At 37.3% G+C, this 72,089-nt stretch overlaps 6 protein-coding genes and 2 pseudogenes across 6 annotated transcripts in view; 5 read left to right on the top strand and 3 right to left on the bottom strand.

Annotated features, from left to right (window-relative positions):
- The first annotated feature begins 5,413 nt into the window (after positions 1–5,413).
- Positions 5,414–6,355, top strand: LOC138384980 (olfactory receptor 5G3-like; annotated as a pseudogene).
- A 10,060-nt stretch (positions 6,356–16,415) lies between these two features.
- LOC138384979 (olfactory receptor 5G25-like) lies at positions 16,416–16,932 on the top strand (annotated as a pseudogene).
- A 9,248-nt stretch (positions 16,933–26,180) lies between these two features.
- LOC138384499 (olfactory receptor 5G9) lies at positions 26,181–27,122 on the top strand. The gene has a single exon (XM_069470006.1). It carries the CDS (start codon positions 26,181–26,183, stop codon positions 27,120–27,122), a length of 942 nt encoding a protein of 313 aa, XP_069326107.1.
- Positions 27,123–43,697: 16,575 nt separating this feature from the next.
- On the top strand, positions 43,698–44,630 carry LOC138384498 (olfactory receptor 9G19-like). Its single transcript, XM_069470005.1, has one exon. The coding sequence runs from the start codon at positions 43,698–43,700 to the stop codon at positions 44,628–44,630; it is 933 nt and encodes a 310-aa protein (XP_069326106.1).
- A 5,381-nt stretch (positions 44,631–50,011) lies between these two features.
- LOC138384497 (olfactory receptor 9G4) lies at positions 50,012–50,950 on the top strand. The gene has a single exon (XM_069470004.1). It carries the CDS (start codon positions 50,012–50,014, stop codon positions 50,948–50,950), a length of 939 nt encoding a protein of 312 aa, XP_069326105.1.
- A 2,077-nt stretch (positions 50,951–53,027) lies between these two features.
- On the bottom strand, positions 53,028–53,963 carry LOC138384978 (olfactory receptor 9G19-like). Its single transcript, XM_069470617.1, has one exon. The coding sequence runs from the start codon at positions 53,961–53,963 to the stop codon at positions 53,028–53,030; it is 936 nt and encodes a 311-aa protein (XP_069326718.1).
- An 8,305-nt stretch (positions 53,964–62,268) lies between these two features.
- Positions 62,269–63,186, bottom strand: LOC138384496 (olfactory receptor 9G1-like). Its single transcript, XM_069470003.1, has one exon. It carries the CDS (start codon positions 63,184–63,186, stop codon positions 62,269–62,271), a length of 918 nt encoding a protein of 305 aa, XP_069326104.1.
- An 8,480-nt stretch (positions 63,187–71,666) lies between these two features.
- Positions 71,667–72,089, bottom strand: part of LOC138384495 (olfactory receptor 9G1) — a 918-nt gene continuing 495 nt past the window's right edge. Inside the window, exon 1 of the mRNA XM_069470002.1 lies at positions 71,667–72,089. This exon is cut by the window's right edge and continues 495 nt beyond it. Coding sequence (XP_069326103.1) covers positions 71,667–72,089 — 423 coding nt within the window.

Below are 72,089 nucleotides of genomic sequence, written 5' to 3'. Positions count from 1 at the left end.
AAGTGAACCATATATACACTATACTGTTATGCATGATGAAAAATGGATTCTTTTTGACAATCACAAGCATTCAGCACAATGATCAGAAAAAGATGAAGTGCTGAAACACAGTCCAAAACCAAATATTCATCAAAAAAAGCTAATGGTGCCCATTGTTTATTTCACCTTATTTTTCATTCTGATAGTATTTTAATGCTATTCTTTATGAGTACAATCTAGTTGAAAATATATGTTTAGAAGACTTTACCATGCTGATTTTTTTCAAATGGTCCAGCACTGTTGGACTAATAACACCAAACCTTGCTGCTAATTCACACATAGGTTGGGATGGATTCGTTTCCACTATAGCTTTCAGCTCATCATTATCCACCTTGATCTCAGGTCACCCATGTCGTTCATTTTTGAGATATAGATCACCAAAACATACCTTCTCAAACCATCTTTGTATTATCCCTTCATTAGCCACACCCTTCCCAAACACTTTGTTGATATTTCTAGCTGTCTGCCCTGCATTGGTTCTATGATAGAACTCATAGTCAAAAATAACAGGAATTTTTTACTTATCCATGGTTTCACAATAATTGTTTTAAAAATATGAAAGATAATCAGAAGTCAAATGGGGTATTTGAAAGAAAGAGGATGTACATTTACAATAAAAATAAAACAAGAAGTGTCAAAATGAAATGTCAGAGACAGCAACTGTCAAATTAGTATTTAAGAAAATAGGACACTTCACTAAATAACCTACTAAAAGGCAAAATAACATCTTACACGTGGCAAAAAACAAAAGAAAACAAAACAAAGAAATCCCCTAAACACGTAAATAAAATCAAATGACAATGTCAAATTGAGAAGAAAATTTCAACTCATATACTAGACAAAAGGTTTTTTTCCTTAATGGAAGAAGAGCTGCCACAAATTAAGACCATGAAGAGATTCCATTTTCACCTATCCGAAGGGAAACCTACAAAAGTTTACAAAGCACTTCTGTGATAGTCTTTTGGGAAAATACTTCATGAAGTACTAATGAGTGCAAAAATTTACTATCCCAGGGGAAGGCAATAAAGAAACATTTATCAATTACTTCGGCACAATGATCTCACCTATCCATCACCTCCTGCAATTTCATTCTGCCCCCTTTATTATTATTGTTATTGTGTGTGGTAAGAACACTTACCTTACAATCTACCCCCTTTGCAAAATTTGCTGTACAATACAGTACTGTTAGCTATAGGCACAATGCTGTACATTGGATCTCCAATACCTATTCCTCCTCCCTAACTGACACTTTGTACCATTTAGCCATCAATTCCTTATTCTCCCTTCCCTCTAGCCCCTGGAGACCCGTTATATTCTCTGCTTCTCTGAGCTTGACTATTTAGGATTCCACTTTAAGTGAGACCATGCAGTATTTGTCTTTCTGCCTCTGGCTTATTTCACTTTGGATATGACCTTCAGGTCTAACTACATTATTGCAAATGGCAGGATCTCCTTCTTCCTTAAGGCTCAATGATATTTCATTTTACGTATAAGTCACATTTTCTTTACTCACTCATCCATCAATAGCCATTTTGCATTTATAATTTTGGTAGATATTACACAACCACACACCTTGGAGGCTGAATTAGTCTGCCCGCTTACCAGCAATGTAAGACAGTGCAAGTCTCTACACATCAAATTTGTTAAAATTTGAACTTTCACAAATCAAATAGGTGAGAAATACTTTCTTTGTATAGTCACAATTTTAAATTTATGAGAAGGATGAGTATCTTTTCATATGCTTATGTTTGCAGTTGTATTTATTTTTCTGAGAAAAAACTATGCTCCATTTTTCAGTTGTTTCCTTTTGAGAGAGAAGAGGGCTTGCACTCAGACCCCTCACTCTTATTAGCTATTTACAGAAGGCTGAGACCCAGTTTTCTAGCCACAGAATCTGGCACATGCCCTTATATGGGAAGCCCAAGGCCACATATCTCTTAAACTGTATCATTCAGGAAGGTAGAGACCAGATAGTTTACCCAAAGATTAGGAGAAACTCCCACTGCTGGAATCAGACAAGACTGGTCTGCATCAAGACGGACCCCAGCACTGACCTTGTACTGACCTATTCCCTCATAATAACACTGAAAACCATGCCCAGGGTGGAGATTTAACATGCTACTGAGGCATGAGACCCATGAAGAAGCATGTACTAAAACTGCTCAAGCTTGAGACAATCTCTACCTCTGCATGCTTACATGTCACCCCTTTCTCATCTAGCCTCCTTAATACTCTCTCCAAACTCCACTGCAGGAGCTATCCTAAACTTTGTCCTTTGTGCTGCTGCCCTTGTGCTCCAGCATAGGCCCCAACACAGCCTCACCTGTTACTCCTTCAGCCTCTGGTCAATTTCTATTGCTCAAAGAGCCTAAAGGCCTGTGCTCATAATCTAATTTTCTCATGACGCAGATGGGACCCATTTGGCATTTTTTTCCCCTCCTACTCACTTTTTGGTAACTAGACTTAAAGGTGACTATAAGACAATAATAAAATATCTTGACTCCTCTCTGGCTGTGAGAACATGTTCCCTCTGGCTGGCAGCAGCTTACCTGGAGAGGTGATCAGTAGAGGTGGGAGAGGCTTGTCTCACACTGTGCAGATCACCGTCAAACAGGCTGTCCCTGATAAGGGACTGATGAAACTCATGGAGAGATAAACCTCAAACTGTGTAGTGACTGGAAGTCTGATAATCACAAGAATATTCTCCTTCTCTGTCTCTTACTGAGTTGACTTATAGTCATCCATGCAAATTGTCTATAAGGGAATTGACTCTCCAAGACTGACCACCCTAGCAGGCAGAGGATCCGGTTTCACCTCTCCCCTGGACTCTGGCAGAGAAACTTCTTCTGACACCCTGACTCTTGACTTTGCAACTTCATTTAAAGCCCCTTAGTACTTTCCTTCCCTTTGCCAAATTGTCAGATTGAGGGCTCAGTTTTGGGAGATGGAAAGACATCTCCCTTGTAAGACCTAAATGCTGTGGGTTCGAGTCCCAGCAGCCAAGGCACTTGTGGGTTTGACTTCCACCAGACAACATCACAGTGTATTTGAATTCTACCAGATAAGGTACCTAGAACAGACTGTCTGAAATGAATGGTCCAGGGTGCATATTTTTAGAAAAAAATAAAACAAGATAAAAAGTAACCAATAAGTAGGAGAGAGAGATGTCAAGAAAGTTATGGCTGTGAAGATGTATTGTTTGATAAGGAAGATTAAAGAGAAAAGAAGATAATTTGGTATTAAGAACACTTGCATGTAAATTTTTGTCCTAAAACAAAATGACTGGTTATATAGCAAAAGGGAAATTTAGGACAAAACAAAAAAGTCCAAGCATGTCCTAGATGGTCTGTGTAAGTTGTGATAAGATTTGTAAAAGAAAATTCATAAAAAATAATCCTAGTCAGAAAATTAGGGAAGAAAAAGACAAGTATGTGAAGCTATGCACAAAGTATGTGAAGCTATGCATAAGTTAATTAGCTTGAATTAGCAATTCTACAAGGCATACTTATTTCAAAACATTATGTTGTATTAATATATGAGAAATACGTGATTTTTATATGTCAATTAAAAATAAATAATTCTGTAAAATAAAAAGAGGAAGATATTGTAATTTACATGAAGAATTTAAGGACGTAGAATGTTAGATATTGAAAGGCATGAAGATCAGCCTCTTCATTTTCTAGAAGACTCAAAATGACTTACAATAAAATAAAGTAATAAGTAGTGATTGTACTAAACCTAGAAGTCATTATTGCCCCTTATTGTAATACACCTATCTGGGCATGTTTGAACGAGCATAAACAAAAACATTTCTCATTCCGTATAATCCCCTACTACATAGAACCAATACAGTGCTCAATATATTTTATTGAATATATTAATATAAAGCTAATAACTGTTGACGGTCCATTTTTAAATGCAAATCTAGTAAACTTCTGGTTTGTTGAAGTTAAAAAAAAACACTTCTGAAATGAATAATGCTTTTAAAAATATAAGCCTAGAATTGTCTTTGTGACAGCTGAAAATACATTACACATAGCATGAAGCAAATAATAATGATAATAAAAATAATCATAAATCAAATAAATATAGTCACTATTATTAACTATTTGAAAATATATATTGAGCTTCATATATTAATTAGCACATAACTCAAGAGTTGCATGTTGTTTTTATTTTACTTTCAGAGGACATTAATTGAAGCGATGGTGTATAAACCAGATATTTTCTTATAAATTATCCTACATAATAGTATTCTAAAATTTTAAGCAGTTTTATTTGTTCTTCTTTGACTAAGAGTCACAAATATAATATTTTCTTGAGGGTTTTTCCTGTGTGAAATATTATGCACTTGAGACTGATATATTATTACCATAATTGATATTGCCTCAGACTTCAGGATAAATGCCTTAAAAGAAATTTATATGAAATATGGAAAAACATGTAAAATAATTCTATATTATTTTAGCCCACCAGATGGTTAATTTTCTGTATAATTTCCATCACAAATTGCTGTACAACATTTGCCAGATCTCTTGATCTCAAAGGCAAGGCATTTCAATTCCTTCCATGGCATGCCTTTCCTTTATTGGAATTATGTGGTTGGTAGAAATTTCTAGATTCCTGCCCTTTGCTTTCAGTGATTCATATTATATTTTTGGTTCTTCAAGCCTCTTTTGACTTCACATCTGTTATAGAGTAAATCTGTTCTGTTTTTTTTAAGGGAAGAGCGTTATGAGAATGAAAACTATCTTTTGTTTCTAGTAATCTTTAGAATGAACCACCTCTTAGTCAAGTGTGTATATTATCTTTTCCACACCCTTTTATAAGGGGAAATAGGAAATAGACTAATATACACATATGTGAATTGTGTCCTCATAACATTAGGATGTTACTAATTATTCACTAAGAACAAGAACTCCTCTCCTTAACCTTTCCCTGATGTCTAACGTTAGGAGCTGAACATCTCATTGGTTTTCACATTAGTCCTTTAAGTGTATCCCCATGTAGGCTTTATTATTCCATCATACAATAAAATGAAACACAAATAGTCATGCTTATTTCATATGTAACTTTATAATCTGAGGGAGTTTTTGATCATATAGTTGGATGACTCTTGATAGGAGAGTGTACTGAATCCAAACAGGCCAAGAGTAAATTGCTCAAGTTTACACAGGGTCTTTGCACAACTGCTCAGATCCAGTATCTAGGAATATTATCTGCCAGTTCAATCATATTTCACAATTGTCTGTAATAGACCTGTTTAAAATAATATTTCATTGGCTTAAAAAAGTATTTGTAGTTGTTAGGGATTAGTTTCGTTTCCTAATAAAAATATTTCTTTTTCTTTGTTATGACAGATTACAACAAAACAATGGAAGATAAGAATCAGACAGTAGTGACTGAATTGCTCTTCATGGGCCTCACAGAACATGTCCATCAGAAGATTGTCCTCTTTATCATGTTTCTCTTAGTTTATCTCATCACCTTAAGGGGTAACTTCGGGATGATCACTCTTCTGTGGATTGATCCCAGACTCCACACTCCTATGTACTTTTTTCTTAGCCACTTGTCCTTTGTGGATATTTGTTTCTCTTCTTCCATGGTCCCTGAGATGATGTGTGACATCTTTGCAGAGAATAAAGGCATCACATTCCTGGGTTGTGCTGCACAGATATAGTTCTTTGGTCTCTTGTGGCAACTGAGTGTTTTCTCCTGGCTGCCATGGCATATGATCAGTATATGGCCATCTGTAAGCCCTTGTTGTATACACTCATTATGTCTCACCGGGTCTGTATGCAACTGGCGGTAGGGCCCTATGCCATGATTTCTATAAGCACTATGACTCACACGATTTTCACTTTTCACTTACCTTTTTGTGGTCCAAATATTATCACACTTTTTGTGTGACATTTCTCCACTGCTTTCCCTAGCATGTGCAGACACAGGGTCCAATAAGTTGGTGCTTTTCATCCTGACTGGAGCTATAGGAGTGCTCACCGGTCTGATCATCATGGTCTCCTACGTTTATATCTTGGTGGCTATCTTGAAGGTCCACACTGCTGATGGCAGGCAGAAAGATTTGTCCACTTGTTCTTCTCACCTTTCAGCTGTCTCCATACTGTATGGGACTCTTTTCTTTATCTATGTTCAACCTAGTTCAAATTCTTCCCTGGATATCAATAAAATGATTTCTCTATTTTATACTGTGGGGATCCCCATGTTGAATCCCCTTATTTATAGCTTGAGGAACAAGGAGGTAAAAGATGCATTCAGGAGAAAGTTTGAAAGGAAAGACTTTCTAATAGGCAGGTGAAATAGAATTCTACTTGTGTTGTATCATAGATGTTGGTGCAAAATATATAGTAAAAAGAACACTAGACTGGAATTTTGAGGCTGCATGGGAATCCTGTCCTAGTTCTGCCAGTTCACAGACTATTTTTAAAAAGTAGGTAAGTTCTTGAATATTTTTCTGCCTTAGTCTTATTATCTGTGACATGATGGGGGTTTCAAAATAATACAGAGATGGATTGAACATATAAATGTAAAAACATACTCTCATAGGAGGAAACATAGGTTAATATTTGGACAATCTTGATGGTATTTAATTCAGACATGAGAACTAAAAGTTATAAAGGAAAGATCAAAACACTACACAGAATGTTAAAAGGCAAGTAATGAAATGAGAGAAAATATTTAGGCATATGTGCTAAGCAATGGGATAATATCCCCAATATCCATAAAACAGCACCAAATTCACAATCAAAAAGAAAAACAATAGGTAAATGGGTCAATGAATAAGTGGGCAATTCACAAAAATGGGAATGCAAATTTCTAGTAGTATATAGAAAAATTTCAACATCATAATTGGTCAAGTAAATGAAAAAAAATTAGGAGGCCAATGCTGTGCGTTTCAATGCTGATGAAACGTTAATAGTCGTCAATGAAGGTGAGGTTCCTATTTGGCTATGCGCACACTCATTATTTCCTGTTGACAGTAGGAATGGCTCCATTTCTATAAAGTAATTTGCTAGTTTCCTTTTAAAATGATAAATTTGCATTGGCTTTTGACCCAGAAACCCCTCTTTTAGAAATCTAGACTACAGAAATATAAATGCCAACGCACAGAGATTGCATACACTACACTATGTGAATTGGTAAAAACTTAAAGGAAATAACTTGAATATCCATCACTGAAGAAAATAAAAGTCTATTCTTTCTGTGAAATATTGTGCAGCTAACAAAAATAAATAAATTATATATTGATAGACTGACCTAAAGAGAACTATTGTATACAGTCACTGCTAGGTGAAATAAAATCATGTTGCAGATTAATGTGAAGCACTGATCACATTTTTTAAAAGTGAAAACACATATGATGCATCAAATATGCATAAATATACATGTGTATATGAACATAGGGAGAACTATGAAGGATACACATCAACCTGTTAACACTCATTACTTCAATTAAAGTATCATTGGGGGTAGAAAAAAAGCTTTTATTTATACACATTTCAATTGTGGCTTATTCATGCCCTTGGATTCTACTTAGGTTTGATCCAGATGCACCTTTTTCATCTCATGATAGATTGTTGCTCTGCCTGTCTAACTTCACTTATTAGAGGATCTGACTGGACTCAGCTTACTATGGGCAGGCCTGGACGTGTGGCCACATGACATGTCCCTTGTGCAAACATTCCTTTTTTATCAGGTTCCAGAAACAGACCAGGAGCTGTTTCTCAAATGCCATGAATTTGTTTGCTGCAAATGTCATGAACTTGCTCCTGAATTCCAGGACCTGAGTTGATTTCCCACTGAGGCTTGTAATAAACTTGGTGCTGCTTTTTTCTTACTGACACAGCTTTTAATATTGTGGTGTCTGTTGTATCGTGTAGTCCAAGTGGCAGAGCTGCTGGCACATTCTAACTGGGCTGTGCTGCAGAGCCCTTTCCTGCTCTGCATCTCACTTCACACTGGCAACCTTCTGTGCCATTTGATATTTGGGCTGAAGCAATATACCTAGCTGCGGAATATGTTGCCTGCAAAACTCGAAGAAGCCTACCAAGATACTGTGTCCCGACCCGCAAGACTGTCAACGCGAACCCTGGAAGGGGGAGTGGGAATTGGGGGGACAAGAGACACGAGAAATGGAGACAAGACAGGAGTCTGATCAAGTCTCGTTTATTGTGTGCTGAGTGGCAGGTTTTATAGGTCAGCAAGGTGGGAAAAGAAAAGGCGGGGTAAGTTCAAACTGCAAAGCGGCCGTTAAGTAAGGCGGGAAATGTCAGCTCCTCCCACAGTGGAACTGACTGTGCTGCTGCTTACGGAGTGGAAAACTACTGAGCTCAGGCGTCAGAGGCAATGCTGTAGCCGGGCCTCAAGGCTCTGGACAATACTATTTCTTTGTGAATGTCACGTTGAAGCAAGTGTTCAAGTATGTCCCTAGCACTGAACCTGTAAAAACTTTCCCAAAGTTCAAAGTTCCTGAATCTTAATACAATTTGTCTCACGCCCTCTGGAGCACATGCATTTTACCAAGGCCTCCAATGTGCTAGCGACTGCTTGTGAACCTGCTCTATCAGTAGGATGTTATTAAATTAATAAATCAGTGTGACGTTTTGAGGGATGTTTAGGTGGCCAGACATGTTCGGTCTACATTATGAAAGAGGAAGTTAACATAGCCTCGAGCCCAAATGGTAAATGAATACACTATTGTTGATCTGCTGTTAATATAAACTGTTTTTGATCTTCTTTTCTAGCCAGAATAGAAAATACTTCATTCCCCAAATCACTGACTGTATACTATGTATCAGAGATGTTATAAATGATCCCGGGTATGGTATAGCACAGCTTCTGGGGCCAACACTTGGTCGAACTTGAGACAGTCTACAGTCTTTTCTCTAGGAACTGTATGGTTTCCGCAAGGGCCAGACTGCAGAATTAAATAGAGAGAAAAGGGTGACAACCTCTGCTGCATCTTTTATGTCTTTAGTCGTGGCATTAATTCCCATTATAGCTTCTAGTGTTCTGGAATCCTTTTGTCCCCATTGACTCTAAGAAGGCTAGATCCACAGCAGCATTTCAAACCTCTGAGCTTCTCACCAAGCTGGAGTTTTCTCTCACTAGTGCTTCTCTTCATCACTTTAGGTGAAGGAGTGGCCTTTGGGTCTTTTCAGGGAACACAGTGAACTGATACCTCCTTGGTTCTTACATCATAAACTCTTTTCAGGCATCCCTATATCTCCGAGCCTTTGTGCCCCTTCCTCAACACTCTGCCATGGCAGTAACGGGATCTTTACCTCACTTATTGTCTATTGTTAATTTTTTTTCCCCCAAGATTCAAGAAGCCATCCTAATAGTTCATTAGTAGAAACTCCTGGTTCCTTGCCTGTAAGCTAGTTTCTGAGACTCTGGGGTTCTTCCACATTGGTAGATTTATCCTTATCTGGATTTATATTCCATCCCTAGCAACATTACCCTTTATATATATATCTCTCTCTATATATAGATATTAATATACATGTGTGTATACATGTATATTAATATCTATACTCTCACGTTTTCCCAGTTCTGTTACATTTTAGCCAAGTCCTACAACTCTTTTAGTGGGTACTGATTTTCTTCTCAGAACAGAGCCAATTTTCCCTCCCACACCATTCTGAGCCTTACTTCTGGCAATTAAATCTGAAATCCATGAGGGAAGGTGGGACTAGATCTTGAGAAAAGCAATTGTTTTCTTTGAAGCATCTGACTTAGGTGAGGCCTCTTTATGTTCTCTGGGCAAAGGAAAGGTGCTATCTTCCAGCAAAGGGAGAGGGCCACTCCTGCAGGTTCAAGGGTTCAGGGGAGCCAGAAAATCTCAAACCCATCCACACAGATGTCTTAATCCCAATTCTTAGTGCCCACCTCTTTCCTAGTCAGTGTCTTGTCTTGCCGAAGCTTTAAATTTAGTTTCTTTACTTCTGTGAGTTTGACCTTGTCAGATTCCATGTATGAGTGAGATTAGGCAGTATTTGTCTTTCTGTGGATGGCTTATTTCATTTAGCACAGTGTCCTCTACATTAATCCATGTCTCAAATGACAGAATTTTCTTCTTTTTCATGGCTGAGTAATAGGCCATTGAATATATACACCACCTTTTCTTTATCCATCCACCCATTGATGGGTACTTAGGGTGCCCCCATATGTTGGCTATTATGAATAATGCTGCAGTAAAAATGGGACAGCAGCTATCTCTTTGACAAATTGATTCCAATTCCTTTGGACATGTACCCAGACATGGGATTGTTGGATCATATGGTAATTATATCTTTAGTTCTTTGAGAGATCTCTATGTTTTCCATAATGACTGCACTAATTTACATTCATAACAGCATATGAGTGTTTTCTTTTCTCCACATCACCACTAATATTTGTATTTTGAGAATAGTCATTCTAACATGTGTGAGTTGACATTTCATTAGGGTTTTAATTTACACTTTCTTGATGATTAATGAGGTTGAACATTTTTTTCATATACCTGTTGGACATTAGTCTCTCTTCTTTTAAGAAATGCCTATTCAGGTCCTTTACCAATTTTTAAATCAGGTTATTTGTTTCTTGTTATTGAGTTGTATGTGTTCCGTATGCATTTTGGGTTTTAGCCTCTCACCAGATATACAGTTTTTCAAATATTTTCTCTCAATTCATGGGTGGCTCTTCAGTGGTAGTTTTTTTCTTTGTTGTTCAGAAGCTTTGAAGTTTGATGTAATTCAATTTGTCTAGTTTTGTATTTGTTGCTTGTGCATTTAGGGAGACACACACACATACACACACACACATACATATATAATTACTGCCCACACCAATGTGATGGCGTTTTCCCCTATATTTTTTTAAATTAGCTTCGCAGTTTTAGGTCTTACATTTAAATCTTTAATCCATTTTTAGTTATTTTTGTATATAGTGTGAGACAAGGGTCTCATTAACCAACTCCTCAAAGAAATTAGATTAATTTCCTAACTCTTATTCTTGAAGCCATACTCTTTGAATTATTTGCTCATTTATTCATTTACTCATTTGTTTAAAATAGTTATTGAGAACAATACTAATTAATAAATTAGTTATTAAGAGTAATGAGTAGTGATATTGAATCAGTAATAAAAAATGTACCAACACAAATAAGCCCAGGACTGCATGGATTCACAGCCAAATTCTAGCAGATATGCAAAGAAGAAGATGGTTCAACATAACATAGTCAACAAATGTGATTCATAACATAAATAGAATTAAAAACAAAAACCATATGTTAATCTCAATATATGTAGAAAAAGCATTTGACAAAATCCAGCCCTCCTTCACGATAAAAACCCTCAAGAAACCAGACATGGAAACAACATGCCTCAAAATAATAAAAGGTATATATGACAAATCCACAGCCAATATCATACTGAACAGGGAAAAGTTGAAAACCTTTCCCCTAAGACTTGAAGGAAGACAAGGATGTCACCACTTGTATTCAACATAGTACTAAAAATCCTAGCCAGAGCCATCAGGCAAGAGAAAACCCAAATTAGAAAAGAGGAAGTAAAATTGTCTCTGTTTGCTGATGATATAATCTTATTCCTACAAAATCCTAAGGATTCTTCTAAGACTCCTAGATTTGGTAAATAAATTCAGCAAAGTCTCAGGTTATGAAATCAATGTACAAAAATCAATAGCTTTTCTATACACCAATAATGACCAAGCTGAGAAACAAATAAAGAATTCAATCCCATTTACAATAGCTGTAAAAAATGGAAATACTTAGGAATATATTTAACAAAGAAGGTGAAAGATCTCTACAAGATGAACTACAAAACACTGATGAAAGAAATCATAAACAACACAAATAAATGGTAAAACATCCCATGTATATGGATCAGAATAATAATATTGTTAAAATGACAATAGTGCCCAAAGAAATCTACAGATTTAATACAATTCCTATGAAAATACCGATTCCATTTTTCATAAAATTAGAGAAAGAAAAACAATTCTAAAATGGAACAACAACAAAAAGCCCCGATAGTCAAAGAAATCCTAAGTAAAAAGAACATATCTGGAGGCATCACATTAACTAACTTCAAATTATATTACAAGGCTACAATAACCAAAACAGCATGGTATTAGTCTAAAGATGGTCACATAGATTAATTGAACAGAATAGAGAACAATAATAAAGCCATAGCTACGACAAACTGCTTTTTGACAAAGCAGACAAAAGCATACACTGGGAAAAGAACACCATATTCAAAAAATGGTGTTGGGAAAACTGGATAGCCACATGCAGATTAATGAAACAGTATCCCTATATCTCACCATGTATTAATACAAAAGTTAAATCAAGATATATCAAAGACCGAAATGTAAGACCTGAAACCATAAAACTTCTGGAGGAAAACATAGGAAAACTCTTCTAGACATTGGCCTAGGCAAAGAATTTATGAAGAAGAACCCAATGGCAATCATAGCAACAACAAAAATAAATAAATGGGACTTAATGAAATTAAAAGTTTCTGCACATCAAAGGAAATAATCGACAGAGTAAATAGACAACTTACAGAGTGGGAGAAAATATTTGCAAACCGTATATCCAACAATTGGTTAATATCCAGAATCTACAAAGAACAGAAACAAATCAGGATAAAAAAAAATAATCCCGTTAAAAAGTGGACAAAAGGCATGAACAAAGTTTTTTCAAAAGATGACATACAAATTGCCAACAGACATAAAAAAACGTTCAGCATCACTAATCATCAGGGAAATGCAAACTAAAACAACAGTAGGATAACACTTTACCCTTATCAGAATGGCCATTATTAAAAAATCAGAAAACAATAGATGTTGGTGTGGATGAACTGTAAAAGGAATGCATATACACTATTGTTGGGACTATAAATTAGTACAACCTCTATGAAAAAACAGTGTGGAGGTTCCTCAAAGAACTAAAAGTAGATTTACCATTCAATCCAGCAATCTCACTACTGGGTATCTACCTGAAGGAAAAGAAGTCATTATATCAAAAAGAAAGCTGTACCTGAATCTTTATTGCAGCACAATTCACAATTGCAAAGATGTGGAACAAGCCCACGTACTTATTAATTGATGAGTGGATAAAGAAAACTTAGTATATGTACACCATGGAGTACTACTCAGCCAAAAAAGGGATGAAATAATGTCTTTTGCAGTAACTTGGATGGAATTGGAGAAAACATTATCCTAAATGAAGTATCTCAGGAGTGGAAAAATAAATATCACATGTTCTTACTAATAAGTGGGAGCTCAACAATGCGTTATACATGTTCATAACAAGGTGTAAAGGACATTGGAAATTAAGAAGTGGGGAGCATGGAAGGGAATTGAGGGATAAAAACTTACCTATTAGTACAATGTATATCATTTTGGTAATGGGTACACTAAAAGCCCAGACTTCAGCATTATGCAATTCATCCATGTAACAAGAACAATTATACTCCCTATTATTTTGAAATAAAAATTATAAAAAAATAAAAAGCAGAGAGACAAATGGCCAGGAAACATGAAGAAATGCTCAACATCACTGATTAATAGAAAAATGCACATTAAAACCACAATAGGATACCATCTTAATCCAATTAGAATGGCTGTTATTAAAAAGTCAAAAACAATAAATGTTGGCATGGATGCGGTGAAAAGGGAACACTTACACACTGTTGATGGAAATGTAAATTAGTACAACCTCTATGGAGATCAGTATGGAGGTTTCTCAAAGAACTAAAAGTAGATCTACCACTCAATCCTGCAATCCCAGTACTAGGTATACATCCAAAGGAAAATAAATCATTTTATCAATTACCTGCATTCATTTGTTTATCCCAACACAATTCACAAAGGCAAAAGTGTGGAGTCAACCTACGTGCCCATGAACTCATGAGTGAATAAAGAAAATATGGTATGTATGTATGTATGTGGGTATATGCACACACACACACACACACACACACACCATGGAATACAACCCAGCCATAAAAAAGGATGAAATAATGTATTTTGCAGCAATGTGGATGGAACTGGAGACCATTATCCTAAATGAAGTGACTCAGGAACAGAAAAATAAGTTATACATGTTCTTACTTGTAAGTGGGACCTAAACTATGGCTACTCAAGGACATACAGAGTGGTACAATGGACATTGGAGACTCAAAAGTGGGGAGGGGGTGAGGGATGAAAAATTACCTATGAGGCACAATGTACACTATTCAGGTGATGGGTACAAAGCACAGACTTTACCACTATATAATATATATATGTAATGAAATTTGACTTTTACCCACCAATTCAACTAAAATAAAAAAATAATAATATATATTGAACACCTTCCTTTTAAGAAATTATTTAGAAACTGGGGAATATATTGTGGAAAATCTTACAAAACTGCCACTCATTCTTATCGAGTGGATGGATGCAATAAAAACTCAAAGCTAAGTTGTAGTGACTGCTTTGAAGAAAAATAAAACTGGGCAAAGAGAAGAAAGTTAATGAGAGCTGGGGCAGGGTGAGCCCCACTCTATTACAAAGGATGATTAGAGAAGGCCTCTCTGATGAGGAGATCTTGTAGCAGAAACCCGAATAAAGTGAAGAAGTAAATTGTGCAGATATCTGGAAAGAAGCTGTTTAAGCAGAAGAAAGAAAGACAGTGAAGATTCTGAGGAAGGATCCTTCTTTGCTAGTTTCAAGAAAAGAAGGTGGAGTGAGGGAAGGAGGAGAGCAGGAGATGCTAGGCTTTCCTGTTAATCCACTTCCTTGGGTTCTTTTGTCATTCAAACAAGTTAATTTTCTCAAAGCACTTAGGAGTGTGTGCCACATGCAGTAAACACCACTAGTGACAAGGTTAATGCCCTGTGGCAACTTTTATGTTAATAAACATCATGTCTTTTCTGAAATACCTTGCAGGACTCCTCAATATTTACAGAAAAAAATTCAAACTCCTTTGCCTAATGTTAAAATGTATAAGAAGTTTAAACCCAAATATATGTTTTCAAACTTAATGTATGAAAATTTCATACGGCCAATGTAGACTTTCTTTATCTCTCAAAGATGCTGTCCAGATTTATAGCTGTCCATTGCTGCATAGAAGCCCCCAGTTCACTTTATTTTTAATCCCCTATATCTTAGCCTCCCTTTGGGCTTTACTACCTCCATGAGATTATTTAGAAACCCTTCTGGTTGCAGGGATCTCACCTACTTAGAACTCCCGCCCCAATGACTAGGTCCCTAGTGCTGCTGTGCACCCAGATTCCCCTCTATATAATCTTTCTAAAGCAGGGCTCTCTTTCAGAGTTCTCAAATATGCATTTCTAGAGAAATTCTAGAAAAATTACCTCTCTTTTTCTGAGGTGGGGGGCAATGGGAGAAAGGGAGTGAGAGAGATTAATGTGTGCAATTACAGTTAATCCAAAATCTCTCAAATTACTGTCTAAGAAAATAACTTTGATATCTTCCCTGTGGACCTGCTTGCCTGAGCTTGTGTTTCCTTGAGCGAGTTGGCACCAATTTACTGAAAAGCTCTTTAGAAAAATCTCTCCTGTGTGCTGTGCAGAATTGAGTCAATGAAGTCTTTTTAAAAATGCTATTGGAAGGCTCAATTGTCAAGATGGTGCTACTCTATTATTTCTTGTTTGGACACCTGAAGAAGCTGAGAAGAAGGAAAATGTGTAGGGTAATTTATTTCTTATCAGAAACTGGTTTTGTAAATTCACTTTGGCGTAGGCAGGCAAAGAGACTAGGGCTTGTTTCTTCAGATAGGTGAGTTGCGTGATAACTTACATTGTATTCCAGAGGCCAAGTGCGCAAAAAGGACTTTAGAAGCCTGGGAAAACATCATCTCTCAGGCCACCATGAAGAAGAACTTGGTACAAGTAGAGTATTTAGGTTTGTTTTTTGTTTCAATGACCTAACTTAAATGTACATTTTGGTTGAATTTTGTGTTTGCCATAGAGATAATGAAATGTACTGGAAGGTTTATGGGCTCATAGAATGTGAGAATTAAGAAGCCTTGGCTTCTCTGAGTCTCAATTATTTCGCTTCACCTGGTAGAACACAAACTTCTGATTCAGCTGAGTTGAACTCTTGTTCTGCTTATGTTTAAAGTCACATGCATGCCTAGTATTGTGTTTTCTTTCTGGATTACAATCTTTGGCTTGGATAAGACTGGGAAAAATAGAGCTTCATAGCCTTTCTCATAGCCAACAAGTATTGTTTCCCACAGAATTTCAGGTTTAATGCCAATTTCAAAAACACAACAATTATCAATGATATAAGTACTTCACTACTTGTGTTTACAGAGGCATTTATTTGAGATCATCAATGTACATATGGTGGTGGGACCTTATGCCATGGGCCATATTAGCACCTTGACCCATACGACTTTTGCCTTCCACCTACCCTATTGCGGTCCAAAATATAGTTAATCACTTCTTCTGTGACCTGCTTCCTGTTCTCTCCCTGGCATGTGCAGACATCCATGTCAATAAACTTTTAGTTTTCATCCTGGCCGGAGCCCTGGGAGTGCTCAGTGGTGTGATCATCTTGGTCTCCTACATTTACATTGTCACAGCCATCCTGAGGATCTGCTCTGCTGATGGGAGGTGCAAAGCCTTTTCTACCTGCTCTTCCCACCTGACGGCTGTCTCCATCCTTTATGGGACACTGTTCTTTATTTATGTACGTCCAAGCTCTAGTTTCTCTCTAGGCATCAATAAAATCGTTTCCTTGTTCTGCATATCAGTGATCCCCATGTTGAACCCGCTTATCTACAGCCTGAGAAATAAGGACGTCAAGGATTCATTGAGAAGGAAAATTGAAAGGAAGAAGTTTCTTATACATAGGTGACCTAGGATGCCAAATCTACTACAGATTGAGAAATAGCAATGTACGGAGGCAAGAACACTGGACTGGGTGATGGGAAACCTACATTTAAGTTGCATTTCACTTTTTATTACTCTGTGTCATTGATAAGTCACATGGCATCTTTAGGACCAATTTTATCATTTGATTTTGTCATCCAGCAGAGATGAGATTTGGAACATTAAACAGAGATGGGTGGATTATAGAAAACCTGGAACTGAGAAAATATTCTCATGTTTTGTGACTAGGAAATAACAGATTCTTTTTAAAATTCTGAATAAGTGGAAAAATCAAAACCAGTGAAATTAACAGTAGTACCTTAGTTATGGATTATGGAGTCTTAATTTTTTGAGTTTGGTCTTGAGTCTTTTAAAACATAAATTGTTACAAAGGGCATTCTTATGGTAGAACATAACTATGGACACTTCTAAAACTATCTGCATGTTTGGAGTAGACATTTTACCAAGCACTTTTATTACAGTATACACTGTGGGTGATCGTGACCACTTATTGGCATTTTGCCACGGTAAGTGTACGATTGATGCAGGTAAAGTGGAGAATGTATTGCAGTTCTTTAGTAAAGTCGTGGTTACTACTATTGTTATTTATTGATTTTTATGTGATAGGCAGGGCATTAATTCCCATTTTACAGATGAACCCGACAGCCATGAAGAATCAACAGGTTACATATGACCTCATAATTTGAGTCCATTTTTTTTCCCCCTCTGCCAACACAAAATTTTTTCAGGCATTTTTCTGTGTTCCTTTTCTGGAACATAGCAACTAATTCAAGAAAGGAAGAAATGGAATGTGTTGTTTGTATAGATGTAGGACTCCCTCGGATACACACTCTGCCTTATTTTGAAAACTTGCCTTAAGAAGCATTTAATTTTGGTCTACAGACTTTAAAGAACATAAATAGTCTCTAATACCCCAGAATATTTTTTTTGCTTGTTTTTTTTCATCATATTTTCTGCCAGTGATACTGTCTGTGTTGTGTAATGATTTGGGGGCAACATTCAGTATGATGCTATTTAATTAAGAGGGGAAGGGTTTCAACGAATGTTACAATTGTTAATTAATTTAACAAACTTTTATGTATACCTACTATGTGCTAGACACATCATTGTGTATTATGCATATTGGGAGCAGTAATTCTCACGGAAGCTACAGGCTGGTGGGGTAGAAAGATAAGCAAACAAACAAAAAATCTAAAAAAGAGAATGAAAATTGATTCCATATCCAACGTGACATCTGTGACAAAAAAAATCAGGGAACCAAGATAGAGTGTAAAACAGTATATTTTACATTTGAATATATCCACAAAACTACTATCCAGATGAAGATATAGAACATTTCCAGCACGCAGTGGTGCTCTTTACCACAACCTAGCAAGTGGTAACCACTATTCTGACTTCTAGCACTATACATTCGTTTTGCCTATTCTTGTATTTCATACATATGAAGTCATACAGAACACACTGATTTTTTTTACTTAATACCATATCGGGAACATCTTTCCATGTCCATACATGTTCATCTATCCAAACCTGTATATTCATCCACTAAAGACCTTCTGATCGGGCTGGGTGAGGTGGCTCATGCCTGTAATCCTAGCACTTTGGGAGGCCGAAGCAGGAAAATTGCTTGAGGCCAGGAGTTGGAGACTAGCTTGAGCAAAATTGAGACCCCATCTCTACAAAAAAAATAGAAAAATTAGCTGGGTTTTGTGGCATGCACCTGTAGTATCAGCTACTCAGGAGGCTGAGGCAGGAGGATTGCTTGAGCCCAGGAGTTTGAGGTTGCAGTGAGCTATGATGACACCTCTGCATTGGGCAACAGAGAAAGACCCTGTCTCAAAAAGAAAAAAAAAAAAAAAGACCTTTGATCTCTCTGATCTATTCTAAGTCCCTCAGTAACTTGAATTAATCCAAATCTAAATTCATTATGCATTATATCTTTTCTTAGCTTCCTCTTACACATTTGCAATTACACATTTATAGGTTTGTACTTACACATTTATAGGTTATTACAGATTCACAATTACATGTTTATAGGTTGTTAGTTCTTTAATGACTGTCCACCTTATCAGACCACAAGCTCCACGTGTGCAGGGCCTGTGTCTGTTTTGTTTATCTCTGTTGTTCCTAGCACCTAACACAGTGAGTGGTTCCCCTTTAGTAGTCATCCAATAAATACTTCTTGAATGCATGCATGCATGAAAAAATACATGAATGTTTGATAAAATTGTACAATTTACTGAGATAGAAAGCACTAGGGAAAGAGCAGCTTCGGGAGGGAAGATCTTGAGTTTAATTTGGATGTGCTCACTTTAGAAAGACCATGAGGTTTCCTAGTGAGGTCTTAGCATTCTATAGCCTTCTAGAATGGATCAAATCCTCTCTTCTGGTTTTTTTGTCATAATTTCTCATTTATGAATGTGTTTCTTCTTCACAGACTGCCAGCTCTGTGAAGGTAAGGACAATGACTCCTCACTTTATCCCCAGTAGCCAGCTTGGCACAGGGATGGGCACAGGGATGAATGACCATGGGGAGTAAGTGTCCCGGTTTGCAAATTCCCAGAGAGGGCTAGAGAAGCAGATAATGCTTCCTGCTTGCTTATGTCTTCCTCCAGTGGCTCCCTGGGCCCTCAGTCCTTCAGCCTCAGAGGGAGAATTAGACCATCAGTTTTGCTAGTTCTGAAGCTTTTGGACTTGGACTGCCTCCCAGGGGTTCCAGCTTACAGATGGCTGTCCTGAAACTTAGTCTTCATGTGAGCCAATTCCCCTAACAAATTTCCTCTCATATCTATGTTTATATCTGTATCTGTATCTATTTGTATCTGTACCTATCTGTGTATCTCTATCTTCTATGGTCTCTGTCTCTCTGGAGAACCCTAATACAGGAAAAAAAATAGAAAGAAAATTTAAATATGAATGTCACGGTTATATTCAGGTTACACAAGTAAGGCCTACATATTGCAAAATTCAAAGTAAGAACAAATATGAAAATTACAGATAATTTAAAGAAAAATTTTAATCCATCTATGAAATGAGGATAACATTGTCCAGGGCATTATATTATTATTAAAATTATATTATATGTTATAAGTAAGTGCTCAGAAGATGTTGGCTAATGTTTCTATTATTATTATTGATTTTTTTAGTTTGGTAAAAATTTCATTAGTTTGGTCATCTTTATGGATGTTAGAATGGCATAGGACACCATCTGCTCCAGATTAAAGTTTATAAAATTTTATTAGTCTAGAAATGGAGGAATTCTTCCTTAGAATATATCTTGATGAGATAACGCTTCTTTATCATCAGAATCTGACACACTATCTGGCACAGAGTAGTTGTTCAATAAAAGTTTGTTAAATCCAACTGAGTACATCAGGCTGTTGTTTTCTTCAGGTGCCATTTTGAAAGGAACGCGATGAAGAATTAACTCTTAAAGTTGGTTAGTCCTTCTCCAGTTTCTCTGTTAATAAATCTTCCCTCAAAATGGCCTAATGTCCTGAATTTTTAAAAACCTGTTTTTAAATATTAGTTCTGTTTTACAACATGAGGGTCAAACTTTGTTCACATTATTCATAAAACATCTTTTTTTTTTTTATCCTTCTTTTCTGCAATTATTAAGTCATCTCCTGTTAACACGGTCTTGGTGAATATAGGATGTGTTCAAATAAAGAGGAAATAACAATCCTAGTAAAGGAACCTGTAATAGTGTCTTCTTAAGGTGTTGATAAACGTTTTTCGCTAGATGGCAGCATCAACTTATCAGTTAATATAATAAAATTATCCACTAAAATTTTCTTTAGTAACTGAAAGCGTTACTAAAATGATAGGCTTGGAAAAAGCATTCAAAGTCTAAGCATGAATTATGGAAGCCTGTGAAATCATATACAAATTTTGCATGTTCGTGTCTATGCGCATTTATTCCACAGGAAAGGACTGGAGCTTTCCTGAGATTTTCTAAAGTTCATGGCACATGAAAATTTAATATCACCAATCTGCTTTAACATTCATATCTTTTTTGATTATGAAATGAGAGTATAAAGGGAGAAAATGATTTTCCTATGACATGTAATGGAATTATGGTATACCTTTTCTAGAAACTTATAATTCAGAGTTTTAATTGGGTCAAACATTCCTTACATCACCATAACAATAATAAATAAAACACTATAACATTAGTTGCAAATATTTTTTCTAATCAGTCCTTTGGTACTTTTAAAATAAATGAAAGTGAGTAAAATTTGTTGGTTTTTTTTTTATTACTACTTCCATCTTTAAAAATTGATCATAGATTAGAATATTTGGCAAATATTTATTTTTGTGTTCCTATGGTTTTCACATATTTGTATTTTACTCTAAATTATTCAGAAATTTTAAAAATACATAAAAAATAATATCCTACCATGGGATAACATTTACATATTAATAATAGTGGTAATTGTAAAATTCTATGACATTGAGCTCTTGGAACACTCTTTAAGAAAGGGCAATGTTGTAAAACTCTTTAGTAACAGGTAATATTGTTAAGTCCTTTAAAGATCATTTTATTTTATTTTATTATTTTTTATTTTTTTTTATTTCAGGATATTATGGGGGTACAAACATTTTGGTTACATGTTGTGACTTTGCCACATCCAAACCATGATTTGAGGCATGCCCTTCCCCCACCTACAACGCTCACTGGGTCCATTAGTTGTGAGTTTAGCCACCCCCAACCCCCCTACCCCCAAAGAATATTACTACTGTGTGAGCACCTTAGTGTTGATCAGTCAACGCCAGTTTGATGGTGAGTACATGTGATGCCTATTCTTCCATTCATTTTATTTTAAGACAACTCTGTAAAGTAGGAATTATCCTTATTCAAGAGGTAAGGAAACCTAAGATTTATAAAAGTAGAGCGACTTTCCTAAAGCTATATGATAGCAAATGGCACACACAGATGTCAAATTAAATTCTGCTTGGTTCTCAAGCTCCCCTTATTTTCATCGAACTGCCTCCTTTACCATATATATTTTTATTAAGAAACATATAGCTAAATTATATCAGTTTTACTCAGTCATCTGTTTTTGTGCCAGTAGAGCCTTGCTCTAATATTTACTTATATATTCATAGAATGTTTATTATTTAGCATGTCTGGTCTTTTGTGCCCCACTTATTGTTTTTGCTATTTTTCATAATGTATTTCCTAGTGAAATGTTTTATATACATTTAGAATCTTTTTTTCAATGAAAATTTAATTTTGAAAAATATAATCCTTATACAAATCTGTTAATTTCTCAATATAAATTTTCTATAGACAGTCATCAACTGGAGTAACTTAATTGAATTAGTAATTTCTTTTCTTTGACAATTCCTTACCCAATATTACTGAAAAAATTGATAGAATTTTTTGGTCATTAATGCATTTCAGTTTATAAGAACATGAGGAAATTACCTGAATTACTTTGACAACCAGCCAAATTCTTCCCATTTTCTGGTCTTTTTTGCATTTTTCACCTCATGTCACCAAGTCTTGCAAAGAATGGACATTGATCAGAGTTGGTATTCAAAATATAACTGGGAGCCTGGGCACAGTGGCCCATACCTGTAATCCTAGCACTTTGAAAGGCAGGAGGCTTACTTGAAGCCAGGAGTTCGAGACCAGCTTGAACAACATAATGAAACACTGTCTGTACAAAAAGTAGAAACATTAGATGGGCACAGTGGTGTGTGGTGTGTGTCTATAGTCCCAGCTACTTGGGAGACCAAGGTAGGAGGATCACGTGAGCCTAGGAGTTTGAGGTTGCAGTGAGCTATGATGATGTCATTGCATTCTAGTCTGAGCAAAAGAGGGAGATCCTGTCTCAAAACAACTAAAACAAAAACACACACAAAAATATTACTGATAGGACAAAGATGTTGACCCATCAGAAAGAATGCTGGCTTAAACAAGGTCCTGGAGCCTCCTATTGTACCAGTTACCATCTCTTGGTAGCTGGATTATTGGACAATCTGGTGTTGGAGTAGAGGGATTGGGGGGAGTGTCCAGAGGTTGGTGGGCATATGAAGGGTTAAGAGAGGCAGCTCTTTTCCAAAGAGTATAGATGTATTTTGATATTTAACTGCTGGTTCATCCATACCAGTGCCACTCCGGACACTGTAAATATCTGTTGAACTAACTAAGCGAGGATCTCCTTCATTTATGGTCACAGTCTTGTAAGGGATACCATGGAGTTTTCTGGTTGAGCCTGGAACTAGAGCATGGAGCCACTATATCCAGCTAGAAACAAACATAAAATTATCAGGAAACAGATCTCATTGGATTTTTTTTTAGGATATGAAGCAAAACTTGCACTTTCCCTTAGCAGCATCATTCCCAAGACATGGTGCACTTTGGGGACAGAGTGTCTTCATCAGCACCAACAAGAAAAAATGATGCAACTAATGTAGAGAACTTTTATCTAATTGACAAAGGCTCCAATTATGTTTTCCAGTGACGTCTTCCACATATCTTTTGGATGAAGATAAAGAATAAAATCAAAGGACTATGGTCAATTCTGACCTATTCTTTGTGTGAGGGTAGCCATGTGAGGGGCAGGGATGAAATCTGAGAAACTTGGCTAATTTTGACTTTATTTCTTTCTGTCCTCTTTAAAGAAGAAGGAGCCTATTAGAATGTAAGTTGAGAACTTTTAAATCATTTTCTGATCTTCATTCTACCTACTTTTTAACAATGTATGTGTTCAAGAGCACATACATTAAGTGGAATTAAAATAGATTCTATATTGTGTTCATGCCAGGATCGGGATGATCCTCATCATGGTTCGATGAGTCAGCAAGATCTAAAAAGAGATGATTTATGTAGAGATAAGTCAAGGTTCTGCAACTGGATCAAACTATATTCACATAATTATAAAATTGGACAGAGATGCTTCAGCAACATAAGAGTGGGAAAAGATAGCACTGAATGCAGCTCATATCCCTACCTAAACCACCTGAGTGATTTCCTCACTGAGGGGAGTCTGTCATAGTTTAGTTGCTGATGTCCTAGTGCTCTGAGCCTGAGAACCGACTGTGTCTCCTACTCTGTGTGGTCTGATCTGTGTGGACCATAGTATTCTATTCTATCACTGACTGAATGGAACAGAGACATTGAGAAACCAGAATGTGTCTAGAGGGATAGGAGGCTTGGGCAGTTGTGGAAACGAGACTGATAAGGAAGGGTTGGAGAGCTTTGGACAATTGTCAAATGGAAGACTGAACTATGGTGTGACCCTGGAATAGTTATGAGACTCTTGAAGAGGTTTAAGCAGGAGGTGAGTGTGATGGGTAACATTTAGGCTGGTCACCTCAATTTGTCTTTTTAATTTCTCTGAAATAAAAGATGTAACGTAAAGTGTATATTATTGTCCTCAGAGGAGGCCTTGTTAAAATGAAATAATAAATCTCACGTTAGAAAAATGAAGAAAAGGTGCCTAGCCTAAGTATGATGTTGGACTCCAATATTCTTGGGCTAATAAAAATTTTTGAAAGTAAAGTATGAACAGTTTTCTGAATACTTACACATTGATACTCACATTTTAAGTTGATGACAATTGTCAAAGATCAAAAAGCATGAGTTTTAGCCACATTTCATGAACTAGGCTGCTAAGGGTCAGAGAGATCAACTGTAAGGTCACTCTTACAGTGGGTGACAGAATGATAAATTGAGGATGTAGGATGTGAGCTTATGCCGGGAATTCACCAGCCGACAGGGTTGAAAACAGGGCGTCCCGCAGGAATAAGAAAAGAGACAGTGGAAGAGAAAGAATGGGATCAGGGAACTCAAGGCTTTCCAGACCAAGAGTCCCAAGAGTAATTCCTCACTTGTGTTTATTCATCTCAAGAACAAAAAGATCATTGTAAATCATACAAACAAACATGTCCTAAAGACATCCTACAGGTAAACAATGTCCTATAAGATTTCCATAAAGATTACATATCAAAAAGATATCCCACAGGCAAACTTTAAAGGTTGTTTATAAAGATTAAGATATTCAGGTGCACAGTAGTTTCAGCAAAACTATTTCTAGCCTAATGCTAAAAAAGAACATAAATTTAGGATTGCGGCCAGGCTAGTTTTCCAGCAGGTTGGGCGTTCCTGATAGCAGTCCTGGAGCAGTTTTCTGCCCCAGGAGAGAAAATGTTTTCTGTCTCTCCTGCCCTTGGAATGTCCTTACCATTTGGAAAACAGCCACACACCTATGCATAGTGTCACATACGCAGAGGTTCTCATGCCAGCAGTATCCCTGGGTCACCCTAACATTTCTAAACTACCTCAACAAGCTCATTTCCAGATTTCTTCCTTTTCTTTTAGATCTCTTTGAGATCAAAGGAACCGTGAAGTCTGGGAATCATTCTAGCAGTGTTAAAAAGGAAGGAATATACCTGTTCCCATTTGACAGACACGTTCAAAGCCCATCCCTGCCAGTCACTAGCTTTCTGAATGTGGGTTGAGCTTCAATGTTCCTCCAAGCCTATATAAAATGGAATAATACTATTTAGTGTGCAGACCTTTTAGAGAGATTAGCTAATATGATAATATGAGTAATAATTATTGAGCACTTATCTAGGTGTTCAATAAGACTCTACTAGATGGTTTGCAAGCAGTATCTCCTTTAATCCTCACAATACTGGGTAAGTGTTATTAATATTATTATTTCCATTTCACAAATGAAGATAAATAACTTTCCCAGGGTTAGAGGTTGTGGTCCAGTCCAGAGTATTTGGAAAACGTGCATTTAGCCTTAGGTTGTAATCATAAAGCATACAGCATATGGCCAAGAAATGAGTGGTTGCTCATTTCTCCTCCAAATTGCCTCATTCTCACTCTCCTATATCAGCTGGTGGACTCAGGTAAGGTTCACTGAAGTGGGAATTACCAGGCATCTATTCTGAAACCAATGCTCCTGTGAGACCTTGAACAGTCTGTCTGCTCCTGTTTTGAAGACTTCCATTTTCTCATCTACGTATCGATGTATTTCCAGCGTGTCTTAAAATGTCATAGCTTCAGGTCTGATATTTTGCACTGATGTATGCCTTCCTTTTATTTCCTTGGCTGCACGGTGTAAATAACCCATATCATGCTTAATGATTATCCAATTACTGGTATATTTTTGCCGTGTCTCATTTTTGAAGATCTGTCTACCAAATCTGCCGTGAATCCTTTGCTCTCCTGGTAGGAACAAGAACCAGTCAATGGCTGATGAAAATTACACAAGGGTCACCGAGTTCATTTTCACAGGCTTGAATTACAACCCCCAGTTGCAGGTCTTTCTCTTCCTGCTTTTTCTGAGTTTCTACATCATCAATCTAACTGGAAACTTGGGCATGATTGTTCTCATCCGAATCGATTCCCGCCTTCACACACCCATGTACTTTTTCCTCAGCCACCTGTCCTTTGTGGACATCTGCTTCTCCTCAGTCGTGAGCCCCAAGATGCTCACTGACTTCTTTGTGAAGAGGAAAGCCATCTCCTTCCTGGGCTGTGCTTTGCAGCAGTGGTTCTTTGGGTTCTTTGTGGCAGCAGAGTGTTTTCTCTTGGCGTCCATGGCCTATGACCGCTATGTGGCCATCTGCAACCCGCTGTTGTACTCAGTTGCCATGTCCCAGAGACTCTGTATCCAGCTGGTGGTGGGTCCCTACGTCATTGGATTCATGAACACCATGACTCATACAACAAATGCATTTCGTCTCCCTTTTTGTGGCCCTAATGTCATCAATCATTTCTTCTGTGACATGTCTCCCCTCCTCTCCCTTGTATGTGCTGATACGAGGCTCAATAAGTTGGTAGTTTTCATCGTGGCTGGAGCTGTGGGAGTCTTCAGCGGTCTGACTATCCTGGTCTCCTACATCTACATTCTCACTGCCATCCTAAGGATCCGCTCTGCTGATGGGAGGCGCAAAGCCTTTTCCACCTGCTCTTCTCACCTGACAGCCGTCTCCATCCTGTATGGTACTCTCTTCTTTATCTATGTACGGCCTAGTGCGAGTTTCTCTCTGGATCTCAATAAAGTGGTGTCTGTGTTTTACACAGCAGTGATTCCTATGTTGAATCCACTTATCTACAGCTTGAGAAACAAGGAGGTCAAAGATGCCATCTACAGGACTGTTGCTAGAAGGAAGTTTTGCAGAGCCTAGATTATCTAGAAAGGAAGTTGGGGAGAAAAAATATTAAAAGTGCAGACTCATTGTGTGGCTTCCTAAGATTGCAGGACACTTGCAAATATTTGGGGGCTATTTAGCATCACTTTATCCATTCATTCATCAAATTATTGCTTAATTTAGTCTATCAATGTGGATTCATTGAACCCTGTATGTGATCTTTTCTCTGTAACATGCCAATATTACAGTTCAAACCCACAGACCATTTAATTTCACTTCCCTGGAACACCTCCCAGTCCAAGTATTTTTATAAAAAGCTTTACATTATTATTTTATTTCAGTTATTATTTTTTATTATTCTACTAATATATTTTCTTTTCCTGCTGACTCTTTGGCATTAGGATGTTAAAATTCAGTGTTGTATGTTTTGCACTCACATCTAGCTCCTGTCACCAGGAATCTGAAAAATAATGTGGGATCTTATGGTTAACCTCATGAATGGAATGAAACTCTTGGCTGTACACACCAGTTTTTTTTTTTGGGGGGGGTTGCCTTGACACAAAATATTACATGTATCATAGGGACTGAACACAGATCTGTGCTGAATTCCATGACAGATGAGCTGATTCACTGGCCCACTGATGCAATAAAGACACTTGTGTTCATCTCCAATACGTTTTATACCTGAAAGAGCTTCTGATAGAATGGGTTAAGCCTGAATTTTCTCAGGATTCAATTTTCTGATAGATGTTTAGAGGATTATTTGAACTTTAAGAGGTTGGAGCTTGGTTGTGCATATGACAGTGCCTTCTAAAACCTGGTAACAGCCCATCCAAGGATGTGTGAAGAAATGGAAAAGTTGAATGGAGGCTTTTGGTGTAGATCTGCTGGCTCGTGGTAAGGTCAATAGATTTCTAGCATTGCAAAGAAGCATATCCATGCAGCTCAATCTGATGGGTCTGAGTCCTGGGCATGGTGAGTACTGGGCATCCTTTGGGTCCGTAGCTGAGTGATGTGCCACCACTGCATGTGGAGAGTAGGCGCCCCTGCCAGGATCTCCCTGTTCTCTTGGAGACCTAGGAAGGTTACCCAATTCTATCTTGTCTCCTTCAATGTGGCTTTACCTCTTGGCTTTGGAATGAAGGGACAAAAAGGAGAGAGCTTCACTGAGGAGATGGATCAGCTTCCTAGATGATATTATATTGTCATGGCCAAATTGTTAAAGAAACGTCCTAAGATAATCTTAAGAAATTCTTAGTTCAACCTATTTGCCCAGATTCAATTTAGCAAGGATGATTACAAAGCTTTCTCTGAAAGCCACAGTGTACTGGTTAGGTAAATAGAACTTCTCCACTTTTGAGTACTTTTCTACAAACAATGTATTGTGAGCTATTTTTATTGATTATTCTATAATGCATAATTTCTGAAAACAATTGTTCAATGAGTAACCACACAATCATAACATGCTTTAGCTGTAAGAGCCTTAGAAATCAATTTATTCTCACCAGATTACTGGCTAGTTACTGAGGTTTTGGGAAAACTCTCTTTTATTACTTTATGGTTTATGAAAGCCCAAAATATGGTTTGCCATCAAATGTATTTATAGTAGATCCATTTGGACTCTAGGAACCTTGTTCGAGAGTGAGTTTCCTGAGTGGGATAAGATTTCTCCCCCAGATATTAGAATATTTGTTGAAGATATAGAGAAGAAATAAGATATAACAAAAGTAAATATAGAACTTAGGATTTAGGATTGGAAGACAGTCATACATTCACTTATTTAACAAATAATTACTGACCTTCTGTATGGCAGGCCCTGATCCTGGTGCTTCATACAACAGTGAAAAAAATGAACATTATTCCTGTAACTATGGAGTGTACAAGATGGTGGATCCAAGATATACATAAGTGGTCACACTTTCGATGTAATCAGTCAAGTCCATGATGAGATAAATGGAAGTAATGACAATATCTACTTTATCATAGGGCTACTATGAAGGTTAAACTAGATAATGGATGTGGAATCATTGCATAAACTATAAACATATTTTGCTGCTTCCTGCTAAACACTATTCAGTAAAAACAGCAAAATTTTGAAACTACACTGCTATGCTAAGTATGCCAGATTTTCCAATATTGGTTACTCTGCAGTATCTTAAAATGCAATAATGGGAGGGGAAGTAGAGGCAACACAGGACAGGAATAAGCTCAGGTCCTGGAGACAGTTGCCTGTAATTTAATCCTAATTCTACCACACGAGTTCTGTGGTTTTAGGGTTGTCTTTTAATTCTATCTATAAACTTGGGTTAATAACACCTAATGCACTGAGAATTTGTTTCTTGAAGGAGCTGAAGTACACCAGATGAAAGTTTATTATATTTTTTATCCCTGCCTCTTCAAAATGCCATGATCTCGAACCTCCCTGCCACTCATTAACATTGCAGACTGCTCTGATAGTTTTTCCTTTCACTCAGAAGTAAGAAACAAATGATTTCCTTTTCTAAGCATTAAAAAAAGTTCAGTCCACTGTAATGTCAAACTACACACCCTCATCCCAATTAAAACAACCTCACACCCCGTCTCAGGCTCTGAGCCTGTAATGGATAGAGAAAGCAGGCAAATCGGGTTCTCTGTTTATTGCTGCATCTGCTTTCTGACTCTACCGCTGCTGCGCAGCTATTCCAGATCAAATGCCAAGACTGACAGAAGAGGAGAAAGAGGAGAAAAAGTAGACTGGAGTAGTTGGAACCTGGTGTCAGCATATTTTAATCACTAATGCACAGTTGCTGGGTATTTCTCTGGGAGGATGCTTTTGTGGGTCTCTTAGAGCCAGAGTCCTCCTGCTCCCACAGTCCTTGACCTGTGAATTCAATCCTTTAGTTCCTTGTGAGGACAATGCCTGCTCTGGCTGGACGTGGACGTTCCTCCAGCAGCTCCTTGGCTTCTGGCCTTGACTCCTGTGCCATGATCATCTCACAATGCCCCACCCCCACCCCATCCTCTGTCCAGGATGTTGCCTTGACAGAATTCATTTTTAAGGTAATCCAGACCTTCCACCTTCCTCGAGGCCTATATCTGGCTTACTGGGAACACAGATGCCTCCTGGTCCCTTCATACCCTGGAAGAGTGGGCCCTTCCCAGAACTGTGGTTATTTTGAAGGCTCTTTCTTGGGTAAAGGGAATAGAGTAGCACATTGGCAATCTTTGCAAGGAAATCCTCCCCAAATGCTCTTCACCTGCTCTTCTCAAATTCCTCTCCTCTAGGCTTAGCTCAGAGAATGATCCAATCTGCTAATGGTGGAGGAATCAGTATGGGATATTCCCACACCCTTAGCAAGCAGATGTTCGTATACTTGCTTTAGAATTCAGCCAGTTTGGGCACCTAACAGTTTGTCCTTGATTCAAGGACCTCGGCTGAAATTCTGAGACAACATTTAGCAATCTGTTATAATTAAAATCAGATAATAAATGTTAGGTACCTACTTTTGGGCTTAGTTATAATAAATGCTCAATGTATAGATGCTATTTTTATCATTGCAACATTGACAAAGGTGCTTTTTGACATGTGACAATCCCTAAACGTTGCTGCATATAAGATAATTGATTTCTGTGTTATCACCAGATCCCTCACTGCCCAAACTTTACAATATCCTACAACTTTTTAGTTTACTGTGAGATTTCCCATAACTCAGCAAATGTACATAAACAGAGTTCTGCTTTATATTCCTACAGTAAATAAGTCAAAAAATAAAGATTTTTTTTTTTTTTTTTGTATAAACAAGGAAACAGAAATAACTGCTTAATTTACTCAAAAAATCTTCATTGGAATTTAAGTAATATTTGTATCCTACCCATTATAATAAATGCTTTTAGTTTGTAGGGAAAAAATGGGGTTCAGGGAGACATGAAAACTCCTTCCCAAATTGTATCTTGGATCAGGATATGAGAATAGGAATACTGAATCCCTGATGAATTATCTGTGATTTTACCTTTAAATCTGTTCTTGTATGTAAAGTAAAGGTAATATTTATCCTAGACTGTCATTTATGGGAAGTTTTTTCTTTCTTCTTTTTTTTTTTTTTTGGTGTTATGGGGAAGTGTTTCAGATGTACTATAATGAAATCACAATTGGGATGAGACTCTCTGTAAAATTTAAAAAAGTAACACAAGTTGTTAAGCATTTTGCTTGTCCTCTGGGATACAATAAGCACTGAATACATGGATTTATATATGGCTATCATCATTGCCTCTTGTTAAACTTACCCATTGCCGTCCTAGACCTTACATTTGTATATTTATTTTTTCTTTCTCTTTTTTGTCATGTTTGTCCTGAATGGCTTCTTGGGACATAGTCACACAATCCAAATGGACATTAATGGAATGCAGCCAGCCACCTGAGATGACTGTGTTTTACTTAACTGTTACGGGGGTTGTATCTATTATTAATAATACTGAAAACTGTAACCACAGAACCAGTTCAGTCCAGTTCAACTTTGTTAGTAACAACGTGAAGCAGAATGAATGAGTTGTTCCCTACAGAATGTCCACCTAATTCTCCACTGTTCTTTTCAAGAATAGTAACTCTCCTCTTATTTATTTTCAACTGAGGCTAGGATTTGAGAATAAGCCTGTTTCACCTATTTAGAAGTCGTTACCAGCCGGCAACAGCACTGATTTAACACTGTCTTATCAGTGGATAGACTCCAAATATTTAATTTATGCTATTCTGGTGTGAAAAATGCACCTTGCCACTCCTCTTCCTCCATTTTGACTTACTAAGACCGAGGCCCTTTTCTGTGGATTTGCCCTGGTGAGGTGATTCTGAAGGTTCTTCGGAGGTTCTGGGCCTGGGCACTCGGGGGGTGGGGGTCGGGGGAAGGACTCTGCAGAAGGGAGGGGAAGAGCAGAAAGAGGGGCAGCAGGGAGGAGGGCTGGGAAACTAAATTTATAATTTTTACATAACTTCGCTTTTGTAAAATTGGGACCCAACTTATCTCCTGGCAGATACATAATTAATTATATGGGGGCCTGGGGAGCATAAGAACTATTGATAGCATTTATTCTTGTCCAGATAAATTCAAGAAAACAATGAATCCTATTTGAGAAGATCATTGGCTGTGAAGTCAAAGGAGCAGACTTTGAGACTTAGCTTTGTCACTATCCTTCTTTGTAATCCTCAGCAGCCACCTTGCTTCTCAAGGAGGGCCACATTTTCCTTATTTATAAAATGGAGAAATAACTATTGGTGAGCAATGAAATAACAGTTATTTATTAAATTTAAAATAGCCTACGACTTTTCTATTTATTATTGCTATTAATAAAAATAACCAGAAAGATATAGCAGGGCTAATGTATAAATGACTAAAATTTATGGTGATATAATGGTCACAGGAAGTGAACGCAAGGTTTGATGGAGACTTAGAGGAAGGAAGGAAGGAAGGAAGGAAGGAAGGAAGGAAGAAGGTAGGTAGGTTGGTTCACGCTGAGTTAGGCTGGTCCATGGTTTCACAGAAGAGGCTGTCCTTGAGACTGGTGGTGGAAGTAGGATCTGGACCTGTAGCAATAGTGAGAAAGATACCAGATGGAGAGAACAGCACGAGCAAGGGCATGACGATGTGACAAGACTCTGATGTAGCTGGGATGTAGGAACTGAGCATTAAAGGATGGGGATATGGATGGAAAAGTAAATGGAGTCATTTTATGGCCTAAGTAGGAGCTAGGGCTTTATTTTTTCTGGAGGAAGGGGCCACGTATAGACATTTTTAATGTGTAGGGCTGCCCAGTTGGAGAGCTGGCTTTGTGTAGGATGATCAGGAATGAAGAATTACTAGAGGTGAAGGGGACCTGGGAGGAACTAATGAAATAGTCTGGGAGATAATGACAGTGATGGCTAAACAAAATAACAATGGACATTTATCGAACTCTTACTATGTTCCAGGCACATTAAATACATTATCTCATTTAGTTCCCTGACTGTAGGAACTATTATTTATTTTACCTTCTTTTACATTAGAGGGAACTGAAACTCAAGAGTCTTAAATAATTTCTTCTAGATCAAGAGCTGGTGTTCCAGCCTAGAAATGGAAGACCCACACTCTCCAACATAACGAGGCTTTGAACTACAGCCTTTCCTACAGCTTCCAATTTTTATGAGTAAATTTCATCTCCTGGGTTTACTGGGTTTTGCTGAATTGGAAATACATTCTTGTTTTGTTTTGTTTTGTACGGCAAGGGACCAAGCCCTCAGAGGTCAGATAGCAACTAATGAGCCAGTAATGCTGGAGAGTGGCCTTCCTGCCTGTGTCAATTTACAAATGCATTGCCCATTCCCAGGCCTGTCCTTCCTTGCTGGCTGGCTTGCCAGGGCCCAGGAGATTCCTTTCGAAGCTGGATGCAATTATCACCCAGGAACTTTTCCTATTTAAAATTGCCTTGATTAATTAGTTTCTCTGAAACTTGTTTAGGAATGAGGCAAAGAATTCCTTCAAGTTTGGTAATTGCGCATCTCCGGGCACCCAATCATTCTTAATGATGCCCAGGGCACCTTGTTAGAGAGGGGAACTGTGACAACTGCTGGCCTTGGAGCCTCAGTCCCACACCGGCAAGAATAGTTTGTCTGCATTTTGCTGCAATAGTTTCTCTGGTGTTAACTACTATTTGCTCAGGCTCTAAACTCACATGTACTTCTTTCGAGTCACAGAAATGTTAGAATTGATAATTGACAATCTGGGCTGAGCCCTTTCTTTGTGAGGTGAGGGAATGAACAAGAGGGCAGGGAATTGATCTGCTCAAGGTTACAGGGTTAGTTAGAAACACAACCTGGTCCAAAACATGTTCCTCCTGATATTTTGGGCAGTTACTCCCTCTAGGGTACCTCGATACTTACCCATAAAGAAAGGAAGGGAAAAAAAAAAGGAAAGAAAAAAGGGAGAAAGAAATAAAGAAATAAATGGAGAAAGTAATAAAGAAATAAAGGAAGAAAGGAAAGAAGGAAGGAAGAGAGAAAGAGAGGGAGGAAGGAAGAAATGATGGAAGGAAGGACAGAAGGGAGGAAGGCAGAGCTCAAATAGTTATCACACTGGAAAGGGAATATTGAGCATTTATTATTAACTCATGACTCTTCCCTAAGGATCTACCATTTTAAAAGATGAAAAATAAGACAATTACGTTCTTGTGGGATTTTGGAAATCTATGATAGGGACACATGGAGATTTTTTTTGAAAAATAAGTCAATGCTTCCCGGTATTTTCTGATGAAGCCAGCAAGGGAAGAAAATAGCATTAACCACTCAGAGAAATAGTGATGCTTGCTCTCCTTTTTCTCCATTTTGTTCTGTTTGCTATCCAACTTAAAAAAAAAAAAATCCTAGATCTCTCTGAGAGACATTAGATATAAACTCAATGGCTATTAGCTATGCAAATATATTTTATGTATTTATATGTAATTATGTCTTTTTTATATTTATAAACTTTGTGTCTGTGTACAGTGTATATACACACACATATATAAGAGCAAATATATCACAGAGCAAACATAATACTTTGGGGGAAAGTTCTGAAATGATAAAATGAATTTAAATAATTAGATATTATGCTGCTAAGGTTTAAGATAAAAATGTGGAATTCTTTTTCCCTTTAAAAAATCATGAAAAATACTAGAAATTTGTTTTCTCTATTTGGAAATGCTTATACAATTTGTTGTTTGGTGTTATGCTCCAATATTGAAAAATAATATTTTTTCATGGTAAATATTCCAATAAGGTGTGGAAATGAATACACAATAAGCACTGAGCAATTGTCACAACCCAGAATACCATCTTTCCTCTCTAATAGTGATCATCTTTAATAGTTCCTTGTATTTCCATCCACAGAATTTTTATCTGTTTGCAATAGTATACATGAATTAATTTTTAATATGCATACTAAGGAAAATGGGAAGACGTTTGTGCACATGGTTCTGCACTTTTTTAAATTTAAAAAATACCTAAAGATGATCACGTATCTGCATGTTAATTAATTAATTACCTAACTCAACCAATATGTGTCAAATGCTACTTTACTAGGTGCTATTCAGGGACTATGCTAGGTCAGGGATATACACACTGGTGAACAAAAACAGATACAAACTTAGCCTTCTTGGGGCTTATGATTTAGAGAAGAGATAGGGAAACTGACAGTCACAAACACATGTAAATAATACAACATAATAAGCTCTTTGAAGTAGAGATTCCTGGTCACGTATACTTTAAAGGATGTAAAGTCTATAAAAGTATTTAGAGCAGCAGAGCCTGGCTAACAGAAGGTGCTGTTCCTTGTCCAGAACATGTATGGATGGACTCCTCATGGAGTCCTGCATTCACTCACCACACGACGGCAAGTATTCTCCAAGAAAGTGGCTTCTCCTGCTAAGCTGAAATTGGAATGTACTCTTTGGCCATCCCCACATGAATACATAATTATATAATTAGACAAATGTTTATATATTATTTGTAATTAAAATAATACTGATTTTATTAAATATGTTTATAAATACTGGGAAACCAATACCCTCTTGAACAGATCAGCACCCAAATAAGACTTCCCAGGCACATTCTCAGAAGAATCTTGGACTCTTTGAAGCCTGTCCACGTTCTCCCTAGTGATCAACGCACCCAAATCAAGAACTCCTGCTTGCGTAGAGGTAGAGAAAACCATTCAGGCTAGAAAAGGAGATAGAAGCTCAGTGCTGGAGCATCTCAGAGCTACAAAATGCACGGTGAGGAGTTCTGATCATGCTCGTTCTGCCATTAACTCTCGTTTTTGTGGGCAAGCCACGTCAGCTCTCATGGTCACGATACGCAATGTGTTACTCTCAAATTGTGACAACTTGAACCCTAAGCTGCACAAGGACGAGGACTGTTTCTACTTTGTTCTCTGCTGACCTCCAGGGATTAGCACATAATTAGATAAATTGTCCATAGTAGGTGTTCAGTAAATATTTGGTCTGTGGGCCAAATGGAACCTATTTGATTTTATTTCTCACTTGGTCTAAAATAAGCATCATGAAAATAAAACGGTAAAGTTGGCCAAAAATAATTTCTATTTGATCACTAATGAATGAACACTGAGAAAGTTCTGCTGCAACTACCATCAGCCTGGAGCTGAGGAAGTACCTGTTGGCGAAAGGCTTAATCAGGGCACAGGCATCTAGATATCTAGAAATGTGGCCTTTGGACACAGGTACATAGTTCATGGTACACTGTAGGGTAAACAGACAAAAGATATAGACTTCCAGAAAAGGATAGAAGGGATTTTTTTTCAGTTGTCGTATTCCCTCTCGAGCTTTCTGCCCACCTGGGCTGGTGTCTTTGAGGTGGTGTTATAAGGCTCATTCAACCAATGTTGGACAAACTGCAAACTGGAATCAACTGCCACTACTTGAACAACATTGTCTGGGTAAAAAATCACTTCTAGGGTGATGTTGATAGGAACATAAAGGGAAAATAGCGAGGAGAAAGCCCTTTATCCCTTTCCCACCCTCTAGCCACTTTCTTGTATCTCTTGGAACCCAACAGGAGGCTGGTAGGCAGAGGAGGAATGTGGCTTGCAGAGACCTCACCAGCTCATCCTGAAGGAGACTATGAGTGTGTTTGAAGCTAAGGGGCAATAGCTTGATAACTGGCACACCCTCCAATCAACTGGTGAAAGTTTACTAAGTTTTAAGGACAAATTAATGTCTCTTCATTCACTGTACACATTCTGTTGGACACATATACAATTTCCTTATTGCCCTTAATACTATCTAACAATCACTCCTTTTCTCTATCACTGTAGCTTATACATAAATATATATCTATTAAACATTTTCTTGTGCTTATTTGATTACAAATACTTGTTTTTCCCACTGAACTATTCTTTCCCTGCAGGCAGGGCCCGTACCTTAGTTCTCATTAGTTCCCAGTGACTGACACAGTACCTGTGTGTACCTGGTAGATATGCAGTTCAGTGTAGAACTTCAGAGAACATGTTTTGGAGTTAGGAAAACCTGGGTTTGAATCATCTATCTCTGCAAGTCACTAGCTGTGTGACCTAGCACAATCTGTGCCATATCATTTTTATCCCTCAGTTATCACAACTGTCAATTCCTGGGGCCTATTAGTAGTCATACACCTTATCTCTCTTTAGGACTCCTCTTAGCCACACCTCTACAAGATTCCATTTTTCTCCTTGAAGTCAATAAATCTGATTTTGTGTCAGTATCTCTTACTGGCATCTTCGTTCTATTAAGCACAGTCATACAGATTTTAGTGATCTCACAAATGCATTGCCTTACACTTGGTGAAAAGAATGTCTTTCAAGTGGCATGTTTGGAGCAGCAGTTCAGAGTGTGGTCTAGAGAAATTTGGGCTTTTCAAGACTTCTTCAAGTCTTCAAACCTATTTTCATAATAGTATACAAGATATTACTGACATTGGGTTTACATTTTCCATTGTAATTAAGCTTTAAGAAAATACTACTTGGTGAGTTTTTGTGTATCAATAGAGTATCAAAATTATCTGAAAAGGTCATTCATGAATAAACATTCTCTCCATTTCTAACTGCTTATCTGTTTGAGGATAAAATTTTTTCCTTTATTTCAACCAAACAACCAATCTCAATAGACTAAATGTAAAAGCACATGTGAGAATTTCAACTGTCTTATATTAAACATACATAGCAATATCACTCTGATTACTATTTTTGGTATGGAAATGTAGTGATCTAAATTATTCACCTATTATGTTAACATGTAATGGGTTTATTATTCATATTTACATGATTAATAAATAAACATTATAAAAATTTCTTAGTTTTTATTTCTGATATGGCAAATACCAATTAACATAACCCATATAAACAAAAATCTCTCTGGGATCCTCAAGGATTTTTGAGTATGAAAGAATTCTGAGGTCAAAAGATTTGAGAATCACAGGTTTAGTTGAGCAACTTGTACATAATTGATTTGCTCCAACATTTGTATGTCCCTCAGCTTTTGAACCTTTTTCTGCACTCTATGTAGGGGATAGTTGCATCTCAACTATATTAATTAGAGTTCTTTGCTGGGATTATTCATGGTTTCTTCACCTTAGTTCTACACCTTTAGTTTCCATTACTGGTATTCTCTCCAGACCCTGCTGTGACAATTAGCAAAATCCTACACCTCCTCAGATGCCTCCTCATTCTTGCCAGAACAGTCCTTGTACTCCCCATCTGGGTTATACTTGGATCTAACTCTCCCTTGGACCTGGAAGCAAACACAACCTGTTGAGAAGGAGGGATTGAGGAAACATTGGCATCTCTTGCAAGGCTGCCTTAGACAAAGTAATTCAAAGTTTTTATTTTGGTTTTTCTTTAGAGAGAGGAAAGGAGCTATTTTCACAGACAATAAAAAACCAGAGGTATCTGAATGTTAAAAATTTTCTTTACCAACTCCCATATATATGTATTACTTCCTACGTAACTCTCAGATCGCTTCATTTCTCATCAAATCCATTGCTATCAACCCAGTCTAAACACTATCTGTTCTAACTTGGGCTTCTGTAATAGTCACCTCAAATGCTTGCTCTGCCTTTACATTTCTATTTTTCACATCTTAAAGGGAGTATTATTTTTAATTTTAGTTGACCATACCACACAGCTGAGTTAATCTGTCAATGGCTCCCAATTGCACTTAGAATATACTCTAAAGTCATGAATATGGACTACCCAGTCCCTGTGCAGTCTGGCCTTGCCAACCTCTTGGTCCAATTTGGTGCTTCCCTATTTATTTCTCCAAGGTCCTGTCACTGTGAACTTCCTTCACTTCCTCCAGTATACACTACTCTCAGCAGCCTGGAATCCCCACTTCCAAGACCCGCTTTCACTAGTAAATGACTTTTATTATCCTTCAGTTCTCAGGTTGAATATTACCTCTTCAGATAAATCACTAAGATCCCATGTCATCTGATACAATCTTATGCAACCTTATTAATCTCCTCAACATTAGTCATAACGTATAACTATAAATTTATGTAATTATTTGATTATCCCATTATAAGGCTATAAGCTTTATAATGATAGGTGCTAAATATGCATATGCATATATATGTTCATGTGTATATACATATATATATATATAGTTTATTTTAATTTTCAATTATTTTTTCTTTGTCTGTTTTTTAATTTTCAATTGGCATGCATTCAAAAACTTATATATATATATATGACCTCATTTAATATTCACAATAACCTTATGAAGAAGACAAGTTATTTCTATTTTATAAATAAGAAAACTTGGCTTTGGTGAGCTTAAACACACTGTTCTTGGTCACACAACTGGTGAAGGGTAGAACTAGGATTCACACTGATGCTATCGCTATCCTTAGTTTGCCTCTTAATCATCAGTAAACTCACCTAAGACATTACCTTTCCTCACAGCTGTATTTCTTGCAGTATCTAGTTTGCTATTAGGTGTAGAGGACTTGCTCCGTAAACATGAATCAATATACTTATGGTCTGATGCAGTGATAAAGTTTGCTCTAACCATGTGACTCTGGGCCAATCAATAAATTCTGACTCTCCATGTGATTATTTATATAATGGGCCATTTTAAAAAGTAATTGTAAATGTATTTCAGGAATAAAATTGTATGGTATTTTCATTATCAGTGTTATTATCATTCTGGACTGCAGTGATTCTTGAACATCTCCTGTTTGCAGGTTATCCCGTACGTTAATCATCACTTCCTATTTCTTCTTACCTTCTATTCATAAATGAAACTCACATATCAAAAAGTTTTTTCTTAGGTTAATTGGATGTATTTTATTAATGATGAATGATCTCTCCTCACCTCCCTCCAGAAAGATAACTGAGCATATATAATTGGTCACTTGACACAAGAATAGCACACCAAGATTATCTTTTTTTTCCATCAGCAAATCCCAAGGGGATGCCCATGATTATATGGTCTCTCGGTATTGTTATTATTGGAAAGAGGATTCCTATGGAATGAGTAGAAGGCACTTTTTATTCTAAGGTAATATGGAAAATTCTGGGTTTCAGGTGAAATTCAAATGAAGTGATCATTTATGTTCATGAAAATAAGTATTTTATTTAATTAACCAAAGGAAAAAAAGGTAAATAAATCACAACATGGACATAATGTAATCAAACCATAACATAATTCTAATTTATGAAATTGAATAGGGTTTTCTTTCTTGTCGTTACATTTGAGAAAGAAAACTGAAGTGTCCCCAAATGTGATCTATTCAGGTTTTATTTTCTTCTTCAGTGAAACATGCAGCTAAATGTGTTTCTGACATGTTTTTTTTTTTTTTTCATTCTTGTAAATGCTCTGTCTCTATAACCCACTGTTTTCTCCCCTGTTATCTTGTAAATAAGTTTTTAGTTCTTAGCATAGGTCAATGTGTAGAAAAATTACAAGGGGTCAATATTTTCATAACTTTAAAGTGTTTCTTTTTCTATATAGGCAGCACATAAGGTAAAAGCTCCTTAAGAGGAGTGAAAAAATACATATCTTTGGGATCATACTATACATTTGTAACTAGTATATAACTCAAGAAATATCTGATAAAGGACCAAACTGAATGGTGCAGACAGCAGGTGCATTAAGCCTGGAGAGGACTGAGAGATCACGAAGAGATCAGCTCCCTTTGGTGTGACCATTCCCAGAGGGACCCACTTCTCAAAAATTCCTCATGGTCAAAGGGGCTGTTTGATAGATAGGGAGGAGAGATGATTGTGGGGAGAAGTTTTCTGAGCACCTGAGTTCAACAATGTATGAAGCCAGCTTTAAGAAGGAATGGCAAGTAAATGTAACTTAAGAAAACTCTTTCTCCTCTCTCTCTCTCTCTCTCTCTATATATGTATATGTATATATATGAATATGATTCAATATATCATGTATTACCTTTCATATGATTCTTTGTATGATTCTTTGTACAAGGAACATTGGGAGATATGATTTCAAAGTTAATATCAAGAATGGTAATGTGTTAGCTGAACTTCTGGTTCATTTGCTTGTCTTTGGACACTTCTCATTGTATATATGAGCTACTCGAAAATTTTGACACAAACTTGTGGTCCATATGGAGTGGTGGATAGGACTTGTTGGTATACAATAGGCTTTATCCCCAGCTCATTTTATGCTCAGTTTTCTTTTTTCCTTTTCACAGTTTCTTAATTTATGCAATTTACCAGTGTAAATAGTAAAGGTGTCTTAGTGTGTCTTATGTCTCATACTAAGCCACCTTCAACGCTTTTTACTTGGAAAAAAACACTGTTGTACATATTCATATGTGTGTACATTCACACTTTTGTATACTTTATGTATTAATAATTGTAGATGAAAATAAGAGAGGTTTTCATCTAGGGAAGAAATGTCTCTTGCAATTTTCATTCCCAAATAGAATTTTGAAAACAGGTCTAGTAATTAATTACTCAGCTTCATAAAAGACTCATATTAAAGAAGGGCCGTTTCTGCAGAAGAACACATAAAAATCTAGGCAGTCATAGTACAGGTGCAATTGGAGATTCTTGGGAGGTAAAACAAATATATCTGAGGGATGGATCACAGTGATGAACAAATCATCAAATGTAGACGATGCAATATGTGGTTTTAACTTCTAGTTTTCAAAGTCATTTCTCATCTTTGTAATGTCATAAAGTCCACCTGAACTGAAAAAAAAAAAAAAAAAGCAGGTAAGAAAATAGAGTTCTGGAAGTAATCATTTTATTTAATACTGGCAATGGCTAATTAAGTTCAGAACCCAGGTCTCCTGATTCTTGGTCCTAAACTGCAGCCAGGAATATGCTTTGTTAGAAATGACCTCAGCACCTAAGAATCTTGATATTAAAAGAAAACACCAAAAACGTCACTTATTCCAATCCTCTTTGTTTATTATGAAGAACTTATACTTTGACAATAACTACAGCATTAATATTTGTTTAGATAAAAAAGTGTAGATTCTTAAAAGGCTAGTGAAAAGGAATTGTCTCTCACCATAAAGGTACAGTTCTAAGAGAGTGATTATTGTTGTAACTCAATTTTAAATCCATATTCTAGCACAATGGCCAAGATTAATTTATTTGTTTTGCTTTCCTAGAGAAAGAGATTTTTAAACCTTGGATCTATTCGCAGAAATTTATCATACCATGCCACTCTAGAACTCTGGCAATCATAATCTCACCCTTGTCTGAGTGCGGTCGGTGGTAATAGGAGCCCTCTGAAGGATGTTGCGTCCCCCTTGCCTGGCACCATTTACTCCTTCTCCTACCTCTGAGGAAAAGAGGACTCTGAGGTTGTGTTCTGTAATTGTCTGTGTTAGTTTCCTACTGATGCTGTAACAAATTACCACAAATTTGGCAATTTAAACCAACAGAAACGTATTCTCTGTAACTTCTGGAAGTCAGAAGTTTGAAGTCAGTACCTCTGGTTCAAAATCAAGATGTCATCAGGGCCACGCTCCATGCAGAGCTCTAGTGAAGAATCTGATCCTTTTCTCTCCCAGCTTCTTGTGGCTGCCGGCATTTCTTGGTTTGTGGCTGCATGACTCCAATCTGTGCTCCCATGATCGTGTTGCTGTCTCCTCTTCTGTCTGTGGTCAAATCTCCCTCTGCCTCCCTGTTCTAAGGGTAATTGTGATTACATTTTGGGCCCACTCTGATAATATCCTCATTTCTGCTTTCTTAATTTAAAAATATACACAAAGACCTTTTTCCCTTACAAAGTAACACTCACAGTTTCCTGGGATTAGAACCTGAATATCTTTGTTGGTCATAATTCATTCTACCATACTCCCACAAACCATTCAGTTTAGATGGTGTCTTTTTTTTTCTAAAACTATTTATTCTATAGGAAATTCAGCCCACGTTATAAACACAATGTGTAATATTTTCACTTTACTTCCAGGTGCATTTGAGGGTCCTACCATCCACATGGTCCTCAAGCACCCTAAGTGCAACCAGAAGAGAAGACACACAAATCACCCTCTCCCAAAAAGGAGGAAAAATTAGACTGAAAATCTAAAGTGATGTACATTATGTTATTATGTTAATATGCCTAATAACTAATCTCTCAAGGCAGTTTAGAACTGATTTTCCAGTTATTCAAACGGAACGATACCCAGTTTGGCATAAACACATCCCACAATGAACAACAACTATGAATCAGTTGGATTTATTTATTTACTGATTTATTTAGAGACAGAGTCTCAGTCTGTCTCCTAGGCTAGAGTGCCCTGGTGTCAGCCTAGCTCACAGCAACCTCAAACTCCTGGGCTCAAGGGATCCTCCTGCCTCAGCCTCCCGAAGAGCTAGGACTACAGGCGTGCACCACCACGCCCCGGTTAATTTTTTCTATTTTTAGTAGAGACAGGTTCTCGCTCTTGCTCAGGCTGGTCTCAAACTCCTAAACTGTAGCAATCCTCCCACTCAGTCTCCCAGAGTGCTCAGATTACAGGCATGAGCCACTGTGCCCAGCTGGATTTTTCAATTATCTAGAATGGCAAATGGTGGGGAAACACACAGTAATGTCTTAAGCCATGATATATGTATTAATCTTTTCACAGAAAGGGACCACAGAAACCCAAAATCAATGGATGAGAAAAATTTCACCCAGGTGAAGGAGTTCATCCTTTTAGGGTTTACAGCAGACTTGGGGTTACAGCGAGTGCTCTTTTTCATCTTCCTCATCATTTATGTCATCGGTCTCTTAGGGAACATCACCCTGATTTCTCTGATCTGTACTGATTCCCGGCTGCACATACCCATGTATTTCTTCATTGGAAACCTGTCCTTCCTGGATCTCTGGTATCCTTCCGTCTATGCCCCCCAAATCCTGATGACCTGCATCTCTGATGACAAAAGCATCTCCTTTGCCGGCTGCCTGTGCCAGTTCTTCTTCTCTGCGGGCCTGGCCTGCAGTGAGTGCTACCTGCTGGCCGCCATGGCTTATGACCGCTATGTGGCCATCTCCAGCCCCCTGCTTTATTCCCAGGCTATGTCCCTGAAGTTGTGTGCCAGTCTTGTTGCAGCTTCATACATTGGTGGTTTTGTAAACTCAACCATCATCACCAGTGAGACATTTACCCTGAGTTTCTGCGGCAACATCATTGATGATTTCTTCTGTGACCTGCCCCCACTTGTAAAGCTGGCGTGTGAGGTGAAGGACAGCTACCAGGCTGTGCAGTATTTTATACTGGCCTCCAACATCATGGCTCCCACTGTGCTTATTCTCGCCTCCTACCTCTTCATCATTGCAGCCATCTTGAAGATCCACTCTGCCGAGGGCCGCCTCAAGGCCTTCTCCACGTGTGGCTCTCACCTGACGGCTGTTGCCTTGTATTATGGTACACTCCTCTTCATTTACTCCCGGCCAAGCACTAGCTATACCCTGGAACGGGATAAAGTGGTGTCCGTGTTCTATACTGTGGTGATTCCAATGTTGAACCCTTTGATCTATAGCTTCAGAAATAAAGACGTCAAAGATACCTTGAAGAAAATGTTAGCTAGAATTAAGTTTTCTTGAATTAAAATACTTGGTAAACAAAGCTTTTTAAAAATAGATTACTTCCATGTTGTTGACATCAACCTGTATTCTTATAAATAAATAAAATAATAATAAATTTAAAAAAATTTTATAAAGTGGGATGAGCAGTCTGTATTTTTGTTAAGTTGGCACCAATGTATTTGAATGTATTTTTTAAATGAATGAGGTTAGGGCATTTGGAAAAACTGCTATTCATGCCAGCTATAAAATTGTTGGAAGTTTGAGAAGTTTGAGAGAAAGCAGTATTTTAAAAATTTTCACTTAACATTTTATAAGTTGTTTGTATCTATAATATTTTAAACTAAATAGATGGGAATAATATAACTGGTTATGGAATTATTTGTCAGGATTTAATGGATTAAGTGACCTACTTCAAATTATGTAGTTCATTGGTGGGAAAACAAGAATACAAACCCAAAACTTAGGGGGAAAAAAACCAAAAATAACAACAAAAAACTAAAAAGATAAAAGGTACTTACTTCACTTGTTAGGATAGAGAGTAAGTTAGGAAGTCATACTAAAATATCTACTATAAAAGGCCCTAGGAAAACAAGATTTATTTTCTGGTTCTCATTTCTTGGCTTGCTATAATATAAAGATAACAGATTTCCTTGGCAACAGACGAAGTAGAGAAAAAATATCATCACTTAGAATCACTGTGTACTTTCTATAAAACAGTAGTCTCTCTAACAATTAAAAAAATCAAGGACAAAACTACAGCAGCTGTATGAAATGGGCAGAAAGGAAAATATAGATAGCAAAGCACACATAAATAGATAGAGCCAGAGAGAGATAGATTTAAAAAAAAAAAAACAACTTTATATCCAAGGGAAGAATCACAGTGAAAATCTCTGTTGGGTAAAGCAGGGATTGATAACAATTAAGGCTAATGAATGTCTGGACTTCTTATTTTTCAGTTTTATGTGTGAATTAATTAAAAATTATATAATATTTCATTGCAATACATCACATTTCCTAATTTTAGTAGTCTTATATGTAAAACTAGAGATGTTCCAATATAAAAAGGTCTTAGTGTTGGTAACCGAGTATATTAATCTACAAGTGTTGCTGTAACAAAATAGTACAGTCTGGGTGGCTTAAAAAGCAGAAATTTATTATCTCAACAGTTCTGGAGGCTAAAAGTCCAAGTTCAAAGTGCTGGTAGGGTTGGGTTCTTCTGAGGTCTCTCTCCTTGGCTGCAGGTGGCACCCTCTTGCTGTGTCCTCACATAGTTTTTTTCTCTGTGCCTTCACATCCCTGGTGTCTCTTCGTATGTCCAAATTTCCTTTTTATAAAGACACCAGTCATTGGACTGGGGGCCGCCCTAACTGCTGCATTTTAACTTAATCACATCTTTCAAGTCCTCATCTCCAAATACAGTCAGATTCTGAGGCACTGGAAATTAGGGCTTTGACACAATTCAGACCAAAACAATGGGGCTGGATAGTAGTTCCTCAGTGGGGGAGACAAGGAAAGGTAGCCTGGACAGAGAGAGGAACATATGCCACAGAAAAAAGCATGGACCACACGATACATTCTTAAAAAGTTGAATTAGTGCAATTTAGAGAAATTCAATTATAAGACACATTCAATGACTGTTTTGTGACTTAGGTCCATTAAGAAGGTCAACTTTTAAGGAAACACCGTTCATTTCATCATATCTTCATTAATATATCATCCCCCAATCCCAAGTGAACCCTAATTGTGTCTCTGTAGATTGAGGTTCTTATTTCTGGGCTGCTGTGTGGGGAGGTGTCTCAAAGGGAAATTGAGGAAATACATATATTGTGTCCAAGGAAGGCACATCAAATACCAGAGGAGAGGGAAAAGGGTGTCACTTTCAAGAACTGACCTTCCCAACTAGGGGTAAGCAATGACACTGTACAGTCTCTAGACTTCTCCCTCCATCAGTCCTGCATCCATCCTGCAGTGCAAGATCCCTCCCACAGCTGGGATAGCAGTCATGATGGGGGGAGTACGGAGCTCTGGATTCTCTCCTCTGTCCCATCACCACATGTAGTTGTTTCCCTGCATACCACCAAATTGCAGAGCAAGTCACCTCTTTTCCCTTGCTTTCACTTTGGGTACCTCCTGTTACCTCTCTTTTGATTTGCAATGCTCTCTCCTAGATGATCAACATGAAGGTGGATATCCACTTGCCACCTTCAATCTTCTCCGTGAGAGCGGCATGTGCAGGCTGTTTCTAGTCTGTCATCTCAGCCCCTTGTCACCAACCCATATATTTTTTAAAGGATCTGTGTGTTTAGATTTCAACAGCATTCTGAGGAGAAATTATTATGTAAATAGAAATTCCTATTTAGAGGAGAGATTGAAACTGATGGTCTTTGAATGTTGTTTACCAGGATAAGATGCCACTTTATGCAATCTCTAGTGAATCTACCCAGAATTTTTAAAGCCCCTATTTTCTGCCTTTATCAGAAATTTAGTGTCAACTGGTAACAGAGGCATGAGGATTTCAGAGTTTGCGTTAAGAGTGGAAACTTCAATCCATTTTCAGACCAGCAGCCAGAGTAAACTTTATTATTTATTTATGTATGTATTTATTTGAGACAAAGTCTCATTGTTTCCTGGGCTAGAGCACAGTGTCATTATCATAGCTCACTGTAACCTCCAACTCCTGGACTTAAGCTATCCTCCTGCCACAGACTCTTGAGGTGTTGGGATTACAGGTACATGTCACCATGCCTGGCTAATTTCCTTTTTTTTAATTTTTGTAGAGATGAGGTCTCACTATGTTGCTCAGGCTGGTCTTTAACCCTGGGCTCAAGTCATCCTCTCCCCTTGGCCTCCCACAGTGCTGGAATTACAGGAGTGAGCCACCATGCCTCTGCCTCACCCCAGAGTAAACTTTAAGTATATCTGATCATGTCACTCCCTCATAATGGCAATGGCTTCAATTTTTTTGACTTAAAGAATAAAATCCTTGGCATGGCTTCGGAAATTTTTGTTCTCTGGTGACTCTTTTGTCTCATCTGAGGCACCACTCCCACTCATGTCTACCTAATCTCTTTCTGTTTCTTTAGCTGCCCGGGCTCTCTCTCATGTGAAAGCTCTGACACCTACTTTTCTTATGATGGGATTGCTCTTTCCTCTCCTTGCCCCGTAGTGGGAGGTTATCTGGCTCAATTCTTCTCATTTTTCAAATGTCCTTTAAATAGCTCATCTTCTGGGAAAACTTTGAGCAATAGACTAGAAAATTTATTCTATCAGTTATTTGACTTTTAGAGTCAGAACAAGAATTATAGTAAATCCATTTCTCCCCAAATGATATTATATTAAAATGATCTTTCCCAGCTATGTTTCCTTGTATAGATAGGTGATAAAACAGCAGAGAACGTCCATAGTAATAAGTGAGATGGTGGCTATAACCAAGCATTTTATTCATTATAGATATAACAATCATAAGTTTCTACCAAGACATTTGTACTCAAGCTTGTGCATATTCGGAACAAAAATTATAGTTTAAGACAGCATGGCACTATGTATCTTACTGTGAAGCTCCTAGGATGTGTGACATTATTATGGGGAAACTGATCATGTGAGTAATCTAGTTTGGTTGAAGCTCCAAAAGATGAGTAAACGTGATGAGAGAGAGAGAGAGAGAGAGTTAAAAAGATAAGGTAAAGCTAGCTTATGGAACTTTGGGTGTGGAACTAAAGCATTTGTAATCTATGTGCTAATGAAAGAGTAGCATAATATACTAAAAGAGAAGTGAAATTGTGTGTCCTCAAGCTGCTTTTACTGCAGTATCATCGATCAAATCACATGCTCACTGAACATTATCATCTACATTTGAAATATTAGGACATCCATACCTTGCTTCCCTAAAAGGAGGAACACTAGATTGACCAACAGGTAGAGGTCTTGAGTTTGCATTCTAGTTACAACACGGACTCCAGCTTTGCTTGAAGGTAAATTAAAAAAAAATATATTGCCATATAATAATTGTACCTATTTATGGGTTGCTTGTGATATTTTGATAACATGCATATAATTTGTAATGATCAAATCATGATATTTAGGATATACATTCCCTTGAACATTTATCCTTTCTTTGTTTTGGGAACATTTCAAATCTTCTCTTCTAGCTATTTTGAAGCACACAACATATTGTTGTTAACTATAGTCACTCTACCACTGTAAGTCAATCTTTTAAACACTGAAATAGATCAATATCTTCTCTTAGTTTCAGCTTTCTCCTTTTGCCTTAATAGTTGTAACCAAAGTCACATGACTACTGGGACATTGGGCCTAATTTGGTAAAGTTTTCAATTAGATATGTCTTCTTAGCTTCTCTATGAGAGCCTTGGAGCTTCAAGATATGAAATTTAAAGAATTCATGGTTTCTAAATGCCTTGCCACCAAAAACTGGGTTCTCTCTAATATTTGGCATCCTTTCTGTCAAAAAAAATGCATTGCATGAACTATGCATATAAATCTCAAGTTAACTAGAAAAAAGTGGAAAATGAAGGATTCCTAAAAGAAATTGTAGCTCTTTTTAGGGGTTGTAAATGGTTTTCAGGTCATAAGAAGGCTACAGCATTGCCCTAACTAGGAGAACATGAAGAAATACAACTATTAACCTATAAGAAAGGTAAATGGGTTAACCATTGAATGCACATACTCTTAGCTAAGAAAGTTCTTCATTCAAATACCAGCTCTGTGATCTTGGGCATGTTACTTAACCTCTCTGCGTTTCCGTTTCATCAACTATAACTGGTGCTTCATAAGATCACCTACCTTAAGCAGTTGTGGTAAGAATTAAATAGATTAAGTATAGAACTTAGAATAGTAACTGAGGCATGGTCCGTAATGTATAACTGTTTTTCTGTTTGTACTATTAGCAGCAGGAGTATACAGTATATTGGTATTTGTATTCCTACCACCACAGTGCCTGACACTTGGAAGTTCTCAATAACATATGGAAGAATACTGACATTTTTTGAGCACTCACTATGTACCAAACATTGGGCTGGGTTCTTTTCATGTATATCATATTTATTCAATCAGACAATTATTATTCAATTGGTCAGGAGGTGATTAGTCATCACCATGAGCTTCATTTTTCTCATCCATTTTATTAGAATAAGAGACTTGCCCTGCATTGAAGAGTTAATAAGTGAAATCCCCAATTTTCAGAGCACGTCTGACTCTAATTATGGTTGTCTTTCCAAGTCACAGACTGAAGTTCTATAATTCTAGATAGTAAGGAATAAAACTCCGCAAACTTCTTAGTAATTGTTGATCTAATTGAGAACCTTGTTAACTTATTTCAATAGAAAAATCATTAAGTGATGTTTTCCCCTTATCATGGTAACCAGGTTTTCTTCTGTGCGGACATGGAAATGGGAAATCGTACCACCCTGACTGAATTCATCTTGGTGGGCTTCTCAGCAGAGCCCCGGTGGCAGCTGATTTTATTTGGGATATTTCTGACACTCTATTTGGTAACTTTGTCAGGGAACATGACCTTGGTTATCTTAATCCGGATTGACTCCCACTTGCATACACCTATGTACTTTTTCATCGGCAATCTGTCATTTCTGGATTTCTGGTATACTTCTGTGTATACCCCCAAAATCCTGGCCACTTGTGTGTCAGAAGATAAGCGCATTTCCTTGGCTGGCTGTGGGGCTCAGTTGTTCTTTTCCTGTGTTGTTGCCTACACTGAGTGCTATCTCCTGGCAGCCATGGCCTATGACCGCCACGTGGCAATTTGTAGTCCATTGCTTTATGCAGGTACCATGTCCACTTCTCTCTGCACTGGGCTTGTTGCTGGCTCTTACATAGGGGGATTTATGAACGCCATAGCCCACACTGCCAACACATTCCGCCTGCGCTTCTGTGGTAAAAATATCATTGACCACTTTTTCTGTTATGCACCACCACTGGTAAAAATGTCTTGTACAGACACCAAGGTCTACGAAAAAGTACTCCTGGGTGTGGTAGGCTTCACAGTCCTCTCCAGCATCCTTGCCATCGTGATCTCCTATTTAAATATCCTCCTGGCTATCCTGAGGATCCGCTCAGCGTCAGGAAGGCGCAAGGCTTTCTCCACCTGTGCTTCCCACCTCATCTCGGTCATGCTCTTCTATGGATCCTTGCTCTTTATGTATTCAAGGCCTAGCTCCACCTACTCCCTAGAGAAAGACAAAGTGGCCGCCTTGTTCTACACTGTGGTCAACCCACTGCTCAACCCTCTCATCTATAGCTTGAGAAACAAAGATGTCAAAGAGGCCTTCAGGAAAGCGACACAGACCATACGACTACAAACATGAAGGTTATTTTCTTTGCCGAATGCTATTATTGCATTTTCCAAATAATTGGCTTGTAGAAGTGTTTGCATGCATTTCTGTATTTCAATTCAAGTTATATTTAAAACAATGAAATATTGTGCAAACAACTCTATTGTTATTACATTGTTGTATTGCAAACTATTTGAAATCTATAGCATTGGGTTATTGAATCCTCTGCAAGATGGTATCTTGCCTCTTTGCAGTACTAGATTTTTCATAAAATTCATTCTGTTGGTTGTCTTTGGGAGGTTTTGGGGAAAAAAAGAAATTACATGGTTTCATGGATGTTGCTTGACTTTGAAGCGTGGTAAGCAATCTTTACGGTATAAGGAGAAGATTTGAAATTGTGAGACTCCTGGAAATTTGCTCAAGATTTTACAAATTTTTTTTAGTAAAGTATTTTCTTTGTATTTCTGCATAAAGCTCTAATTGAGTATTTAGAAAATATCTTTTTAAACTTTGTGCCTTCTACATCAATATAATATGAGGCAAAGTGTTTAAGAGTTGTTTAGATTACAAAACAAAGAACAAAACTGTTTCTAAATTCATGAAGAAATATGTGTCTTTAGAATTGCATATCTCCCTAAAAGTATGTTCCGTTTTACACAGAGTGAGCACACCATAGTACCATCTCTCAGGTTATACAGCAGCATACCTCCCAACTAGGGAAAATAACATCAAACAAAATGAAATAAATAATGACGACAACAACACCCCTATGTGGAGGGTCCCCTATTTCTCTTCGTTTTTTTCTTGGTCTTGACTGAAAAACTCAGACTGCTTTGACAGGCCTGGGACCCGGCCAGCTGTGTGGTTTCCTTGCAGTTTTGAACTCAGCCTGGACCTCAGACATTCCCAGGCACTGATAAACTTGTTCAGTTTGATGCCTGAAACTCTGAATAATCAAACATGTTGCTAAACAAGTAGGAACTAGCCCTGGCTCTGAGCCCAATTCCTGAAACCCTCACATAAACTCCATAACTCAACCTCCTCATGGTGAATATACCTAGGTAGAACATTTCTTGTCTTGTTGTCCTCTGCCAGGACAGGTTGCAGCCCCCTCTGTATGGAAGTTCCTCTAAATAAATGCTTTGCACTGATCACCCTGGCACTTAGTGCTTCTGTCTTAGAATCTCAACAGGCCCCTATATCAGGATGGGTTGGGGAAGTCCCTTGTGAGAATTCCCCTGCTGCTGCCCTTGGGGAGACTCCAGTCACAGGTTCAGACAGATGAAACAACATTCTCAAGCCAATGCTTGTGTTCTTACACCAGAAGTTTTAATTATGAAAACAACTTACAGATCAATATTCAGTATGTGGTAGGGATAGTTGATATTTTATTTAACAGCTTTTAAAGACTGCAAGTTAAGGATTATTTATTACCTTTTACAAATTACGAGTTTGCAGCTCAGAGGTTAGAACTTTTCTACTGAAAGATTATAGCAATTGCGGAATGAGAACATCTACAAAATTCATTAAAATTAAAAAAAATGAGGACATAGTTGTAGCCACTTCATCTGTATTATCTCTGACATTTCTCATCTTTCCTTTCACTTGCATTTATTTTCCAACACATCACTACTCTCTCTTTTTTCATCAAAATAATCTTAACATTTCTTATTCTTGTACCACCAAGGAAGCTCTATGGGTACTTGACCAGAAGGATTTGGAGTGTGTTCCCCAAATGTCAATGATTCATATTATGTTTTCTTCACATCCCCATAATTCATGACATGCACAAAAATAATTGGGTAACTACAGGGGAGAGAACAAAGTACAATTTAATCCATGGGATGCCAGAAGTATAACATATGCTTTTATTTTGCATCTGAGATACTTATTTTTAAAACCTCTATTAATACTGAACTAAATGTATAATTCCATAGATTACAATCTGATCACAAAAACAAAACAAAAAACCTAACACAAAAATAAAATTTTCATTTAGAACTTTGTTCAATAGAAAAAAAGACATTTCTTTTTTTTTTAAATCCAGTTTCCCAACATTTCCCTGAAGTAGTTTGCTATCGCTTGGCACAACTTTGAGAAATTTGTCAATTTAGGCTTCAGATTGTGCCAGCGTGAAGAGTTTTCTCAGAGCTGCTTTCACATCTTTATTCCTCAGACTGTAGACCATGGGGTTGAGCATGGGGAACAGCACGGTGTAAAAGGTGGAGACCATTTTGTCCCTCTCGAGGGAATAGCTGGAACTTGGGCGAGAGTAGATGTAGAGAATGGAGCCGTAGTATAAGGTAACGGAGATGAGGTGGGAGGAGCACGTGGAGAAGGCCTTGAGGCGGCCCCGGCTGGAGCGGACCCTCAAGACTGCTGCGATGATGAAGACGTAGGAGGCGAGGATGAGCATGGCCGGGGAGATGACGTTGGAGGCCAGGAGGAAGTACAGCACAGCCTGGTAGCTCCCTTCCACATCACAGGCCAACTTCACCAGGGGTGGGACATCACAGAAAAAGTCGTCAATGACATTGTCACCACAAAAATCCAACGTGAATGTGTTGCTGGTTAATATTATTGCGTTGACAAAGCCCCCAGTGTACGAATAGATAACGAAACAGATGCACAGTCTCCTCGGCATGGCCTGAGCATAGAGCAGGGGGTTGGAGATGGCCACATAGCGGTCATAAGCCATGGCAGCCAGCAGGTAGCATTCACTATAGGCCAGGCCCGCAGAGAAGAAGAACTGGCACAGGCAGCCGGCAAAGGAGATGCTTTTGTCTTCAGAGATGCAGGTTACTAAGATCTTTGGTGTGTAGACAGAGGAATACCAGAGATCCAGAAAAGACAGATTTCCAATGAAAAAATACATGGGTGTGTGGAGACGGGAGTCATTGCAGATCAGCACTATGAGGGTGCTGTTTCCTACCAGGGTCAGAGAGTACACCCCGAGGAACAGCACGAACAGGACCAGCTGCATCACCGGATCTGTGGTGAAGCCCAGCAGGATGAACTCTGCCACTGTGTGATTGCTCCTCTCCATGGCTTAGAAAGACCTCACCTGCAAATAGAGTAGAGCAGAGTTTCATTGTCTCAACCAATATCAAATGAGGGCATTCCCTGTGCTAAGCACCTGTCATTCTATAGATTATGTGGTCAATAGTAAGCAGGGATCTTGCCTGCTTTGAGCAGATGATAGGAGTTTTATGAGCTTCAATATGTTTATTTCAATAAAATGCATTTAATACCAGAAAATTCATACTGCATTTGGTGGGGTTATTAAATTTTTTCGGAAAATATTTCCTGGGCTCCGGGTGCTGTTCTAGACTCTGGGACATAGCAGTGAAGATGATAGTGAGAGAAAAACCTTTTTCCCATATCCCAGCTAGGAATGGGCAAGTTGTTTATAGCCTATGAGAACTTGGAAGGTTCCTGTTGTTTAGAAAGTGATGAAAATGATTTTCCATAATTACAAGAAACATTGTCCCCTCAGTTACTGTGCAGGAGCCTCTGGCACATTTACCATAAATCCCAGGGAGGGAACCAGGTTAGGAATCAGAGTAAAATTTGGGTGGAGACCAGCGAATTAATCTCTCTGCTAATGCCAAGAAAACATTGTGTGATGTCCTCATGGGTCTTTGGGATGTAAAAGCGTGGGACTTAGCATTATTTTCTAGTCTTTATAACTAGCCACGAACATCATTCTTAAGATAGTTATCCCAAGTTAATGTTGTCTAGCAATAGTTCTGGATTTTACTGCATTAAAAAAATCCCTGCTCTTTAAAACAAATATTTTTAGTTCTTTCTTTATAGTTTTGAAATGAAATTTATAGGTAATGTAACCTAACTATAAACATATATATATATGTAAACTATCCTAAGTCTATTGTAAAAGTGCTATAAAAGAAAAGTAGTTCATAATACAATTATTATGTGATAATAATTATAATATAGTCTTTATTACAAAATGATATAAATTTCAATACGTAAATGCTGATTACTTGGTGAAAAGGATAAATATAGTAAAATTAATGATACATGTAGAAGCATCGTGAGTGTATTGTTGAGGCAAATATCAGGAGCTGCATTTAGGTTGGTGATAAGATTTTTCTGACAAGTTGGACAATTCTTTATGAAGTTCTAAACAAAACAAATGACAATCTTCCCTTGATTTTAAATTCCTCAGTTGGTACATAGGGAAATATTACAAAATACACTCTTTCTTTGTTTGTAGAGCAATGTAGGTTTCAGAGTCATATAGTTATAAAGATCTTTTCCAATGAACGCATGTCCATCAAGACTCTGAATAGAGAGAGTGGAACAATTTTCTTTGCATAGGACCATCCTATGAATGCAGGATATTTTTATCCTTGTCTACTACATATTAAATATTCCATAAGGCCCCTGATCTTTGTGACAATCAAAAATCTAATCATACCCTTAATAAAATGCTTCTTAAAGGATCTTACCATCTGTTAAGAAACTCTACTCCAAAGCTTTGCATTTTACTTTGTGATTCTTCATGGGCTCTTCTAGGAATTATGTAAAGACATAGAAAAATAACTGGAGAATATCCCTAAGTGATCAAATTACCTGTGGTAATATAGGCCTCTGTTTACTTTTTCCACTGGGTCACTGGGATCAAGCAGAGATAGCAACACACAAGCACATAAACTCCATGAGAGCAGTGATTTTTGTCTGCTTTGCTCATTGCATATACCCAGTGCCTAGAGTAGTACCAGGCATACAGTGAACACTCAATAAATATTTAGTGAATGAATTAATGAATTAACGCATAACCCTGACCCAAAGGAGAAACCAGTCAATAGAGTTGATGTTCTGCATGGCCTTAAATGATGTTACTATACCCTAAATAACTGTATAATTGTTTGATATTCCAGATATACTTCCTGGCACCAGCAATTCCAGGTCATTTTCGTTCTTTTCAGGCAGGTATAGGAAGAAAGAAACCAGTCCACAAAATAAGTAGTCAGCCTGACCAAATATTTGTTTACCTAAATGGAGTGTGTCTGTGAAGAAAGTGTTTTTCATGTCAGTGACAGACTGTCGATCGCTCTATGGCATGATGGATAGGAAGCATGCCTTAGAACTGATGTCAAACTAAAGACCATTGGGCTATTATGGAAAATGCATTTGACTTTCAGGATTGAAGTTCTCCATCACTAGTCAACAATGGAAAGCCTTGGCTGGGCATGGTGGCTCACACCTATTATCCTAGCACTGTGGTAGGCCTATGAAGGAGGATCACTTGAGGTCAGGAGTTGGAGACCAACCTGAGCAAGAGTGAGACACCCGTCTCTACTAAAAAACGTCAAAAAAATTAGCCAGGCATGGTGGCGCATGCCTATAATCCCAGCTACTGAGGCTGAGGCAGGAGGATTGCTGGAGCCCAGGAGTTTGAGATTGCAGTGAGCTATGCTGATGTCACTGCACTCTAGCCAGGGTGACAGAGACTCTGTCTCAAAAACAAATGAACAAAAAACAATATAAAGCCTCAATTTCTTCATCAGTAAGATGGAGATAATTTTTTTCTCCTTAGGGTTGTTGTAAAAGATTTAACTCAAGTAAGGACTGAGTACAGAGGCTGCCATGTTATAAACACTCAAGTAGAACGTGTTTCTCAAATTCTTTTCACATAGGAATTACCTTATTCCATGCCAGTGCTTCTAATTTAGCAGGCTGTAGGTGAACCTCAAGGTATCTGCTTTCATTAAAACAGTCTAAGTGCTTGTAATGCAGGTTGTCTGTAGATCATGCTGAGGAATGCCCAAATGAGTATCAGCTGTATTTGTAAATGCTGTCAACATCAGAATGGAGTCACTAGTGTTAAAAAACATAACAAACAAACAAACAATCAAAAAAACCTGGCAAATAAAGCCATGGAAGGCCATGAAGAGAGTGTTCCCATGCTTGTATTTCTGATAAGAAAACTACCACACAGGACTGCAAAAACAACCTTGCACAAAGACCATTGCAATCTTACAAAAAAATACTTCTGCAAGGACAGTTGCCCAGCCTCTGCTGCCCAAACTTAGACTGCCATCACCTTTATTACTGATCTTTGTAGCCAAGAATAATTATTTCAAAACAATGATGTGATCCTTCTCATTTTTTCTTTTAAAAGCCCTTGTCTTCCTTTACCTCCCTAAACGCGTTCACTGTTTACTGTGGCACACATATTCCCATTGCAATGCTCTGTTCACGAATAAATATCTTTTTATGTGGGAGAGGTCCTCTCTTTTTGTTATTTAGATTGGCATATATGGTGTCAGAAACAGGTCCTAAAAATACCATTACGGAAACAAATTTGTGATTCTAGGAACTGGTGTGCGGCACTCACTCAAGCCCTTCGAGCTCTCTCCTTGCACAGCCTGCCTTCTCTGCCTGGTCAGTCTTCTTCGAGGCTGAGCCTCCCTCTTTGTTGTAGAAGATTTTGGATATTGCTTGGGATCTGGTTTGGATAAGGCCATCTTTATAAGGGATCACACACTCCTCCTAGCACGATAAAACACTTTTACCTTTTCTAGTAAATCCTTTCAGAGAAAAAGACTTCTGTCTTTTTGGATTGAGTGCTCTGCTTTCTACAGAATTTCCTACATTCTGTCAGTGAGGCCTGGCTTTTCTGGTGAATTCACTTTTGGTATGTGTGCCTACTTTAATATTTTGTTTGATCCACATGCCTAGGTTAAAATCTTTGTGACTACTCTTATCTTGGTTTCTTTTGACTTGGTTTGACTCTTCTCCCTGGCTTTTTTCTGAAAATCTTCTAAAACGAAAAATAAACATTCTAAATTGTGGCTGCAGGATGGCTATTTCAAAGCCACTAGGGTGGTTGCCACCTTCTAAAACACCAGGCTAAACTCCCGACATTCCCTGATGGGATTTATAGGATTTTCCTTGCTCTTAAGAGATTAATAAGAAATGGAATGCGATCTTCAAACATTAAGGAATGACCAGATTTTCTGGGAGTTGTATGGCTACTTATTATGGCCCATTCTTGTGCACGTTTTTGAACTTATGGGCAAACTTACATCAAGGAAAATTCAGAGCCCAAGTGGTCATTATTTATACTCTCTAAAAGGGCTGCAACTATACAGTTAACATGTAGAACTTTCTAAGTCTTCTCTCTCTATAGAGTATTTTCTTTGCCTAGTTTGAATATGCTCATTTTTCCATTGACATTGACATAAAATTCACTTCTTATGACATTCCATCCAAGATTTTCTAAAAAAAGTCTTAAAGGGGATTTGAATTAATTAATGGCTTTACAGATTGCAACAGCTCCATAGCAATCAAAAACCCAGACACCTTTAGGAAATGTAAATTTAGGTTTGCCTAACAATTGCTTACAGTAATAAAATATACAATTGAAAAATTAATAATCCACAAAAAGAACCAGATAAATGTTTATAAAAGGTAGGCCCTGAGACCCAAAAGTTTAAAATTTTGAGTTCGGAGCAATAATATAAGGTATCTCTCTGTCATAAAAATCATCTTTTTTCTGCCATTCACTGGTAAAAAAAAAAAAGGTAAAAAAAAAAACCACAGAAAACACCCTATTAAAATTCTTCTCTGCCTGCATTTGCTAATCAAGCAAATCAGAAGAGCAAAAAAAAGATAGATTTGGTACTAGTTCAAGACTACCTGGTGATTTTGTTTTTCTTATGCTATTCAGTCAGTACTAGGATAATGTAAATAATTGCAAGTTTAACCCTAAACACATTTGAAACTGAAAAAAAAGGGGAGAGAAGTGTGCAAGAAATTTTTTTTTAAATCAAATTGCCATAAAAGCTACTATATCCAAAATTTTGCTCCACAGCCTTATCATGGGAAATAAAGTTTAGCCATGTCAACAAGTCTCAGTTTTATCAGAAATATAGTTTGAATCCAACTGTCTTTTATAAACCAGTGAGTTTTTATTACTATCTTATGATAAAATTCTAAAATGAAAGCTGTAAGATCTTTGTGTGTTTAGGTGTATCATGTACAACATATATGAATTATGTTGTATGTTGTGTCTACATGGTAAAATATGGTATAGTGGGCAAAATTTCCTTAAGGGATTCTATTTGCACCAGTTTAGATAAATGAACACTCATATATCCTTAACATCTGAATTAAGCAACTTACCTAAAATTCTCAGCAACACCACATCTTAACAGAATTCAGATCTGTCTGTCACAGAATCTTTTATGTTAGTATATGGATTTCCGGGTTTTAGATTCCTGAGAACCCTCAGGATTTCATGGTTTGGGAGAATAACTAACAGGGCAATTAAATAAAATTGTGTGTTGCCAAATCAGGGATTATTATTAAGATGGAGAAAAAAATTTGGTAGTCTATGATTCCCTGGTGAAAAATGTAATTAGTCATAATTTTAATTATCTTTCTCTACTGAGCTGTGTAGAAGCTAAACTAAAATATGTATACATATACATTACATATGGTGTAAATATTCATAGGTACACTTCTGCATTGTACCTCTTGAAATGCTCCAGCAATTAGCTTCCATCTCCTTTTCTAACCTGAATGGTTTTCTCTACCTCTACTAAAGCAGGAGTTCTTAATTTGGGTCCATTGGTCACTAAGGAGAATATAGATGGGCTTCCAGGAGTTGAAGATTCCCCCTAAGAATGGGCCTGGGAAGTCTTGTTTGTGTGCTGATCTGTTCAAGAGCATCTGTTGGATTCTCATCAGGGTCCATGGTTCAGAGCCATTGAGCTACAGGCCTCAGATTTGCATCACCCAAAATGAGAGCCTTCTAGAGTGTGTTGACACATTCTGTAATGGATTTTACCAGAATAATTTGGACAAGAAAGGGTCAACTAGATAAAATTTCTTTTAGAGCACCTTAGATTTTTGACTTTCTAGACTTGGCTACTAAAAATAGTTGTCAGTTGGACACTATAAACATTCCAATTCTACTTTTTAGTTATTTTAATGTATACCATAACTCATTGTTGACTGTAGTCTCTTTGTTGTGTTATCAAACATTGTTCATTCTATCTAAGTTTCTAACTGTATTTTGTTTCCATTAACAATCCCCACCTTAACCCTCCTTCCCTGTTCCTCTTCCCATCTTCTGATAATCCTCATTCTACTCTCTGTCTTTGATTTTTAACAGTTGTAATATCCATTTGGTTGTTAGGTTTTCACTATATCTTTGTTTTATTATTAAATGAAGGGCCCTAGTTATTTCAGTTGTGGTAGGCAAGACCACATTACAGTTCAAGTTCTAGGAAGCATTGTCTTCCCACGAAGCAGTGACTCTGAGACCCTGTTTCTGCTGTACTACTGTGAGTTACAACTAGTACTGACTATATCCTTGGACCACTTTCCAGATTCATGTGCCTGACTTGCTGTGCATTTCTGTCCTTCCTGCTCCATGTAAGGTCCTGCATGTTCTGGATCTGCCTGCCTAATATACAGTTTCTTGTGTTTTCTTTCTCTGCTGCTTACACCAATACAAACAAGGAAGTATTTATGTTTATAAATATAAATTACATTAATGTTGCCTTTGAAAATTAATTAAAATTAAATGCAATCTGTCATCTATATCTTTTGCTTTTTAATTTTACTTTTATTGGCAAACAATTGCATCTGCTAATGGGGTACAACCTGATGCTTCAATACATGCATCAGGCATTGTGGAATGAATATATCAGACTAATTAATGTATCCTCCATTTCATATACTTAAAGTTCCTTTGTAGTGGTAATATTTAATATGCACTCTTTAAGTAATTTTTAAATATACAACACATTGTTATTAACTATACTCACCTTGCCATGAAATAGATCACCAAAACTTATTTTTCCTGTCTAAATGAACTTTGTACGCTTTGACCAAAATTTCCCTTTTCCCCAACCACTACCACCTCAGTGACAGGTAACAACCATTCTAATCTCTACTTCTGTGAATTTGAATTTTTAGATCCCACATATAAGTGACAACATGCAATATTAGTCTTTCTGTGCCTGGCTTATTTCACTTAGCATAATAAGATATCACAGTACATCTGTTGGAAAAGGCATTATCAAAAAGAACATAAAAACATAACAAGTATTGGCAAGGATGTGGAGAAAAGGGAAGCTTTTTACATTGTTGGTAGGAAAGTAAAGTATTACAGTCATTTTTGAAAACAGTATGGAGGTTCCTCCAAATACTAAAAATAGAATTACCATATGATCCAGCAATTCTACTTCTGGGTATATATACAAAGGAATTGAAATTTGTATGTAAAGGCAATATCTGCACCCCCATGTTCATTGCAGTGTTATTCATGAATAGCTAAGATTTGGAATCAACCTAAGTGCCCATCATCAGAAGAATAAAATTAAAAAATGTGGTATGTGTATGCAATGGAATACTATTCAGCCTTGAAAATGTAATTTGGTAACTTGCAACAACATGGATGAACCTAGAGGACATTATGCTAAGTGAAACACCCTTTTTTGTATCATACCTATATGGATTACCTATATAAAGTCTTTCCATTTTGAGTAATGTGTACTCATAGACTTTTATTTTTCAAGTTGTTTCACTTCACCAAAGTTATTATCTTTTCTTATTATCATCATTGCATTTTAAAGCTCAGAAAGTCACAATTTAGATGTAAGTTCACCTCTATAAAATAAAGAGGAGCTCTGGGAGTTATACTGTGAATTAACAAAATCATATTTATGGGATCTTGACAGATTTTTTCCTTACTGGAGAAACTTATATAAGTGACATATAAATTATAAGATAATGCCTATTGGGTCTAGCTTGCATCGAGTTATTTCTTGGGTGCCTCTGTATCTTTGTGTTGGTACCTCTGGGGGGAAAATATTTATAAAATGCTTAGGATATTCTGTTAAAAGAAAGTAATGGAAAAAAAAAAAGAAAGTGATGAATATCATTTAGTTACTAATCATAGGAATATATTAAAATTGATTTAGCACATTTGTTCCTATTTCTAGGAATCAGGAAGGTACTATTCTGCATGTATCAGTCAGCCAAATATTCTTAGGTTAAGAAGTGGACCATTCTGTCACTTTATGAAGGTAGAGGAGAGTTTGGGGGCCTCACTTTTATGTTTGTTTTTAATTTAAAGTAACATGAAATTCAATCCAAATACATATAGTTTGTATTCTGATTTATTGTTCTAAATATTCATGATTTTCTTATTTTAGGTCTCTTGAACTGTTATGTGTCAAGGGTGGAAAATTTAACTTGCATTATAAGAATCCTTGATCACCATGGAGCACAATGACAGCTCTGCTTGAAATACAAATGACCTGATCTAAAATTGGCTTTGCTTCTCCTTAGACGGAGATGATCTTGATTTATTTGAAGAGTTTATTCAGAGCCTCTTTCACATCCTTGTTCCTCAGACTGTAGATCATGGGGTTCAGCATGGGGAACAGCACGGTGTAAAATGTAGACACTATTTTGTCCCTGTCAGAAGAATAGCTAGATCGGGGGCGAGAGTAGATGTAGAGAATGGAGCCGTAGTATAAGGTAACGGAGATGAGGTGGGAGGAGCACGTGGAGAAGGCTTTGAGGCGGCCCCGGGTGGAGCGGATCCTCAAGACGGTGGCGATGATGAAGAGGTAGGAGGCCAGGATGAGTGCGGCGGGGGTGATCACGTTGGAGGCCAGGAGGAAGTACATCAGAACCTGATAGCCATCCTTCCTGCCACAGGCCAGCTTCACCAGGGGAAGCAAATCACAGAAAAAGTCATCAATGATGTTATCACTGCAAAAGTTAAAGGAAAACGTTCTTTTGGTGATGATTGAAGAGTTAATAAATCCACCAAGATAGGAGGCTGTGACCAAAAATGCACATAGTTTTCTGGGCATGGCCTGAGCATAGAGCAGGGGGTTGGAGATGGCCACACAGCGGTCATAAGCCATGGCAGCCAGCAGGTAGCACTCACTGTAGCCCAGCCCGGCAGAGAAAAAGAACTGGCACAAGCAGCTGGCAAAGGAGATGCTTTTGTCATCAGAGATGCAGGTCATCAGGATCTTTGGCGTGTAGACAGAGGAATACCAGAGATCCAGAAAAGACAGATTTCCAATGAAAAAATACATGGGTGTGTGGAGACGGGAGTCATTGCAGATCAGCACTATGAGGGTGCTGTTTCCTACCAGGGTCAGAGAGTACACCCCGAGGAACAGCACGAACAGGACCAGCTGCATCACCGGATCTGTGGTGAAGCCCAGCAGGATGAACTCAGCCACTGTGTGATTGCTCCTCTCCATGGCTTAGAAAGACCTCACCTGCAAATAGAGTAGAGCAGAGTTTCATTGTCTCAACCAATATCAAATGAGGGCATTCCCTGTGCTAAGCACCTGTCATTCTATAGATTATGTGGTCAACAGTAAGCAGGGATCTTGCCTGCTTTGAGCGGATGATAGGAGTTTTATGAGCTTCAATATGTTTATTTCAATAAAATGCATTTAATACCAGAAAAGTCATACTGCATTTGGTGGGGTTATTAAATTTTTCAGAAAGTATTTCCTGGGCTCCAGGTGCTGTTCTAGACACTGGGACATAGCAGAGTTGATGTCTGGGCTGACTCTTATTCTACAGAGCCTTTTTTCCAGAAGGTAGAGATATATAACAAACAAATATGTGCAGTTAGATCTTCAGTTAATGTTTGATGCTATTAAGAAAATAAAAATGGTTGATGGGATAAAAATGGACTTGGAAAGAGCTAATGGAATTTAGACACTGAGAGTAAAAACCTTTTTCCCATTTCCCAGGCAGGAATGCACAAGTTGTTTAGGGCCTGTGAGAACTAGGAAGGTTCCTGTTATTTAGAAAGTGGTCAATGTGATTTTCCACAATTCCAGGAAACATTCTCCCCTCAGTTACTGTGCAGGAGCCTCTGGCACATTTACCATAAATCCCAGGGAGGGAACCAGGTTAGGAATCAGAGTAAAATTTGGGTGGAGACCAGCGAATTAATCTCTCTGCTAATGGCAAGTAAACATTGTGTGATGTCCTCATGGGTCTTTGGGAAGTAAAAGCGTGGGACTTAGCATTATTTTCTAGTCTTTATAACTAGCCATGAACATCATTCTTAAGATAATTATCCCAAGATGATGCTGTCTGTAGTAATAGTTCTGGATTTTACTGCATTAAAAAAATCCCTGCTCTTTAACAGAAATATTTTTAGTCCTTTCTTTATAGTCTTGAACTGAAAATGTCTTTATAGAAAATGTAACCTAACTATAAACATATATATGTATGTAAACTATCCTAAGTCTAATGTAAAAGAGCTATAAAAGAAAAGTAGTTCATAATACAATTATTACATAATAATTATAATATAGGCTTTATTACGAAATGATATAAATTTCAATATGTAAATGCCGATTACTTGGTGAAAGGGATAAATATAGTAAAATCAATGACACATGTGGAATCATCATGAATATATTGTTGAAGCAAATATCAGAAACTGCATTTACATTGGTGATAAGATTTTTCTGACAAGTTGGACAATTCTTTATGAAGTTCTAAACAAAACAAATGACAATCTTCCCTTGATTTTAAATTCCTCAGTTGGTACATAGGGAAATATTACAAAATACACTCTTTCTTTGTTTGTAGAGCAATGTAGATTTCAGAGTCATATAGTTATAAAGATCTTTTCCAATGAACGCATGTCCATCAAGACTCTGGATGAAGAGAGTGGAACAATTTTCTTTGACATCGGACCGTCCTATGAATGCAGGATATTTTTATCCTTGTCTAATACATATTAAATATTCTATAAGGCCCCTGATCTTCGTGACAATCAAAAATCCAATCATATGCTTAAAAAGAATGCTTCTTAAAGTATCTTATCATCTATTAAGAAACTCTACTCCAAAGCTTTGCATTTTACTTTGTGATTCTTCATAGGCTCTTCTAGGAATTATGCAAAGACATAGAAAAATACCTGGAGAATATTCCTAAGTGATCAAATTACCTGTGGTAATATAGCCCTCTGTTTACTTTTTCCACTGGGTCACTGGGATCAAGCAGAGATAGCAACACACAAGCACATAAACTCCATGAGAGCAGTGATTTTTGTCTGCTTTGCTCATTACATACACCCAGGGCCTAGAGTAGTACCATGCATACAGTGGACACACAGTAAATATTTAATGAATGAATGAATGAACACATAACCCTGACTCAGAGGAGAAACCAGTCAATAGAATTGATGTTCTGCATGGCCTCTAATGATGTTACTATACCCTGAAAAACTATATAATTGTTTGATATTCCAGATATACTTCCTGGCACCAGCAATTCCAGGTCATTTGTGTTCTTTTCAGGCAGGTATAGGAAGAAAGAAACCAGTCCACAAAATAAATAGTCAGCCTCACCAAATATTTGTTTACCTAAATGGAATGTGTCTGTGAAGAAAGTGTTTTTCATGTCAGCGACAGACTGCCTATCGCTCTATGGCATGATGGATAGGAAGCATGCCTTAGAACTGACCGCTCAAACTAAAGACCATTGGGCTATTATGGAAAATGCATTTGACTTTTAGGATTGAAGTTCTCCATCACTAGTCAACAATGGAAAGCCTTGGCTGGGCATGGTGGCTCACACCTATTATCCTAGCACTGTGGTAGGCCTATGAAGGAGGATCACTTGAGGTCAGGAGTTGGAGACCAACCTGAGCAAGAATGAGACACTCGTCTCTACTAAAAAAAGTTGAAAAAATTAGCCAGGCACGGTGGCGCATGTCTATAATCCCAGCTACTGAGGATGAGACAGGAGGATTGCTGGAGCCCAGGAGTTTGAGATTGCAGTGAGCTATGCTGATGTCACTGCACTCTAGCCAGGGTGACAGAGACTCTGTCTCAAAAACAAATAAACAAAAAGCAATATAAAGCCTCAATTTCTTCATCAATAAGATGGAGATAATTTTTTTCTCCTTAGGGTTGTTGTAAAAGATTTAACTCAAGTTAGGACTGAGTACAGAGGCTGCCATGTTATAAACACTCAAGTAGAACATGTTTCTCAAATTCTTTTCACATAGGAATTACCTTATTCCATGCCAGTGTTTCTAATGCAGCAGGCTGTAGGTGAACCTCAAGGTATCTGCTTTCATTAAAGCAGTCCAAGTCCTTGTAATGCAGGTTGTCTGTAGATCATGCTGAGGAATGCTGATATGAGTATCAGTAGTATTTCCAAAAGCTGTCAGCATCAGAATGGAGTCACTAGTGTTAAAAACAAAAACAAAAACTGGCAAATAAAACCATGGAAAGCCATGAAGAGAGTGTTTTCATGCTTGTATTTCTGATAAGAAAACTACCACACAGGACTGCAAAAACAACCTTGCACAAAGGCCATTGCAATCTTACAAAAAATACTTCTGCAAGAACATTTACCCAGCCTCTGCTGCCCAAACTTATACTGGCTTCATCATTATTATGGATCCTTGTAGCCAAGAATAATTATTTCAAAGCAATGATGTGATCCTTCTCATTTTTTCTTTTAAAAGCCCTTGTCTTCCTTTATCTCCCTAAACGCGTTCACTGTTTACTGTGGCACACATATTCCCATTGTAATGCTCTGTTCATGAATAAATATCTTTTTATGTGGGAGAGGTCCTCTCTTTTTGTTATTTAGATTGGCATATATGGTGTCAGAAACAGGTCCTAAAAATACCTAAAAATTACGGAAACAAACTTGTGATTCTAGGAACTGGTGTGTGGCACTCACTCAAGCCCTTCGAGCTCTCTCCTTGCACAGCCTGCCTTCTCTGCCTGGTCAGTCTTCTTCCAGGCTGAGCCTTCCTCTTTGTGGTAGAAGATTTTGGATATTGCTTGGGATCTGGTTTGGATAAGGCCATCTTTATAAGGGATCACACACTCCTCCTAGCACGATAAAACACTTTTACCTTTTCTAGTAAATCCTTTCAGAGAAAAAGACTTCTGTCTTTTTGGATTGAGTGCTCTGCTTTCTACAGAATTTCCTACATTCTGTCAGTGAGGCCTGGCTTTTCTGGTGAATTCACCTTTGGTATGTGTGCCTACTTTAATATTTTGTTTGATCCACATGCCTAGGTTAAAATCTTTGTGACTACTCTTACCTTGGTTTCTTTTGACTTGATTTGACTCTTTTCCCTGGCTTGTTTCCGAAAATCTTCTAAAAGCAAAAATAAACATTCTAAATTGTGGCTGTAGGATGGCTAACTAAAAGCCATTAGGGTGGTTGCCACCATCTAAAACACCAGTCTAAACTCCCGACATTCCCTGATGGGATTTATAGGATTTTCCTTGCTCTTAGGAGATTAATAAGAAATGCAATGAGATGTTCAAACATTAAGGAATGATAGATTTCCTAGGAGTCTGTATGGCTACTTATTATGGCCCATTGTTGTGCACGTTTTTGAACTTATGGGCAAATTTACATCAAGGAAAATTCAGACCCCAAATGGTCATTATTTATACTTTCTAAAGAGGCCTACAACTATACAGTTAACATGTAGAGCTTTCTAAGTCTTCTATCTCTACAGAGTATTTTCTTTGCCTATTTGAATGTGCACATTTTTCCATTGGCTTTGACATAAATTCATTTCTTATGACATTCCTGCCAAATTTTTTTTTAAAAAGTCTTAAAAGTGCTTTTGAATTAATCAATGGCTTTACAAAGTGCAACAGCTCCATGGTAAGCAACAACCCAGACACCTTTAGGAAATGTAAATTTAGGTTTGCCTAACAATTGCTTGCAGTAATAAAATATACAATTGAAAAATTAATAATCTAAAAAAAGAACCAGATATATGTTTATAAAAGATAGGCCCAGAGAGCCAACAGGTTAAAATTTGAGTCTGGAGCAATAATATAAGGTATCCCTCTGTGATAAAAAATCTTTTTTCTGCCATTCACTGGTGAAAAAAAAAAAAAAAAAAAAAAAGCTAAAAAAAGAAAAAAACAAAAAACACCCTATGAAAATTCTTCTCTGCTTGCATTTGCTAATCAAGCAAATCAGAAGAGCAAAAAAAAGATAGGTTTGATACTAGTTCAAGACTACCTGGTGATTTTGTTTTTTTTTATGCTATTCAGTCAGTATTAGGATAATGTAAATAATTGGAAGTTTAACCCTGAACACATTTGAAACTGAAAAAAAGGAGAGGAAAGTGTGAAAGAATTTTTTTTATATCAAATTGCCATAAAAACTACTATATCCAAAATTTTGCTCCACAGCCTCCTTGAGATTACTTATCATTGGAAATAAAGTTTAGCCATGTCAACAAGTCTCAGTTTTGTCTGAAATAGAGTTTGAATCCAACTGTCTTTTATAAACCACTGAGTTTGTATTACTGTCTTATGACTAAAATTCTAAAATGAAAGCTATAAGATCTTTGTGTGTGTATGTATGTTTAGGTGTATCATGTACAACATATATGAATTATGTTGTATATTGTGTCTAAATGGTAAAATATGGTATAGAGGGAGAAATTTCCTTAAGGAATTCTATTTGCACCAGCTTAGATAAATGAACACTCATATATCCTTAATATCTGAATTAATCAACTTACCTAAAATTCTCAGCAACACCACATCTTAACAGAATTCAGATCTGTCTGTCACAGAAACTTTTATGTTAGTATATGGATTCCCAGGTGTAGATTCCTGCAGACCCTCAGGATTTCATAGTTTGGGAGAATAATTAACAGGGCAATTAAATAAAATTGTGTGTTGACAAATCAGGGATTATTATTAACATGGAGAAAAAATTTTGTTAGTCTGTGATTCCCTGGTGAAAAATGTAATTAGTTATAATTTTAATTAACTTTCTCTATTGAGCTTTGTTGAAGCCAAACTAAAATCTGTGTACATATACATTGCATATGCTATAAATATTCATAGGTACACTTACTTCTGCATTGTACCTCCTGAGATGCTCCAGCAATGAGCTTCCATCTCCTTTTCTAACCTGAATGGTTTTCTCTACCTCTACTAAAGCAGGAGTTCTTAATTTGGGTCCATTGGTCACTAGGCAGAACATAGATGGGCTTCCAGGAGTTGAAGATTCCCCCTAAGAATGGGCCTGGGAAGTCTTGTTTGTGTGCTGATCTGTTCAAGAGCACCTGTTGGATTCTCATCAGGGTCCATGGTTCAGAGCCATTGAGCTACAGGCTTCAGATTTACATCACCCAAAATGAGATCCTTCTAGAGTGTGTTGACACATTCTGTAATGGATTTTACCGGAATAATTTGGACAAGAAAGGGTCAACTATATAAAATTTCTTTTAGGGCACCTTAGATCTTTGACTTTCTAGACTTGACTACTAAAATAGTTGTTAGTTGGACACTAGAAACATTCCAATTCTACTTTTTAGTTATTTTAATGTATACCATAACTCATTGTTGACTGTAGTCTCTTTGTTGTGTTATCAAACATTGTTCATTCTAACTTTCTAACTATATTTTGTTTCCATTAACCATCCCCACCTTAACCCTCCTTCCCTGCTACTCTTCCCATCTTCTGATAACCATCATTCTACTTTCTGTCTTTGATTTTTAACAGTTGTAATACCCATTTGGTTGTTAGGTTTTCACTATATCTTTGTTTTATTATTAAATGAAAGGCCCTAATTATTTCAGTTGTGGTAGGCAAGACTACATTACAGTTCAAGTTCTGGGAAGCATTGTCTTTCCACGAAGCAGTGACTCTGAGACCCTGTTTCTGCTGTACTACTGTGTGTTACAGCTAGTACTGACTATATCCTTGGACCACTTTCCAGATTCATGTGCCTGACTTGCTGTGCATTTCAGTCCTTCCTGCTCCATGTAAGGTCCTGCATGTTCTGGATCTGCCTGCCTAATTTACAGTTTCTTGTGTTTTCTTTCCCTACTGCTTACACCAATACAAACAAGGAAGTATTTATGTTTATAAATAAAAATTACATTAATGTTGCCTTACTTTGAAAATTAATCAAAATTAAATGCAACTTGTCATATATATCCTTTTGCTTTTTAATTTTACTTTTATTGACAAATAATTGCATCTGCTTACTGGTACAACCTGATGCTTCAATACATGCATCATGCACTGTGGAATGAACATATCAGACTAATTAGCGTATCCACCATTTCATATGCTTAAAGTTCCTTTGTGGTGGTAATATTTACAATGCACTCTTTAAGTAATTTTTAAATACACAACACATCATTATTAAGTATACTCACCTTGCCATGTAATAGATCACCAGAACTCATTTTTCCTGTCTAATTGAACTTTGTACCGTTTGACCATCATTTCCCTTTTCCGCAACCAGTCTCACCACAGTACTGGTAACCACCATTCTACTCTCTACTTCTATAAATTTGAGTTTTTACATCCCAAATATAAGTGACATCATCCAATATTACTTTTCTTGTGTCTGGCTTATTTCACTTAGCATAATAAGGTATCATATCACATTTGTTGGAAAAGGCATTATCAGAAAGAAAAAAAAACACATAACGTGTTGGCAAGGATGTAGAGAAAAGGGAAGCTTTGTACGCTGTTGGTGGAAAAGTAAATTATTATAGCTATTTTTAAAAACAGTATGGAGGTCCCTCAAAATACTAAAAATAGAATTACCATATGATCCAGCAATTCTATTTTTGAGTATATATCCAAAGGAATTGAAATCTGTATGTAAAGGAGATATCTGCACCCCCATGCTCATTGCAACATTATTCGTAAACGGGTAAGATTTGGAGACAACCTAAGTGCCCATCAGCAGATGAATGGATTAAAAAATGTGGTATGTATGTTCAATGGACTACTATTCAGCCTTGAAAATGTAATTTTCTCCCTTGCAACAACATGGATGAACCTAGATGACATTATGCTAAGTGAAACGCCATTTTTTTGTATCATACCTAAATGTATTATCTATATAAAGTCTTTCCCTTTTGCATAATGTGTACTCATAAACTTTTATTTTTCAAGTTCTTTCACTTCACCAAAGTTATTATCTCTTCTTATTATAAGAATTGCATTTTGAAGCTCAGAATGTCACAATTTAGATGTAGAAGTCCTTGTTAGTTCACTCCATAAAATAAAGAGGAGCTCTGTGAGTTATACAGTGAATCACAAAAATCATATCTATGGGATCTTGACAGATTTTTTTTCTTACTGGAGAAACTTATGTAAGAGAAATATAAATTATAAGATCATGCCTATTGGGTCTAGTTTGTATGAAGTTACTTCTTGGGTGCCACTGGATCTTTGTGTTGGTACCTCTGGGGGGAAAAGTATTTATAAAAATGTTTAGGATATTCTGTTAAAAGAAAGTGATGGATATCATTTAGTTACTAATCATACGAATATATTAAAATTGATTTAGTACATTTGGTCCTATTTCTAGGAATCAGGTAGGTACTATTCTGCATGTATCAGTCAGCCAAATATTCTTAGATTAAGAAGTGGACTGTTCTGTCACATTATGAAGGTAGAGGAGAGTTTGGGGGCCTCAGTTTTATGTTTGTTTTTAATTTAAAGTAACATGAAATTCAATCCAAATACATATAGTTTGTATTCTGATTTATTGTCCTAAATTTTCATAATTCTCTTATTTTAGGTCTCTTGAACTGTAATGTGTCCAGGGTGGAAACTTTAACATGCATTATAAGAATCCTTGATCACGATGGAGCACAATGACAGCTCTGCTTGAAATACAAATGACCTGATCTAAAATTGGCTTTGCTTCTCCTTAGACGGAGATGATCTTGATTTATTTGAAGAGTTTATTCAGAGCCTCTTTCACATCCTTGTTCCTCAGACTGTAGATCATGGGGTTCAGCATGGGGAACAGCACGGTGTAAAATGTAGACACTATTTTGTCCCTGTCAAAAGAATAGCTAGATCGGGGGCGAGAGTAGATGTAGAGAATGGAGCCGTAGTATAAGGTAACGGAGATGAGGTGGGAAGAGCACGTGGAGAAGGCTTTGAGGCGGCCCCGGGTGGAGCGGATCCTCAAGACGGTGGCGATGATGAAGAGGTAGGAGGCCAGGATGAGTGCGGCGGGGGTGATCACGTTGGAGGCCAGGAGGAAGTACATCAGAACCTGATAGCCATCCTTCCTGCCACAGGCCAGCTTCACCAGGGGAAGCAAATCACAGAAAAAGTCATCAATGATGTTATCACTGCAAAAGTT

Source organism: Eulemur rufifrons, chromosome 6 (assembly GCF_041146395.1).
Source record: "Eulemur rufifrons isolate Redbay chromosome 6, OSU_ERuf_1, whole genome shotgun sequence".
Taxonomy (NCBI): Eukaryota; Metazoa; Chordata; class Mammalia; order Primates; family Lemuridae; genus Eulemur; species Eulemur rufifrons.
The sequence above is the reverse complement of the archived record's forward strand: the minus strand, read 5'-3'. Positions and strand labels throughout refer to the sequence as shown.

Coding starts and splice junctions, on each gene's coding strand:
- LOC138384499 (XM_069470006.1), top strand. CDS start 26,181: ATGGCTGATGAAAATTACACAAGGGTCACCGAGTTCATTTTCACAGGC.
- LOC138384498 (XM_069470005.1), top strand. CDS start 43,698: ATGGATGAGAAAAATTTCACCCAGGTGAAGGAGTTCATCCTTTTAGGG.
- LOC138384497 (XM_069470004.1), top strand. CDS start 50,012: ATGGAAATGGGAAATCGTACCACCCTGACTGAATTCATCTTGGTGGGC.
- LOC138384978 (XM_069470617.1), bottom strand. CDS start 53,963: ATGGAGAGGAGCAATCACACAGTGGCAGAGTTCATCCTGCTGGGCTTC.
- LOC138384496 (XM_069470003.1), bottom strand. CDS start 63,186: ATGGAGAGGAGCAATCACACAGTGGCTGAGTTCATCCTGCTGGGCTTC.